Here is a 72,089-nt window from a genome sequence, read left to right as displayed (position 1 = left end):
AGTACTTATTAACTGCCAGATACTAGGCTAAGTGAATATGTAAAAACTAATTACACCTGAGAAAGTAGGCAGCATCCATATCAATTAAGAAAATAGAAACCGCTCTCCATATTTCAAAGGGAGGGATTTATTGCAAGAGATTCAATACTTATAAAACTGATGGGAGAGCTGGGGAAGTAATGATAATGGAAGACTGAGGTTGGCTTTCAGGAAATGAGGAAGTGAGAGAACTACCAAAAGCTGCCATCTATCCATGTATCTATCTGCCATTCCCAGAAGTAAATAATGATTTATCCATTTCTTTTGACCCCAATTCTCATGCATAATCCTCTCATTGAAGAATTTAAACTGGAACTCTGCTGGCAAGGGAATATGGGTAATGTAGTTTCCAAACTTCCAGGCCCTGTGATACAGGGAGGGTGTTGAGTGTCAGCAGATAGAAGGGAGCACAGCATACCTGTTCTCTCTAGAGGAGTCAGGAAAGCATCATGCAGGTGACATCAGCTGAGTCTTTTCTTTTTTTTAATTGAAGTTTATTGGGGTGACAATTGTTAGGAAAGTTACAAAGGTTTCAGGTGTACAATTCTGTGATACATCATCTATATATCACATTGTGTGTTCACCACCCAGAGTCAGAAATAAGTCAGACAGAAAAAGTCAAGAACCATATGATTTCACTGATATGTGGGATATAAAACTGAAAACAACAAAGGAACAAGAGAAATGAAGAAACAAAAATTCATAGACACAGACAATAGTTTTGTGGTTACCAGAGGTTAAGGGGGGAAAGGGGTGGTAGATGAGGGTAAAAGGATCAAATATATGGTGATGGAAAGAGAGCTGAATCTTGAAATAAGATAGAAAAGTAGAAGGGTCCTCAAGAGGGAGTGGTGTGAGTAAAAACAGGGAGGCAAAGCCCCCTAAGGAATGTCGTGTTGCTGAGTCCTGTCAGAGCGGAAATGGGGGCTGGGAGAAGAGAGACAAGTAAGCAGACAAGATTCTGGAGGGCACAGTAGACCACGCTAAGGAGCTGGGACTTATCCACTAAGTAATGGAATACCACTAGAGGTCTTTGAAGGAAGAAAGTGACAGAATCAGGCAAGTAGGTTTTAAAGGTCTCTTTGGGGGTGTGGAAGAAGGTTTGTGGAGGAAATAGGGAGGCCAATGCGAAGGCTTCGCTGTCATCCAAATGCCAGATGATGGTGGCCTGGACTAGAGCGGTGGCCGTAGGGATGAAGGCAGCACAGAGGTAAGGCTGTGTGGTTCACGGGCTGTGGGCATGAGAGTCAGCCAGGCTAGGCTTCTGACTTGGGGGGTTAGAGGATGGTGAGACCATTCACAGAAGTGGGAATTGAGGAGAAGGAGCATGTTTAGGGAGTGGGGGAGATACGGATTGCTGAGTTCAGTTCTGCACTGGTTGAGTTTGAAGTGCCTGGGTGATGGAAAGGATGACACCACCACCTAAAATGTGAGCTGACATCCTGCCAGAGGCCCGCCCTCCACTCAGTGCCAGGAGCACCCAGCTGCCCATGGCAATCCCTGTCTTGGAGGAGCTCTGAACTCAATCAGCCCTGGAATGTCGGTGACTCCAGCGGCACCTCAACAATGGAACTCTTTAGGGAATATTCAAACACCTCGCTTGAGGCAAGTGCTTTCAGTTCCACAATGTCTGCCAGTCAATTTCTCTGGAGACTCTCAGAATCGCACCTGAAATGGATGCTCATTTCCCCTTCCTCTGGTCCCCAACGTTGGGCTAAAAATCACAGAAAGCAAGGAGAAAGCTCTTCTGTTGTTTGGTGTTTATGAAATCCAGAACTTCTCTCAGATCTAGTTTATCTATCAAATGAAATGATTGAGTTTAAGACAAGAAATGTTTTTAACAAGACACCAAGTGATTTTTAAAGATGGGAAGACAAGGCTGGAGGTTTGGACAGCCCGTCCACTCTGTGTGGCACGGCTATGGCTCACTGGGGCTGGATGAGAAGTAAGGTCCTACTAAGACATGGCAGTAGAGATAGGCTGCCCCAGGCAAATGGTCACCCTTAGGTTTTAGCTCTGAATCGCCCATGTTCTGCGAACCTCTCCCATCCCAGACAACCCAGGACAGTTGATCTCCGTACGTGGGGAGGCTGTGCCTCTCTAGCCCTTCCCTGTGAGGCTCCCCATAAGGATGGGGGAAGATGTCTCAGGACACTGCAGAGCAATTTCAGCCACTCCACCCAGCCCTACCTACCAACACCTGTCACTCAGGAGAATGAAAAGGCACCGAAATACAATCTGTGTCAACTCCATTTTCTCAGTGAATGCCGGATGGCCTTATTTAATGTGCAACATTGCCCGAGGCCCGGAAACTCCTGATCTTCTTTCCCGTTTTTGTTTTTGTTTTTTGTTTTTCTGTTCCACGACATTTTCAGTTTCTTTCATATGGTAATGTGTACCATTGTTGTGTTTATTATTTATTGTGCGTCTCACTCTACACTAGAATATAAACTCCTTGAGGGCAGGGATCATTAACGGTGTTTGATTCTTGGTGTATCACACTCACCTGGAACAGCACACGCCTGTCATATACACTTTTGGAATGAATGAATAGGTTCAACCTGTTCTCAGTCTCTAGCATTTTAGGCAGAACAAGAACCAGCCTTGATTTTTTTTTTTTTTTAATTCAGATGAGACTCAGGAGACATTTGCATTATTTCATATTCAAAGCTGACTGTTGACACATTTAATCTTGTGAAACTCACCAAGTGTGGTGGCTTTCTCCTGCCAGCGGGTCACATAAGCTTCCAGGGACACACTTGAAGCACCAAGCTAACCTTCGTGCATGGCAGCTGTGGAGTGGTCATTGCAAGGGGGTGTCTCTGAAGGGCTGGGCAAGGCAGGCCATCTGCCGCAGGGTCAGAGACAACCAGGGGCGAGGCCCCTGGACCTCCTGCAATGCCTCATCTGTCCGTTAGCTCTCCCACCCCAGCTGCGGGTGGGCGCCAGGCTGGGTGACCAGAGACAAGGAATAGAACAGAAAGGTGCCCAGCTCCGTGACCCTCAGCTGCCTGTGCTGGAGCTGGCACGGCACTGAGTGGGTGTTGGCACCTCCTATCAGAAGTGGACAGGAAGCTGGTTCCAGATTCCCAGTCCACAGGCCTGCGGGGAAGGACTGACAGGTTTGTGGGAGCAGCCAAGTTAAACTGGTGCCACCGAGCTCCTTGAACACACCTTGCTGAGTCTCACCCCTATGCTTTTGGCACACGTTGACCTTAGCACCTGTAATGTCCCTCTCCCAGATGACAGTGGTGAACACCTTTCCACCCTTCAAATCTCTGCAAAGATCTCACCTTTTCAGTGTGATCTTCCCTGACCATCTGCCAACAGAATTAGTCGCTCTTTAGTCTCAGATTTGTCGATAAGAAGAACAATAGCAGCAGCAGCGACAACTAAAATGTGTCAGACACTTACAATGTACAATAAAATGTGTAATAATACACAGGCCACCGGTCTGTGTCAACTAATACTTAAGTCAACTAATACTCACACATACACCTGCTGGCTTACTCCTCACAATAGTGCTAAAACACAAGTATTATTAGTTCTGATTTACAGGTGAGACCTGGGGCTCAGAGAGGTCACCTCACTTGCCAAGGCCACACAGCTATAGAGGGGAGAGCTAGGACCTGACTCCCTGTGGGCATGACCCCAAAGCTCGTTCACTAATCGCCATGCCTTGAATGTGGCACTGCCCTTCCTGCCTGTCTTGTTTCTGCCATCATTTGATGGCCAGGCATCGCCCCCACCAGATCTCACTCCTCTGGGCCCCAGCTCCCAGCAGACGGTTTGCACCTCTTTGATTCTCCTCTGTCCCCTGGGCTCTAGGAGGGCTTGACATGTAGTGGGTGTTCAGGAGGCATACCCTGAATTGAACAATAACACAGGTAAAGAGCTGGCACCATGAGAAGTTGACTCCAATTGATCTCACTAATTAGGTTAATTAGGATTATGTAGAAATCATGATGGAGTTGGATCTGCATTCACTGAATGATCCCATGTTTTTCTAGTTCCTTGGGACGTTTTGTGAGAATGGCCCAGCCTCTCCTGGAGGAGAGATGCCAGTGGCCACCTCAGCCCCAACCTCCGGAGGGTGCTCTGTGCCCTGTAATGCTCAGCATCGGGCACAGGGCTGTGCAGAGAGCAGAGTCAGACCTTCAACAGCTGCCCGAGCAGCTAGTGCTCAGGTGGTAGATGTGCATGGACTCATGAGCTACCAAGAAAATATCCTAGAAGGGCCAGACCCGTGTGGGGGCCCAGGTCAGGGCAATAGGGGCCATAACTGGAATAGCTGTGGACCCAAGCAATGGGGAGGATGGGAGAGCATGCTCGTATACCAAGGGGAAATTCTACTTACCCACATTTCCTCATCACATGCGCTGTCCACCAGGCACCAGACGATCCAACTAAGAATGGAAGGATAAGAAGAGACAGGACTCCAGCACATAACAGGTAACACCAGACAGTCAGGTCTGTGGCGATCCAATCCCTCCCCTCAGATGCAAGAGATGCCAGAGAATCCTCCTCTCCCCTTGCTGCTGTCAATGAAGGTCATTGCAGCCAATTCAACACAAACAGGAATCTCCAATTTGGGGTGTAGTAAAGCAGGGAGACTTTACTTAGTGAAAACAGCTCAATTGCGATACAGCTAGGCTGTAGGGAGGCCCAGTTGAGGCGTCTCTGGTGTTAGAGCCCCAGCCATGGAAACACCACCTTCAATGGAAACTGAAAGTTTGTTCCTTGAGGCCGGGGTGAAGCTAGTTTATATAGAGAAGAGTGCCCAGCCCCAGTCCCTGATTGGTCCATTTCTATGCAAATGAGGACTCCAAATCCACAGTTTGATTGATCCAAATAGCATTGTCCTAATTGGTTGGAATGGAGCCATTCTGATTGGTTGGTGAAGATGCAACTAAGGATATAGCTATACAGCTCCGATTGGATGGGGAAAGCCTCAGCCTTATTAATCGAATTTTGATCCTAGGATCTCTCTTATAAGAGTCAATTCAGAGAGCAGAAGCACAGTGCAGGAGGCTTAGCAGCCTAGCCTGTGGCTTTTCCCCAAAAAGCAGCGTAGGTGAGGGACCACTGCAAACAATGGCAGCTAGACTCTGGTTGTGAATTTGAGCCCAATTAAACATGAAGAGTCCTTTTGGCAGGTATATTCTTCTTGGTGTCAACACTACAAAAAATAACACCCAGGCTGGCCCAGCATCAGCACCACAGAGGCCTGTATCCTGGGATGCTGGGAAATACTGGAAGTGGCCTGGCTGGGAGGAGTCATCTCACCCATGCTTGGCCAAGGCTCCATGGCTCCTTTCTCTGGCTCCTTGGTTCCTTTCTCTGGTTGTGCAAAAGAGCCAGAAAAGGAGAGTGCTGCTGGCACCTGCTGCTCTCCTTGTCCCAGGAACCCGCCTGCTACCCTGTAAGAGGACCTTCCTCAGACATAGCTGCAGAGGGAAGCCACCGAACCGACAATAATGCTCATGATAATAACATATTCACGCAGCATCTACCCTGCCCTGGGTACTGGTCAAGCATTTTTCACACAGTAACTCATATAAACCTCACAGTAACCCCTAAAGTCTATGTCTTCCTATTTCTGTTGTAGACGAGGAATCTGAAGGACGGAGAGGCTAAGTGCCCAAGAAGCCATCTAAGGGGATCTGAGAGAGTATTTATTAACCTAAAATACCTCTTCCACTAATAGTTAATTTTACAACTAGTGTATCCCTTTGTAGGACAAAAGTTAAGAAAAGCCTGGAATAACTGCTATAGGGGTAAGAGAAGTGGTTAATAGTTCAGGCTGGTGAATTTACTCCCTTCACCGCCCTGGGCAAGTTGCTGAGCTTTTCCAAACCTCAATTTCACTCTGTGTAAAGTGGAAATAGAATTGAGTTGTCTTAAGGATTCAATGAGACAATCCTTGTAAAGTGCTTAGTACAACATGAACATTCAGTAAATGTTGCCTGCTATTGTTGTTGTTGTTATTATTATTGTTATTATTATTATTATAGGTGTTACCTTCTCGAGAATTTGTTTCTTTGTTCCTTTTTTTCATGTACCTAGCAGAGAGCAAGGCCTTGCCAGGGGTGGGATTGGAGAACAGTTTTAATGAGAGGTGAACAGACAGTAACAATTTCATAATTGGGGTTTCGTACCAGGAAGCCTGAAATGTAACAGGGCACGAGAGAGGGGTCCTATGAGGACACCTGCCCCATAAAAGAGGCGTTAGAAGGAACTAGATTCCACAGAACATGGTGGGATGGTACAGACAGAGAAGTGTGGGCAGCCTCCGAGGTGTGCAGTCGTGTCTGGGCTTTCTAAGAAATGGTGACACCTTCAGCAGCCTCCAGGGCTGCCAGCTTTGGGCTCCAAGACAAGCTGCAGATGCAGACAGAATTACCCCACCTCAGCAGCACTGGGGGCCTGAAACATCCATTCCAGGCAAAGTCTTGTCTGCTCCAATTTCCAGGGCTCAGGGGGTGTTCTTCTTTCCTTCGAGAGGGGTGTTCTTCCAAGATATGATTGATGCCACCAGGCCAGAGAGGAGGCAGATTTGACCAGATGGCACTGTCTCTTCTGTTACCCACTGGTTCTTATATAAGTTCCCTGTGACACATTTCCTCTTAGAATTATGAGCCAAGCATGGGGAGCGTGCCTCCGAGGCACCCCACTTACCATAACTGCCTTCATTGTACAGATAAGAAACCTCATGCTCAAAGAAATTAATGTCTTGTGCCACGTCACACCTGGATCGTAGCCCTCTGTCTGTCTTTAAGGCACTTGTTCCCCTCCAATATGGCACGTCGCTTCACCAGCTGTTTCCTTCTGCTCTGCTTACCTTTTTCAGGCACAGAAATCTAAATAAATAAGTGTGCTTCCCTTTTCGTAGGAGTGCCATGAGCTTTGAGCTAAATTTAGAGCTCATGACCTCTTATTCTGGTTTCCTGATGCAATTTCCTCTTTTCTTCTTTTATGTAACTTGAGCAAGCTCTTTAAAAAATCATTGTCCTAATATATGGTGATGGAAAGAGAACTGATCTGGCTGATGAGCACATAATGTGAGATACAGATAATGCATTACAGAACTGTACACCTGAAATCTATGTAACTTTACTGACAATTGTCACCCCAATAAACTTTAATTTAAAACAAACCAAAAAAAGAAAAGACAAATCTTTTTAGTTTGAAAAACATAAATCATTGTCTTAACTGTCTTCATGGGTAAACCACCTCAGATCCCTTTGAGGAATAGGTATAAATAACAATTTTTAAATATTTACATGAATACTTGGTGTCTACACAGCCCCTGATACAGAAAACGTGTGTTTGGGAAGAGAGATGTTCTGATTAATAGAATATTCTAATGGATGGAGAGATAAGCAGGTCCTATTCACAAGTGGCCCGAGAGGCTGGCAGTTGCATGGTGTGATGTGAGGGGTTCAGGAGCTTGACGTGTGTGGGTAATACTTCCCCCACTCCTGGTTGATGCCTGATATACCCAGGTAGAGTTTCATCTTCTAGCTTAACCATTTTGTTACCTGTTAAATTCGAAATCCCTCAGGAAATATGGAAGGAAGGATGAAGTGTCACATGCAAACTGGTTTCAGACATGGTCACCTTAGCGTACATCTGTTAATCAGATCCTTTCCCCCAGGGGCATGGTTTACAGGAGGGTGGGCAGGCTCAGTGGTTCACTGGGGCACCGTGCCTGCACCGTGCCATCTGCTAGCCCCACTCCAAGAGCACACCTCGCCTCTCTAGTGGCCACAGTATCAGTGCTCCCCTCGGGGCCCCACTGTGCCTCCCAACCTCCAGGCTACTCTTACCTCTTCCAGTTTCTGGCCCCATTGCTCAGGCTGCTATTCCTGCCACCATTAAGTTGGTGATATTTGTCCTTTCCCATCCCATTTTCCTGATTCCAGGCCCCTCTTTTCCATGTCTGCAGCTTTCCTGTCCCCAAAGGGCCCAATGCCTGCCCTTGATCTTCCCCAGAAGTGTCCCTGTCCTCCCAAGCTGCTTTCCAGAACTGTGCCAGGCTCCAGAATCTCCCTGCCTGCGCCCTCCATCCAACACCATCTTGGATTGTTCATGCTTGGAGAAGAAAGTGGGGGTGGCAGGACGGCACCCCATCCTGACTCTTATCCCATGCACATAATGAAATACCTTCACCAGACATCCCTTCTTGGAAAGGGGCATCTCCTTCCACCCTCAATCAAACAGAGGAAACCACCCCTCGTCGATTCTACCTGTATCTAATCTGTCACCCAACCCAGCTCTAGCCCCAAACTCCCTCACTGCGCCCTCTTCCATCCATCCTCACAGCCTCCACCTTTGTCCAGGCCTCCATTATCTTTCACCTGGACACTCACTATGTACCTTCTAACCACTCTCTAGTTTCCCCTTGACCTGATACAGTTAGTTCTCTACACAAGAATGTGAGTGATCTTTCAAAAGCAACCATTAGAGTACATTGCACCCCCGATGCAGTCCTTTCCAAGGATTCTCATCAACCTCAAAGAAAATGCAAGATCTTTACCTGCTGATGACTCCTTTCTTGATCTGGCTCCATTTCTTACTGTAATCCAGCCCCACCCCCACTTTACGCCAGCCCCACGGGAGTTTTTCTCTTCCTTTAACTTGCTAAGTTCCTCCCTACCTCAGGGTCTTTGCACTTCCCATGCGCCCTGCCTGGGCTGTGCCCACTGCTGGCTCCTTCTTGACACTGAGTCTCAGTTCAGGCATCTCTCCCCAGAGAAATCTTTGCTGAAAATCACTCTTCCTAGGTCCCTATCGTGCCACCCTGGTGTACTGTCATCAGAGCACTTATCTCTTCCTAATATTGTCCTGTGTATGTATAGCCTGTCTCCTCTACCAGAATGTAAGATCCACGTTATGAGGCCTTTTTCTCTGTTGTTTCCCCAGTGCCCAGTAGTCACTCATGTATAATGCACGTAATAGAAAGAAATGGGTTTTGAGTCAAACAGATCTGGACTTGAACCCTAGCGTGTCCTTTACAATCTCGGATGTCTTTTAACTCCTCCAAGCCTGTGTTTTTCTCCTTAGGAAGATGGAGGCAATAATATGTCATGAGGGCTGCTGGGAAGATTAAAGGGAAGGCTGTACCAGGCCTGGTGGGGCACTGGGCACACGCAGACCCTCAACAAGCAGTCACTTCTCTTTTCTCCTCCTGCTGCTCTTCAGGATTTGGAGGCTGTTGCTCACAAACCTGGTTTTCACTAGAAAGTGTGTGGCTGGATGCACTGGAGCAGAGAACCAAATCTGGTTAATGGAATTACAGGTCTGCCGTGGGTTAACAAGTGTCCCCCAAAATTCATGTCCAGCTGGAAGCTCAGAATGTGACCTTATTTGAAAATAGGGTCTTTGCAGGTATAATTAAAGCAAGGCTCAAGTTGAGATCACACTGGATTAGGGTGGGCCCTGTATCCCATGAGAATGTCTTTGTAAGAGACAGAAAAAGAAACACAGAGATACAGAGAAGAAGCTGATATGCAGATGGAGGCAGAGACAGGAGTGCTGCCTGTGCAAGCCAAGGGACACCGAAGGTTGTTGGCAACCACCAGAAACTGGGCGGGGCAAGGAAGGATTCTCCCTCAGAGCCTCTAGAAGGAACCAACTCCGCTGACACCTAGACTTTTGGATTTCTGGCCCACTGAACTGTGAGAGAAATTTCTGTTGTTTTAAGCCGTCCAGTTTGTGGTACTTGTTATAGCAGCCCTAGGAAACGAAGACAAGATCAGAAAGAGCCAAGCACATCTGCAAAAGGAAGAGCACACTGAAGCATAGTTACTGCTTCCTGTAGGAACTGGCAGCATCCGTGACTCCTCGCATTGAGAGGCTACCCGGCTGACTCCAGGGTGCGCAGCTGTCAGGGAGGGCTGGGGAGAAGGAGAGTGGCTCTGTTTCATCTTTCAGCCCCCTGTTTTGACTCAGCAGTAATGAGGTAAAGTTTATATATTCACCCAAACACCCAGTTTGTTCACTCGCCCACATGCTGGGGGAGAAGGGAAGATAACGCTGCTCTCACAGCCCCTCTGATGGCAGCGGTGCAGATATAAACAAAGCTGAGGATTAGACACAAAGACAGGCACTCGTGTCTGCTTTGTGATCGGAGGGGTGGATGGTACATGGAGGCGATAGTGACCATCTGTGGGACCCCAGGCTGCCACCACTCCTTTTGGGGCCCCAGCCGTACAAAACTTAAGCTGGATTTAGCATCTCTGAAGCCCTTTCAGTTTAGACATTCTCTGGTTTTCTAAAGTTACTGTACTTAGGATGTGGGTCAGTTTGAAACACCTTAATGGCGCCCATCTCACTTCCCAAGACTACAAAGCGCTGCACCCCACCCCCACTTCTGAACTCGGATTTCGCAGTGCACTAGAAGGGGGCTCAGGAGAACATCAAAACCCGGCTTTGAAGCATGTTTGTTGCCTGGATGCGCAGGGCCAGTTCCCTGAGGCTAATTCTCCCAGCGGGCTGAAGAACTAGGTAGGCTGAGGTTCTGGAACCATCTGTGCAGTGTGCTCCGAGGAAGTCCCTTGCAGCACACAGCTGGATGCCTCATGCCCCGACTGGGACCTTATAGGAGGCAGCACCGGGGCGGGGGCTGGTCTGCTGCTCTAAGATCCCTCTACCTGCATCTCTGGAGAAGCCCCTGGGTTGAGCTCCACACCTTCGCCTAGCAGACAGCTAGTGAACGTTCTTCATCTACGGGCCGTTTGCCTGGCCATGGGAATGACAGGTGCACCATTGACTCCGCCAATCTGTTCCCTCCAAAGATAATTGTAAACAGGTGATTGTTTACCCTCTGCCTCCACCAGGTGGGAGACGTGGAGCAGGTTTCTTCTAGGCCTTTTGCCAAGGGTTGGGTGGGTGCAGAGTAAAGGGCTTTTCTTTCTAGGTCATTGCTACCCGTAGGTGTCAAGGCCCTCTCTCCTCTCTGGGGGCTTCAGGGTGCCCTGACCCATGGATAGCAGAGGGTTGGCATGGAGTGGGCGGCGTGGAGACGTAGCAAAGGCTCAGGCCCCAGCAGGGCATCACTCCTGCCAGTTTGTCATCGTTCACCCGCTGACTGACACTGGGGGGTGGTCTTCTTTGGCATCTTAAAGGATAACAAAGGGCCTTTTGAGCCACTTTGTTGCTTGGGCCTACTCCTATCTCTTTGGACTGTACTTTCATTTCTAATAAACTGCCTTTCACCAATGTTAAAAAAAAGGGGGGGGGGGCTGGATAACAAAGGATTCCTCAGCTGGGGCAATGTCTTCTGTTCCCCCACAAAAAGACTGACAGTTTCCCCGGGGTCACTGATGTCTCTGCTGAGATAGAGCTCCAGGCATGGGGTCTCGCTGCTGACTTGGGTGCAACTTTACAGACCTCTCCTTCCTTCTCTGCAGAATCTTTGTCTAGTCTTAGGGTGTGTGTGTGTGTGTGTGTGTGTTGGACTACATAGGAAAGGGAATGAAACTTCATTGCACCACAACGCTTGCCTTTTTGTCTGGACCTGAATTTTGAATTCCAAAGCCAAGAATTTGACAGCTTTGTTTCCTATTGTACTCTAAGGCCCTCCCTCTACAGGGCAAGGTGATTCTGGTTTGGTTGCCTGAGCTGGGGAAAACACCTCAGGATACAGGAAGTCAGGCTAGGATACAGTTGGCTTATCTGGATGTAACGTGCGTATTCCCTACACTACAAGGCATGACTAATTATTACAGAAACTTTTGTTGAGCATATACTGTCTACTTTATGCCACGTAATATGCTAGGGTCTTGGGAGAATGGGGAGAGATGGCATAAAGATAAATAAGACAATTTCCAGCCTCAGACAATCTAGTAAAGGCAATAAAATACACAGACATTACTACTATTCAAGACAGGATATAAAAGCAATGGGATAAGTTATAGAGTGCTTGTGGGGGAATAAAGGCAGAAGAGAAAGAACAGCTTAAATATGCTAGGGAAAACAATCTGATTTCCTACCTAGAAAACTGAGGATAGTACACTGAAGAGCCATTAAAACCAACAAGTGAGTCTGGGAAGGTGATTGGATACAAGAGCACACAAGAGCCAGGAGCTTTCTCTACATCAGCAACAGCCAATTACAAAATCTCAGGGGAGGAAATACCTTATTCATGTCCACAACCAAAACTATAATAAGTCTAGGAATAAATCTAACAAGAACTGTGCAATACCTGCTTGAATAAAGCCATAAAACTTTACCAAAGGACATAAAAAAGAATGGAATAAATGGAGAGATATCCCAGGTTGTTACATGGAAAGATTCACCATAGCAAGGATGACAATTCTCTTCAAATTAATTCAGTGTAATCCATCAAAAGTCCAATAGATTTCTTTTCTGGCATTTGATGAGTAGATTCCAAGAGTAGCCTGAAAAACACAATATGCAAGAAGAGCCAAGAAACGTGTGAAGAGGAAGAACAAGGAGAAAAAGGGAGAAGGAACATTTTTTGCCATTTTATTGTATCATACTCTAAAGCTAAAGTAATTAAAGCAGCATGATGGTTAACTAGGATTAGACTGATGAAATTGGGGAAAACAAAATATTCCAGAAACAGGCCCCGTACACATGGAAATTTAATATGTGATAAAGAAAGCATTTTAATAGCAAAAAGAGTGAACTACTCCAATAAATGACATTACTTGAACCCACTTTTTTCCCTTGAGAAAAGCACCATGCAGAGTAGAGAGACTCCTCTCATGGGAGTCAGAGAAGCCTGGATTTGAATCCCCGCTCTACCAGTTATAGCTGTATCACAGTGAACATATTTTTCCAACTCTCTGAGCTTTCTTTGAAAAATGGGGAATCAATCCATGTCCATCTACCTCACAGGATTGTGATGCCAAATTAAATAATCTGTATATACTGTGTTTCCCCAAAAATAAGACCTAACCGGAAAATAAGCCCTAGCATGATTTTTCAAGATGACATCGCTGAACATAAGCCCTAATGCATCTTTTGGAACAAAAATTAATATAAGACCAGGTCTTCTTTTCAGAGAAACACAATATAAACAGAGCTTGTGTTGTACAGGCAGACCTCGTAGATATTGTGGTTTCAGTTCCAGACCACCATAATTAAGTGAGTATCGCAATCGAGTTATAATCTTTTTGCTAGTGAATGTTTTGTCTTCAATTTGTAAAAAAAAAGAAAGAAAGAAAGAAAGAAAGAAAGAAAGAAAGAAAGAAAGAAAGAAAGAAAGAAAGAAGGAAAGAAAGAAAGAAAGGCACACCTGTGAAGCACAATAAAGTGAAGTACAATAAAATGAGGTAATTTCAAGACTCTAGAAATAAAGATCCTGGGTTTGCAAATAAAACAAAATATCTTAAAGCCTGAAATGTCACTATTAGGACATCTTCCCTTACTTCATGGTCTTGGTCCATGTTATAATATAAATTCCCTGAGAGACAACTCTTTCAACTGTAGCCAGATGAACTGTAGCCAACTTTCAACTGTAGCCAACCCTCTCAGTTGACCCCTGAGAGGGGAGACATGCCCTCAGGGCAGGCTTACATGAGCAAGATGAGCACAAAACAATGAGTGGAAGGCAAGCCCAAGGGCCAAAAGGCTGGGAAGACTAAAGACCATCCCTACTACATCCCAAGGATTGCATCAGGTCAACTCTTCCACCTTCATGAACAATAGTGGTCATTGGCTTGTTTGTTCTCATATCTACTCCCTTCTCTTTTCCTGCTCTACTCTGTCTGGTACAGAACTACATTTCCCCCCTTGCCAACTTGCTCCTGGGTAATTTCAGCTATTGGGAGACACTCGTGGAAGACTGAAGAATGGGAAAAACGAAGACAGCAGAGTATTACTTCTTATCTTGCATTACCCTTGGTTGTGTCTCAGCAAGAGAGAGAAGCAATGGCTGATTCTAGCTCTAGAGAGACAGGCTCTTCCGTTATTGTCCCACCTCCCTCTGGACAGGCCCCACCATGTTTCTAAATCCAGCTTGAGGGCCTTGGCCTCTGGACGCTCCACCTTTTTTTTCTCTAGCACTAAAGCCCATAGCAGTTTCCTATTTTGCTAACCTCTGGGATACCTTATGTCCCATGGTTTGGCTTCTCAACTCTTCCATGTTTGCATCACCAATTCCCCGTCTTAACTTCCGCTATTTGAAAGATCTAGGGTGGTTTCTCTTTTCCTGACTGTTAGGAAGTGTCCTGGGAAAACACTAAATACTTATACCAACATTAATACCAACAGTATCTAAAATTTCTTGAGCATCTATATGTAACAAGCATTGTGCTCAGGGCTTAAGATTATTTCACTTGTTCTTCACATCAACTTCGTGAGGTAGGCATATCATTACCTGGATAGTGCAGCTGACAGAAACCGAGGCTTATGTTCAAAGCTGAAATTCTGTCTTCCTCAGGAAATGGTTCTTATTTGGGAGTGGGTGGAGGATTCTGAAAGAGGAGAGGGCTAAGTCAACCCACAAAAACCTGGACTCCATCACACTTTCATGTTTCAGAAGGCTTTGCAGCGGCATGCACCCCCACACAAACCCCCATATCGCCAGGCCTATCCTAAGTTACAACCCCTCTTGAATTGCTGTGTATGGCTGCAGGCACTCTCCGATGACATCATTAGCTGAAGTGGACATTGGTTCTGGCCAGTGACCTCTCACGTATCTGAATACGAAAGCAGGACCATGGCCAGCAGATGGTCATCGGTCCTCTTATAATGAATGTCTGTGTGGTGGCTTTTATGCAGAGGACTCAGGCTGACACCTCATCTATTTCTAACTGTGGAATCTTTTACCACCAGCCCAGAGCTCTTGCTGAAGTTAGGCTGGTTGTGCCTTTTCCCTCCAGAATCTTGTCTTTGATCATTTTGTACATAAAATAAGAGGTATTATTCAGACTACACAGAAAAGCCTGAAAATTGCTCTTCTCTGTCCTAATGCTTCTTGAAAACATTATTTTCCCATCACTCTCCCCAAACAACCTCTGTCACCACCACCTGTTTTCTTAATATTCTCCCTGAAAACCCATGAAGGCTGAATTCTGGGAGGCTTGTTTGCCTCAGTTCTCTCCTTCCAATTCAAGGAAGGAAAATTATTCCTAGACACACCTCTCTTCTTTATCACATCTTGAGATCAAGAGTAATTGGACTCAGTACACAAATTTCACCGGACCGCATTCTTAATTTGCACACCTATCCCTTTCTGGAGAGCTCCATACCTTACTTGCTCAGTGAAACTACATAATTTACTTCCATCAATTAAACATTAAAAAGATTAGATGGTAAATAGATGATAGACAGATAGATGGATAGATAAATAGAGTACATTAATAAGAACCACTTTTCTCCAGAGTCCAACTCTGAGAGACTATCAAACAACAACAACAGAACAACAGCAGGGTGGGCAAAACATGAACAGAATTTTTGTTGTTTTGTTTTGTTTTGTTTTGTTTTGTGGGGGAGGGAGGTCTCCAATGTGTTCTATAATTTGATTTAATGACAAAAGACTAGGCCACCAAAAGTTTATCTGCTGTTCAGAACAGACGTCTCCGTTTTTCCATTATCCTTGGGGCCTATTGGAAACTAGTTGGGGTCTAGTTTATCCTCCAACTTCTTGTAAACTAGGAGCCACTCAGACCTGCTTGGAAGAGGATCCAGCTGAAGAACAGACTCAGCTTTCACAGCTGCTCCCTACTTGAGTTCTATCCACTTTTTTAGAAGAAGTTAAGCAGAGTAACTTGAACAGCACAAGCAATTACTTTCATATAACTTCCTATAATGTCAAAGCATCTATTTTATAAAGGAAGATAGTGGCCAGTGAGAAATTGGAAATATAAGGTTGTCTCTTCACTATCAATCAATCAATTCATCTCTAAGTTCAGTTGGAAGCATTGACTCCAGGCTGGTCCCTGGGAGGGGGCAGGACGTGATGGACTCAGCCACTGTCCTTTCCGGATTTACCCTACGCGTGAGGAAACATGGCGAGCAAGGGCCCCACCTTCATCCTAAAACGTTCTCCTTCAAGTTGTCAAGGGGGAAGTTGGGCGGCGCTCAGCAAGGGCACCTTTCCATGAGGGGCCTAGAAACCTGCTAGGAAATCAAAGGACGCAAGTTTGGTTTCAGAACAATGGGCCAGTGTGGTGCTGAGGAAGATGGTGTGTGATTCTGAATGTATACAGTCTGTTTCCTTCATGGAGATAACTCGCTCAGAGCCCAGGCAGCACAGGAATGGGGGGGCAAAAAGCGAGGTGTGAAAGAGGAGTTCTTCCATGTTTGTTTGGACTCTTCGGTTTCAAGTAACAGAAACATGCTGATGCTGGATTAAAGAGAAAATGAAAATTTATTTTAAGGGTGGGGATTGGCTTTCAGCACCCAAGGATTAGAACACAGCTGGAGACCAGGAAGGTCTATAACCAGAAATGGAAAACTGGCAGGAGTCCAAGGGTACTGATTCTCTATCTCTTTTCCTTGCTTCTCTCAGCACATGGGTGGGTGACTAAATTGTTGCATGAAAGTAACCTAGAAGCTGGTGAGGCTGACACTCAATGAATCGCAGGGTAGAAAAAATATTACAGAAAAAGTGAGTCAGAGCCCTGATGAACTGCACCTACTACTAGATATTTTTATTTATATAATCCAGGAAGTCCCCCAGTTTGTGTTGAATTTTCCATTAATTACAACCAAAAACATCCTAACTAATACAGGACCCCAGTCCTCCAGGAAATTATTTCCTTACATTTGGACAGCATTTGTTTGTCAAAGAACTGATATAGAATTGATCTCATGTGTCCTCCCAAATAAGCATTTGGAAGCAGCTTGACAACTCTGCCTTTTCTGTCTTGTGTTAAGGAGGAAGGATTGAGTGGATTTACCAGTTTGACTATTTTGAAATGGCATTAAGTACATTCACATTGTTGTGCCACCATCACGACCATCCATCTCCAGAATGTTGTCATCTTCCCCAACTGAAACTGTACCCATTAAATAAAAACTCCCCATTCCCACCTCCTCTCAGCCCCTGGCAACCACCATCCTCCTTTCTGTCTCTATGAATTTGACTGCTCTAGGTATGTCACACAAATGGAATCATACAATATTTGTCCGTTTGTGACTGATTTCTTCCACTTAGCATGTCTTCACGATTCATCCATGTTGGAGGATGTGACAGAAATTCCTTCCCTTTTCAGACTGAATAATATTCCATGGCATATATAGACCACATTTTGTTTATCCACTCCTGCAAACTTGGGCTGCTTCCACCTTTGCGTTATTGTGAAAATGCTGCTATGAACGTGGGTGTACAAGTGTCGGCTTGAGTCCCTGCATTCAAGCCTTTGGGGTATATACCCAGAAGTGAAATCGCGGGCTCATATGGTACATCTACATTCAGTTGTTTGAGGAACTGCCACACTGCGTTCCACAACAGCCGCACGATCCAACATTCCCATCCAACATTCCCACCGATTGCAATTTCTCTACATCCTCGCCAACACGTCTTTTGCTTTGCTTTGTTTTGTTTTGGTTTATAACAGACATCCTAATAGGTGTGAAGCGTGTATTCCTTTTTCATCATTAATAGCCCCCTTCAGCCAGGCAAGTGCACGTGGGAGAGGTCACACCGTAGGTGTCATGGGAGCACAAAGTGGGACCCCTAACTGAGCATGGGTCAAACAAACAGGGGTTGCTCAGTAGCTGTTTGTTAAAAGAGTGAGTGGGTGAGCAGCTTATTAGAAGTAGAAAGCCTCCCCCCAACACCAGAAAACTCCACTGAAGAGCTGGGAAGGTAGAGTGGAGTGGAAGCTGATGGCAGGATGTGGAACATGGCACGCTCAGGTAACTGAGAGGAGGGCAAGGACAACGGGTGAAGCTGAAGCCAAGCTCCCTGAAAACCTTCTAAGGACACCTGGGCCTGCCACCAAAATCCCCTCTGTAACCCTCTCCCCAGTGGGCTGCCTTTGTCCAGGTTTAGCAATTCCCTTGTTGAATTCTTAAAGCCCTTCCCCCTGCAGTAGTACATTATCATCAGAATGTTAGATGCCGTTCTTTACACCAGCAATACGGGTTGTTGTGAGTACTCCAGTAGGATGTCCCTTTACAATCCATGTCCTCTCAAGCTTTAGCAGGAGAAATGCTTTACAGGGGCCTGAATCTCAGCAAACTTGCCTGAAAGCAGCCCTGGAGATTTGTCCTTAGGACATGAGACTAGAGGTGATCAAATCAAGACTGTTGCCATTGGGAAGACTCTGGGGTGTTAAATACTGAGAATTTGCAGTAACATCAGAAACACTTCAAAGCATCTGGAAGTTTTCCCTCACCAAGCCCATAAAAGGAATCACATATTTATCTAAAGCTGTCCAAACCATTTTGGTCTGGACACAGGCTGAAATGTCCTGATAAACAGCCTCTTTCTGAAGCTTGTTTTTTCTCTTTCTACGGAAAATGGAAATAGCAAACAAACAGCAATACGACCTTGATGGTGTGATTTTTCTCCTGAATAAACAGACCATAAGAAGGTTTGAGGCCTTGTTTTCCTATTTCCTGCGCTCTGCTCTGGAAGCACTGGATGCCACTTCTTTGACCTTTCACCCCTCCCACCAGTTTCTTCCCCAAGTCATTGCTGAATCTTCATCTTTCCCTCTTCCCCTGTCCCCGCCCGGCACCTTCTGATCTACAAGCCACCCAGCGGCAGCCAGGGGAGCCACGAGATACACGGACGCCTCAGTCCCTCCCTGGTGGGGGAAAAAGGGCCAAGTGTCCAAAATAACCAACACATTCCTGTGATTTAAAAATATAGCTTTATGATCCAAATGGCCCCACAGGAGCGTCTTACCAAATATTTTAGGAAAAATAATATCAATTAGACAAACTCTTCCAGAAAATAGAAGAGACAGCCCAAAAAAGGAACAAACTACTAATACGTGCAACAACACGGGTGACTGTGAAAAGCACTACACTAAGTGGAAGAAGTCAGGCACAGAGGCTCCAAGCTGTAGGATTCACTTTATATGGCGTCCTGAAAAAGGCAAAATTATAGGGACAGATATAAGATCAGTGGTTTCCAGAGACTGGGGGTAGGAGGAGGAGATTGGATGCAGAGGGGCACACAGGACCTTGTTGGGGTTATGGAGATGTTTTGTGTATTGATGGTAGGGGTGGCTACCGCTGTACACATTTGTGGGAATTTGTTGAGCTATACACTTAAAAGGGGATTGTGCTGTGTTAAATTATATCTCAATAAGGCTGACTTGAAAAAAAGAAGAAAACCTTGGCTTTCAAAGTATTAAATTTCAATTTATTTAACACTAGCTTTGAGAAAACACATTTGCATTTATTATTAAATAGATATGTATGTATGTGTGCATATATACATGTATGCATATATGTATATCTTTATGTATATATGTATATTTTTTTCTTGTGTTGCCACGTTACCCTACCATTCCCAATGCCAGGAATAAGAACAGTCTCTCAGCTGGTCCCACTGCCTCCAGTTGCCTCTGCTCTCATCAATCTCCTTTGTCTCAAGCTCAGCTCTGTGCATAGACTCAGCTGAGGCCAGAGTCAGGTCTTGCCCTCAGGAAACTTACAACTTGGCAGGCCTTCAGGGGATCTATGCCACGGATAGGCAGTGAACTTGTGAATCACGTGTCCTTCTAAAATAATAGGGATATGAGAAAAATGTACGTGAAGTGTGAAGCACTTAGTAAGCCCACAACAAACATAAACTATCACTGGTATTTTTATCAACATTTCCACTCATTTTATTTCCTATCATCTGGATCCATTTGGCTTTCTTGTGTTAGGCACCAACTATTAGAAATAAATTAACCCTGTCCCACTCATCCCCGCACCTGCAGACATGAGCAAGGGATGGGAGAGAATCTTACATTGTGCGTTGAAGCATGAGGACCGTTGAGTGACAGTTAATTCTTCTGACTTGGGTTCTGGCACCATCTTCATTGTGTTTAGGTCTAGGACATGCCAGCACCAGTCTTACATGTTTCAATTATTCAACAAATATGCATTGAGCACCTAGGTTATGCCAAACATTCTTCCACGTACTAGGGATATAGCAGTGAACTAAACAGACAAAATTCCCTGCCCCCATGGATCTTGCTTTTTCATTCTAACCCAAGGTGAGCCATATAAAAGAAATTCTGGCTTCACACCAACAGTCACTCTGCTAAAAGAAGAGGTCAAGAACATCTCTTTACCTTTGAATTTAAACATTTCCCAATATGAGACAGAGAAGGATCTAGAGGAGAAAACCTAGGAGAGATGCCAACCTGGAGCAGTGGGATGAAACTAAAGAAATCATTTCACAAGAGCAGTAAATGTGAGACGCTTACACACATATAAACTTCAAAATCCAACTCCAGGCTTTTGGATGGAGAGAGACACATTTGTGTGTGTGCAGAAGAAAACAACAAACAAGTGAAAGGACTCAAAATAATGTCCCATGAGGAACAGATGGAGTTGAGCCCAGAAATGAGACCTGTCACATCTCTCCTCAAGTACTTGAAAATACAATTGTGGAAGAGGGGTGAGGCCTTTCCTGTATAACCTTAGGAAGTAGACGCTGCAGAAAGATGTGTTTTGGCTCAAAATGAAGAAGACTTTTATTATGACAGAAGTCTTCATATGGAAAGGGATAGTTCAGTTTGGAGTGAGTGTCCCATCCCTGGGTGCGTTGAAGCAGGGTCTGTGAAATTATTTCTTGGGAAGGCTGTCGGTGAGTTCCTGTCTTGCCTTCAGTGGGAGGCTTATTAAACATCAACCTCTTGGTATTTGTTGTGTACACTCCCTGTTCCAGGCACATGATCCTGGTCCTCGAGGACCTCTGGGTCCAGTGGAGGAGACACACAGTTACCCAACAGTGAGCAGTGTAGGGATAAAAAGGAGCACAGGGCTGGGGAGCACAGCCCCTAACCCAGCACAGGAATCAGGGAATGCTTCCTGCAGGAGGTGACCTGAGCTTAGTTTCAAAAGGAAGTAACAGTCAAGGGCCAGGAAAAGATTGGAGTAAAATTAGTGGTTTTCAGGCTTGCATCATGGACTCATAGGGTATCCGCATAGACTCGTAAGGGTCTTCTGGGGGTAGGACTGTGCGGCTGGAATTTCACACACTTCCCCTACTTCAATGAAAGCAGAGAATTTTAATCTATTGTATATCTTGGGATTCCACTTAAGATTTTCAACCAAATATTCTGCATCTAAAAGCAAATCAGACGATATTAAACCAGTATACCATAGCCTAGAGTCTGTGCCTCCCGACCTGGGGTACGCGTCCTGGAGCTTGGGGCTCCATGTTGAAAGTGTGGAGGCAGCTTATAATGAGGAGAGGTCCCATGGAGCCCCAGACTCAACCAAGGCTGCCTGCCCTGGGCCATTTAGCCATGCTGTGAGTGCTGGAATAATGCAATGAGATCAGAAGGAAATGATTTAATTTTCTCCCCCCCAGAGGGAGCCTGTGACTTTAGAAAAGAAATAAGGACCCAGCTTATCCAAGGGGCTAAGCCATGACGTTTTTCTGAGCCCTCCCTCACGACTCTGGAAAAAAACTGTTTCAGCACCAAAGACAGCACTGGACTCTGGGCTGCTCACCCCAAGGGCAGACCTAGCAGGAGACTCCAGCTTCACACCTTCCATCCTACACACGCGAGGGCCGTACGTATATCTCCAGTGGATGGAAATCCCGGTTCTACAATTAGGTCTCTTTTCAGTCCCATCTTACTAGAAAATCCGACTCTGCTGCACTGAATCATTTCCCATTTAATTTGAATAATCCCTTTGATTTGGAAGTATAATTATCCTTAATAACATGCTAAATATAAAGGTACACAATTCACCTCTAGGATGTAACAAATGAAAAGAGAGCTGAGGGAGAGACTCTAAAATTTTCTGCATTCTCCACTAAATGCCAACAAAGCAACCAATAAACTACAATTGGAGGTGGTGGGTTTTTTGATGGTGAAGGGGAAGTTTTGTGGAAGGAATTGCCTCATCGGTCAAGGTGAAAGTGTACGCCCACAGTGCAAGAAGTACAGGAGGCAAAAGGACAAATTCTCCTTTGTCGTAAGGAGGTGATCAGGAGTGAGTGAGAAGTTAGAGTCCAGGACGCAGGATGGTTGGTCAAAGGCAAGAGCACTGTACACCTGGTCTACCTCTCGAGCACAGTGTTAAGTCGGAGGCTTACCTGTGACAAACTTCCCTGCCCCATTTCATGAGGAGACACTGTGAAACAGTGTGATGGGCAGTGGATCTGCCCACAAACGTCCCTCAGTATACGTCCTAGCCACACCCTTGGCCAGTCCCTTGAATTCTCCAAACCAAGGTTTTCTCATCAGTAAAATGAACATACCTGCCTTCCCCCGTAGGATTGTTAGGAGGATTAAATGAGATAACTTGCAGGAAAACGTCTAGCTCAGTGCGAGGTGCATGGTTGGCATGAGAAATCACATTCTGTCCTATGCACCTGGAAGAACTGGTTCTCTGCAGAGTGAATTGATACTATTTCTACATGGCTTATTGATGACTGCTCAGAAAGCAGGCCCTTCTCCCTCCACCTGTTCTCTTTCTGCAAGGCAGATGGGCATGTTTGTGTCAGGTTCTCCGTCTTATCTACACTGGCCCTTGGCAACATCCACTCCACATGTTCCAGTGAAGTCAGAACCAGGTCAGTAAGTTTGGTGTAGGGTCTGAGACGGCTCCTCTAAATCATTGCTTTCTCAATGACAAAGGAAATCAGCCTGGAAAATGTCTATAGCTTAATCCTTAAAGGCGCTTTTGCTAAGAACCAAAATCCATAGTATAGTTTCCCCCCTTAACTAGAAAGTAATGGGTAAGCATTTACTACATTGAATGTTGTCCTCAGTCCATTCTGGAGCCACTGTGGGCTGAGTGCATCTCCTGCAGGCCTTGGACCTTTGTCTGGTGTCAAATGTCCCCTCCTCCAAGAATCCTCCACTGCCTTAAGACGGCCTGGGGTCCCCCTCTCTGTGTCTTTCCCCTAATTGGGCTCCCTAAGAACAGGGCCTGAGACTGATAATTTTTGGCCCAGCACCTGGCACAAGGCCTGAGACAGAATTAGCTGCCAGTAGTCTGTTAGATGCTGAATGAATATGCCTGAGATCTCCTAGATAAAAACTTCCCAAAGTCTAGTCCACAGAATCCTGGTACCATGGGTTATTAGTGGCTATTATATGAAAAAAGGTATTTTAAGTCAATTAAGTTTGGGAAACCTTAGAAAAGGCCATGTTAAAGAAGTTTCCAGAATTCTAGGAGCGATATAACATGCTAATACACCCTGTGAACCTCTAAGGGCAAACTAGCAAACAGGGCCTCCCAAACTTGTTGAAACTTAGAACACTTAGGGGGAAGGTTGGTTAAGAATGGGGAGGGGGATATCATAAACGTAGAGTTCCAAGGAACACACCTTAGAAAACACTATCCTTGCAGGAGGGTGTATCTCATAAACTTAAGAATCTGAAAGAGGAAGCAAAGCAATGACAAAGGTACAGCCTTTGTCACAGGCATGCTGTCCCCAGGAAAGACAGCATAAGGGGAGCTTAAGGAGTTGGGCCATGCATCCCAACCATCCTGCTCTATTGGAATAACAAACACAAGCCTTCTGTCATCCTAAAGTCTGTAATCAGAGAACTATGTTTCTCTTCCCTGGGAGTCCCGGGTTTCCCTTGCAGATCAAGAGCAACTGGCTAGTTGCCTGGAAATGCAAATCAAGAGCAGCTGGCCAGTTGCCCTACAGCCTCCTTATCAGGAAAATTCCTCCTTAGGCATTTAGTGTTCTGAGGAACTTCCTTATAAAAAAGAAAGAAAGCAAGGAAAAAAAAACACTGCTGCGCAGAAGGAATGTTTGGGAAGCGAAACTCAGTCCTGGGTGTGTGGGCATAGTGTCTCTGTTATTACCTCCTGTCTTATCCGTCTTCCTCACAAAACTCTATAGTCTCTCCTGTTGGTTTCTTCTTCTTTATGGGCTGATTGTATTTGCATCCAGGCAAAGCCCTTATAGGAAACTGCTGATGGGCTTAGCTTACACCCATGGGCCAGGCCTTCCTTTCTGGCCGCCTCTAGGCTTTTGGCATCCTATACACGGATCGCTTCTGGATCAAGGGCTGATCCTTGGTCCAACCAGCAGCCCCACTGCAGGAGGCACGACCCCTCACTGCTCCTTTCAGCAGGGATAGGACACAGCACCCCTGGCTAGAGGACTCTGGCCATGACGTCTATCAAGATGAGCACGTCCAGGGCAGATCTCCTGACAACACTGCGGGATGGAAGAATGGCGGTGATGTGGGCAAAGCCATTCATGAGTCTTTCGCAGCAACACAGTATGCAGCATCCACTCAACACCCCTCTCTCTAAAGACCACTGTTGGCTCGCACATGAAGAGTAGGGCTTAAGTACAGGGACGTGGGAACGGATTGCGTGGGTTCAACCACTAGTGCTCACATCTACTACACATACAACCAACAGCAAGTTACTTGGCCTCTCTGTACCTCACTCAGTCTTCTCACCTGCAAATAGGGAGGACAGTTTACCTGATTCAATTGGGTAAGCCTATGGAAAGCACCGGGAACCATGACAGTCACCTCATGAACTAACTAGTACTATCACTACTCTCCTGGCAGGCATGAGTCGAGAAGCTCTGGGGTGTCCTCCACACCCAGGACCCCACCCAGGGACAGCAGATGTTAAGTGCTTGGAAACCACTTGATAAGAACCAAATTCAAAGGACAAATGTTAACTCACAGACACTGAGCCCACATTGGATGAGGCTTGCAGGTACGAGTGGACGTCTCTCAGGAAAGGGAGTGATGCACCGCACGGGACACATGAAGAGTAAGTTACCATCCTCCGCCCACATCCAGTCTAACCAGGGACTTTGCTGGCGACAGCAGCAAGCAGCTCTTGGGTTATCCCAAGCAGTAACTTTTAATGGAAACATAGCTATCACTGTGTCCAGTTGGCTCTCCCTCTAAATATATCTCCTGACGGCTCTTATCCTTTTCACTGCCTCCACCCTGTCCCAGCTCCTTCCTCTCTCATCTGGGCCGTGACCACTCTCTCTCTTCATACACTCTTGTTTGCACCCTCACTTAGCACCAGGTGACTGTGGAGATACGTAAGTCAGCTCAGGTGGCTCCTTGCTGAAATCCTGCCTCACCCCTCAAGGTGCAGGCACCAGCTCCCTGCCCCAGGTCAGTCGTTTTCTCTCCTGCCCTCTGCCCAGGCTCCCCGGCCTCTTACTCCGCAGCTTCACTACCCTTCATCAGGTTCATCCATCAGCGCCACACAGCCCTGTATACGCTGCTCCCCAGCCCAGAAGGCTCTCCTCACTCATCACCTGGGCCTTCGCTGCCTATTCTCCCCACTTTAAACCTGACGCCATTACACCCTTCTCTCGAACCTCTGCTTTTCATTCTTGGTGAGTATCACTTAGTGATCTTATATTTATTCATGTGATTAGGGGCCTGTGATACCTGCCTCCTGGTACACTCCGAGTTCCTAAAAGAGTAGATCGTGTCTATCCTATTTACCACTGTATCTCCGTTGCTGAGCTCAGTTCACCAAATATCGGTTGAATGAATAAAATCGAACATGATCTCTGAAAATCCGAGACAGCCAGCAGACGCCTCCCCTGGGGGCCCAGCCTGGCAGCAAAAACCACCCAAATCTCCCCTGAGTGGGTGGAGCTGGTTTCAGGGACAATCTAAGAGGAGTGTATTGGGCTTCTTGACACAAGGGGTCTTTGTGGAGGTGACATACTGGTGGTCTGCAGGCCCAGTGAAGTCCACAGACGTTTTCTTTTGCCTGCAGTATTAGCAACTTAAAAAGAAAAAACAATTTTACTTTAATATTCAGATTTCCAGATAGTCTTGAAAATCTGGGAGACCCAGCAACACCAAGGCCACATCGTGCAGTGTAGCCCACGGCAAGCATTACTCGCCCTGTTCAGCTGAGGGTGATCTCCCCACCCTCACTCTCCTGCCTCACCCCTCCCCGGCCTCCCTGGCCCCATAGGCAGCAACAGAGTTTCTGACCTGGGAGCTGCGGTCCCCAGAATGACCAAGACACCACCCATGAGGAGTGAGAGGCCCAGACGTCCCAGAGCAGCCTGCTCTCCCAGTTGGACCCACACTTTCCCTGATCTTATCCTGGTGGGACAATCTCTAAACTATTAGTCAGGAAGCCCCTGGCTGGTAGCTCTTCATGCAATGGGGGCCCAGGACCTGTTCCTTAATCAGGCCTCCGTTTTTCCATCTGAGAAGCAAGACAACTTCCTTCTTTGACAGGGCAACAGAGCAGCCCACCCCATCCCCACCCCATCATGTCACTCCCTGCTCATCACCTCCAGTTTCCTACTCCACCTCAGCTGGCCCTCACCTGTGTCCCCATTTGCTGTCACCCAAACCTCGCTCAGAGGACTGAGGCCCAAATGGGAGGATGGCAAGCAGCGGTGTGGCTCTTTCCTGTCAGAGGCCTCCTTACACAATGGTGTGGAGCAGGCCACCTTCTCATCATGAGCAGACAAGACCACTCTCCCTGGTGGGCTCCCTGGTGCTCCCTGGTGCTCCCTTGAAGTGCTCCATTTCCAACTTGTGAATACCAAGGAGAACCTAATCAATCCCACTCAGGCTGACAGGGTGACTCTGATTGGAAGAGCCCCATCCCTTGCCAGGTACTCTGATGGTACTGCACAGCCTCACCCCAATTCTGCATGCCTCTGTCATAATATTGTAATCCTACTATCACCATGACGTCAGCATGGGTCACGTGTGCTTCCCCAACCCTCCACTATGGATGAGGCTGTGACTTGTCAAAGCAAAGTTAGCAGACCTGAGATAGGCAATGTGCTTGAGTGGTTGGTTTTGACTCCTTGAGCTTTTGCCATTACCGTGAGAAAAATATGCCCTGGCTGGTTACTGGTCCAAGGAGGAAGACAGACACGTGACACTGACCTAGACCATCTGTAGCCTGGAGTGAAGTCTGTCCAAGCCCAGCTCAGCTGAGGCAGATCAGCCAGTCCCCCACCCAGCTGACCAACAGTCCCATGAGTGAAAATAAATATTTGTTGTTTTAAGCCACTGAGTTTGTGGTGGTCTATTATTCACAACAGCTAGCTAATACAAACCCTGTCACTGGGTTTTTATAAACTGCTCTGTGACCCAATGCCCCTCTTTCCCCTTCCTGCTCCTCAGCCTGCCCTGGGTGGGCAGTGAGGCTTACAATCTCAGATGTGGGAACAAGGGATACCCAGAAGCAGTGCTATGGTCCCGCCTGCAAGGATCTGCCTGCAAGGAGGCAGGCTGGGAAGGTATGTCCAGCAAGGGACAGAGGCCTCCTGCCAGCAGCTAGTGAGGGGCGCATCTGGGAAGCAGACCCTCTGGTCCCAGACAGGCCTTCCAGAAGACTATAGCCCCAGCAGACATTTTGACTGCAATCTCCTGAGAGACCCCCAAGCCAGAGCCACCTAGCTAAACTGTCCCCCAAATTCCTGACCCACAGAAACTGTATGAGGTAGTAACTGTTTACTGTTGTTTTAATCTGCTAAATTTTGGGGTAATCCGTTACATAGCCATAGATTTCTCCGCCTGCCTGACTCTTAGGCATCCTTCAGGATTCGGGGCAGCCATAAGCGTCTTCAGGAAGCTATTTCTGGCCATCCCTGGATGGTTAATCATCCACACTTGCCCTCAGAGCATCCTCTGATGATACTTCCCATAATGCAGTTTTCTCTTTTCTTTTTTTTCTTCCCCACCAGACTTAGGTGCTTAAGGTCAGCATCCAGGCCTAGCTTTTATTCTCCTTCATTCTCTAACACACGGTGAGTAATTCCTTTGCCTCAGTGAATGACTAGGTGGGACGTCAGCTAGTAAAGGAGCCAGGACTAGAATAAATGTTAGTTATTCCATGCCTGGTGTTCTCTCCCCTACTCTCTGTGTCCTCGCTAGGATTTGCGTTCTCTTCTTTACCAGTGAGGAAGCAGCTTTTGGAAAAGTCTGCTTCTCTCTATCCTTATAGGGCTTGCATTTGATCTCCCTCAGTCAGGCTCTACGTGATCCATTTAGAAGGCCCTCTCCAGCACAGCATAGCTGGTGGCCCAGCCTTTTCCTGGGAAGTTTGCTTTCTTTCTTCCCTCTCCCTCTCTTCACCATCAACTGATGGGCCAGGGTGGGAGGACATTTTCACAAAAACCTTCCACCCTTTGCACCTCTGCTAGACTCTGCAATGACCCCTTAACTAAGATGAGATGGCCGGGTGCAGGTCAGAACCCATGCTCAGGTGTGGAGCCCAAGTAGCCCACACAGGTCACCAGAGGAAGCAGAGCCCAGTATTGGCTGCTCCTTGGATCCTGGGGCCCCAGAAGGCCTTGGGTGCTGTCTGATGCTCCCCTGGCTCATGGAGGCAGCCTGTCCAGCTTCAGTCAAGACTTGTTAATCACGATGCTGAGAGGGAGGTTATTCAGAATGGGTTTTCATACATCTGGAGGCCGGATCCAAAGGCAACCACTTCTAATTACTCTTTCTAGTGGCTCCCTTTTCCCCTCCACAGCCTGGGTCTCTGCAGCAACCTCCTTGCTAGTCTTGGCGATTGCTGTCATCACACCACAGCATCCAAAGAGGTATTGCTTCTAAGTCTCCAATGGCACACGGTTGACACCCAAATTCCTGATCATAAGGACAGGACCACGGTCGTCTTGTTGGGCTGATCTCTCGACCTCACCCCTCCTGCTCCCCATTCCTAATCATCCCTTAGCACTTACCTCTCTCAAGAGATATCCATCCCGATTATTTTTGGTGCAGAAAATGACTCTTTGTAATCCAAGGTCACTTTTCCTATACCGGGGGTGCCAAAAAATTGTCACATTTTTGAAGTTGAATTGAATTACGGTAGCAATGTGTAATATCACGTTTTCTCAAAAGATGGTGTTAATCAAATGAATGCTAGTGTCATTCATTGCATTGCAATTTTAATACAGTTTTTTCCCTTTCTTGACATGTGTGCACATTTTTTGGCACCCTCTGTATATAGAGCCTTGCATTATAGGCATCTCCATGGGTATGCTCCATCCTTATCCCCTTAGAAACAGCTGTTCCTTGCACTCAACCACCTCGGAGAAGCCCACACCATCCAGCTGCAGCTGAGCACTCCTTGTCCATTGGTTCATTTATTCAACATGTACTGACTGCTCTGTGCTGGACCCCGTGACAGCCCCAGGACACAAAGATGAGTAAGACAGAGTCCCTTCCCTTGAAAGGCTTATGGTATCCTTATTTTCCTTGTGTCTTGTTCGTATCTTTTCCCTGCTATTCAGCCCCTACCTGGTATATGGCACGTGCTCAGTAATGTATTTGTTGAGCTGCAGTGATCTGAGCTGTGGCTCAGCTTCCTCATCCTACCATCATTCTCTCTGTTGCTCTCTTCCTGTTCTCTTCATCTCTTGTAGCCCTCAGGGTTCAGCGGGAGAAACGCCTCCCACTAGATGCAGCCCCAGCGAAGGGCAGGGGATTTGAGCCCTGTGTGTATATGTGCATCTGCTCTGCTCGAAGCCAGATATCTGATGGCACCAGATCGCCATCCCACATGATGCTACAGGAAGAAATGCCTGGGCCTTTGCATTGTGTGATTCAGGTCCATAAATACTTGTTGGATTGAGCAAGTGCCTTCCGGATCATGCAGACACACAAGGAACCCAAATGCACTAAAGGAATGTGCTTTCGCAGCTAAAGTCACGTTAAATATTTATGCCTGAGAAACTAGCATTTTATCCCACAGAGAAAAAAAGTTAGAAGCAAACCCTAGAATGGCTCTGTCATGAGTGAAAAACAACATCAACAACAAAGTGGCCCAAACAGCATCCACAGCCATGCTTTGGGAATAAGGGGTTCAGAGAACCATTTATTCATTCAACAAATACTGACCGAGGGCCTACTGCCTAGCAGATGCTACTGTAGGCACTGGGGAACTGACAGCGAAAAAGGTAGTCAGATCTCTGCTGTCAGATCTGGAGAGGGAGGCGTGGTAATAACTGACATTTATTGAATGCTAGCTATGTGCCAGGCACTGTTCTAAGTGCTTTACCTATGTTAAATTCTCCTGGACATCGAAGGACTATTATTTTTAGTCCTGCTTCACAAAGGGGGAAACTGAGCACAGAACAGTCAATTAACCTGCTGAGATCACAAAGCTTCAGGGTGGGCGAGTTTGGGTTTGGTCCCAGGCATCTCTGTGCTGTGAATCCCACACTGAGCTGCTTCTTGGCTCCTTCTTTTCATGTTAGAGGTGGGGAATTTAGTGAAAAATTCTTAGCCTTCCAAGAGACAAAGGAGAGAGAAGCAAACTCTTTGTCCTCCGGGATTTGGGAATTGGGAGGAAAGAAAGAAGTTGAAAATGAGAAAGAAGAAAATGCATTAGGCCCCCTCTGGCCTCCATAATGCCTCGAGTCCCATCGTTAGAATTCCATTCCCATGGACAAAACATTGACATGGTCTAAGATAAGTAGTGTTAGTATGAATGCAGTTAACCTCCCTTGAGCTTCTTCTAGAGATCAGAAATGCAGTAGACACTTTATATAGCTTATTTAATCTTTATATCAACCCTTTAAAGTCAATATAACACCATTTACCAAATGATGAAATGGGTCAGGCTATTAGATGAAGCAGAATGCAAACACAGGCACGATGTGGAAAGCCCTGTCTAATGCTCTAATGGAGTCCAAAAACCCACTCCCTGTTTTGGTCTGCACCATCAGGTTTTAAAACATTCAGACCTGTTGAACCAGAAAAGAAACTTTTAAAAATTTGTTCTTAGAAAATAGTCAGCTGGGAACAAGAATGTTTATTGCAGACATATTTATAATAACAAATTTTAAAAGTCAGGGGCGGGGGGAAATAACCTAAATATCCAATAACAGGAAACTAATTAAATAACTGTGAGGCTCATTTAATAAAATCCATGTAATACTTTTATAAAAAGTACATTTAAACATGGAGGATTATTGGAGAGCTATTAGGCAATAATAAAGTTTTGAAATAAATATAGAGGTCTGTATGCATATGTATATTAGGTAGAACCATATGAAACTACTATTTTGTAAACCAAAAATGATTGAATATTAGCAATTTCATGTGGTTCAATCTAATGGGGGAGAAAACCTGATGGGTGTATACCAAATGCTAATTGTGGATGTTATTGGCGATTGCAAAAGAATTTTCACTGTTTGTGCTCCTTTATGATTGATATTCTTCCACAAGTTGTGTGTATTGCTCTTAATCAGAAAAACCTATTATAATAAGTGCAAATAGGAGATCCAAGATGGCAAAGTAGATAAACACTGTGCCTGCTTCCTTCCATGAACACATTACAATTACAACTAAATTATAGAACAATCAATCTGAAGAATCATCTAAAGTCTAGCTGAACAGTTTTATAACTAAGGATATAAAGAAGAGGCTGTGTTGAGACTAGTAGGAGAGGCAGAGACACAAAACGTGCTGACACCAAATATCTGTGTGGTGGTTGAAAACCAGGAGGAATATGTCAGCCATGGAAGTTCTTCCCAGAGGAGCGAGGGACCCCAGCCCCACACCAACCTCCCCAGCTCGGAGGACTGGTGTCAGGAAGAGGAGCCCCCACACATCTGGATGTGAAAAATTGGGGATTCTAACCATCTGGGTGGAACGGAGGGCTGCGGGAAAGCCAGCCGTTCTGTTAAGGGGCCCATGCACTGTCTCACTCACTCACAAGTACTCACCCTGGGCTCCAGTTAAGGACAGTGACTTCGGGGGTGTTGGAGGCATACGGAGGTTGGGGGGCTATACTGAGGGGTGTGACTTCGGGGCAGGGCTGGAGGACAGTTACAATTTTCCCTCTCTCATGCAGCCAGCAGGCAGGCGCCATCTTTCCTGTGTTGAGCCCTCCCCCACAGGTCAAATCTAAATCTGATTGGCCTGGTGAGCTCTGCTGCTCCACCCTGCTGACTCACTGGGAACCCTCCCTACCCAACTCTCCCAACACCCTGGAGGCACTTTCTGGTGAACAACCAGCCCCGCCCACAATGCACTGTTTCTTGGAAAATTATCAGAATCCCCAGACACCAGGCAGGTGGCGACTGGCCTCCGTGTGCTCTGAGACTTTTGCTGAGTAGCTCCAGGCTCAGCACTGGCACCAAACCAGAGTCTACATTACCCTGGTGACCACAACTCTTCCCACTCTGGTGACTCCCTGAGACCCTTCCTCATACAACTCGTGTACTGCACAAGGCTTTATCAATGGCTGAAACTTAATGGAGCCAGCAGGTGTCAGCAGGCCTCAGGGTGTCCTGGCTTTTTGCAGAGCTACCCCAGATACAGTATTGGTGGCAACCATCCTCAGTTCACAGTGTGGCCTCTCCCACATGCCTCTACAGATTGCTTTGTAGCTCCTACCAGGGAGACCCTGGCCAATCATAGGCGGTGGGTGACCTGGGCCTACACCAGAGCCCTCCCCAGAAGCCCGAGAACCAACATACTTGGAGGTTGGCTTGAGACCACAGCAGAGCTCTGCCCAATTAGCCCCACAAGGAGCAGACACAAAGGGAATTCTCAACAGGCACCAGAGCCCACTAAGGTGAATCCCACTCAGTAGGGTAAGGTCCCCCAAACAGCAGCCCGTAAGCTGTAGGTGTGGCCAAACCCCACAGCCTATCAGCCTGAGGGCCAATGCCACCAATTCATGTGCACATAGCAATCAGCGCTCAATAACAGGTGGGTACACACAACCCACACAAGGGATACTCCTGGAGCATGCGGAACGGGTTACCAGGTAAACTGTGCCAGAGCCCCAGGAACACCTACTACATAAGGCCACCTGGACAAGACTGGGAGACATAGCACATCTATATAATACATAGAAACAAACACAGAGAGGCAACGAAAATGAGGAAACAAAGAAATGTGTCCCAAATGAAAAAATCAGGAGAAAACTTCAAAAATAACTAAACAAAATGGAGGCAAGCAACCTATCAGAGACAGAGTTCAAAACAATGGTTATAGGGACGCTCAAGGAACTTAGTTAGAACTTCATCAAAGAGACAGTAAGCATAAAGAAAAAGGACATAGAAACCATAAAAACAACCAGTCAGAAGTGAAGTATACAATCAGAAAACTGTCAAGTGAAGAAAACAGTCACAAGTGAAGAATACAATAACTGAAACGAAGACTGCACTGCAGGGAATCACCAGCAGACTAGATGAAGCAGAGGATTGAATCAGCAATTTGGAAGACAAGGTAGCAGGAAACACCCAATCAGTACAGCAAAAAGAAAAAAGAATCCCCCCAAAAATGAGGATAGTTTAAGAGACCTCTGGGACAGCATCAAGTGTAACAACATTCACATCGTAGGGGTACCAGGAGAACAGAGAAAGCAAGGGATTGAGAACTTATTTGAAGAAATAATGACTGAAAACTTTCCTAACCTGGCAAAGGAAATAGACATACAAGGCCAGGAAGCACAGAGTGTCCCAAGCAAAATGAACCCAAACAGGCCCACACCAAGACACACTCTAATTAGAATAGCAAAGTTTAAAGACAAAGAGAGACTCCTAAAAGCAGCAAGAGAAAGGCAACTAACTTATAAGAGAGCTTCCATAAGATTGTTAGCTGATTTCTCAACAGAAACTTTGCAGGCCAGAAGGGATTGGCACAAAATATTCAATGTGATGAAAAGGAATAACATATAACCAAGATTACTCCACCCAGCAAAGCTATCAGTTAAAATTGAAGGTCACACAAAGAGCTTCCCAGAGAAGAAAAAGCTAAAGGAGTTCATCACCACCAAACCAGTATTACAAGGAATGTTAGAGGGACTTCTTTAAGATGGAAAAAAAATCAAAATTATGAATCATCAAATGGCATATCTATCAAACTACATATCTATCAACAATTACTGTCAATGTAAATGGATTAAACGCTCCCATCAAAAGACATAGGAGGGTTGAATGGATAAGAAAAAAAAACCCCTACATATGCTGCCTACAAGAGACTCACTTCAGATTGAAAGACACACAGATAGAAAGTAAAGGGATGGACAAATTTATTTCATAAAAATGGAAATGATACAAACAAACAAAAATGCTGAGGTATCAATACTTAAACCAGACAAAATAGACTTTAAAACAAAGCCTTTAACAAGAGACAAAGAAGCACCCAGTAATCCCACTTCTGGGTATTTATCTAAAGAAACCCAAAACAGGACTTCAGGGGAACATGTGCATCCATATGTTCATCGCAGCATTGTTTACAATGGCCAAGAGGTGGAGGCAGCCTGTCATCAATGGAAGAATGGATAAAGTTGGTGGTACATATATACAATGGAATATTGCTCAGTCATGGAAGGGAATAGTTTCTTGCCATCTGTGGTGGTATGGAGGCTATTGTGCTGAGTGGAGTGTCAGACAGAGAAAGGCAAATGCAATGTGATTTCACTTTTATGTGGAATCTAAAGAACAAAAAACAAAATAGAAACAAACTCATAGATACAGAAAACATTTTGATGGTTACCAGATGGAAGGTGGGTTGGGGGTGTGGGTGAAAAAAAAAGGAAGGGATTAAGAAGTAAAAATCAGTTGTTAAAAAGTAGTTATGGGGATGTAGGGTATAGCATAAGGCATATAGTCAGTAATATTGTAATAACTACGTATGGTGTCAGATGGTAGTAGATTTGTTTGGGTGGTAGATGGGAGGGGGTTGGGATGGAGGGTGAAGAACTTGAAGGGATTAAGAAGTACAAATGGGTAGTTACAAAATAGTCATGGGGATATAAAGTAAAGCTTAGGGAATACAGTCAATAATATGGTAATAACCATATATATAGTGCCAGGTGGGTACTAGACTAGTCAGGGGGATCACTTCTTAAATTACATAAATGTCTAATCACTATGCTGTACACCTGAAATTAATATAAAATAATATTGAATGTCAAATGGAATTGAAAAAATTTTAAAGGTGGGGGAAGGTGACTAGATGTCCAAATTTCCAGGTATAAAACAAATAAGTCTCCTGGGTATCTACCCAAAGGAATCCAAAACACTAATTAGAAGAAATACATGCGCCCCTATGTTTATTGCAGTGCTACTCACAATAGCCAAGATATGGAAACAACTGAAATACCCATCGACAAGACAATTGGATAAAGAAACTGTGGTACATTTATGCAATGGAGCATTACTCGACCGTAAAGAAGAATGAAATCTTACCATTTGCAACGACATAGATGGACCTAGAAAATGCTATGCTAAGTGAAATAAGTCAGACGGAGAAAGACAAATACCATATGACATCACTTATATGTAGAATCTAAAGAACAAAATAAATGAACAAACAAAACTGAAATAGACTCAGAGATATAGGAAAAAAAAAACTGATGGTTGCTAGGTGGGAGGGGGTGGGGATGGGGGAGAAAGTTAAGAGATTAGAAAGTACAAATTAATAATCATGATATAGCCACAGGGATATGAAATACAGTATATAATCAATAGTGTTGTAAAGATTATGTAGGGTGCCAGATGGACACTGGACTTACTAGGGAGACCACTTCATGGACAGTATAGGTGCCTGACCACTGCAGTGTACACCTGACGCTGAAGTAGAATAATATTGAATGTCAACTATAAATAAATATATATATATATATTCGCGAGGTGAGGAGTACAGCATAAGGAATATTATGGAATTGTAAGAGCTGTATTCAAAGTCAGAGGGGTAGTAGATTAAGGGGGTTATTACTTTGTGAGGGGTGTAAATGTCTAACTATTACATTGTTTTGTATATGTGAAACTAAAACAACAACAACAAAAAAAAAACACTAAAAGGGACAAAAGTAAGAAGACAAACACATTGAATTGTTATGGAGGGGATTCAGCGAATAAAATTATAGTGAAGAAGAAAAATGAAAATAAGTCATGGGGATATAATATACAGCATAGAGAATATAGTCAATAACATTATGATAGCATTGTACAGTGACAGATGGCTGTTGGACTTATGGTGATCATTTCTTTAGGTTTATCAATGCTGAATTACTCTGGTGTGCCCCTAAAATTAATATAATGTTGTATGTTAGCTATATTTTTTAATATAAATCTTAAAAATAAATAAACAGAAATACAAAAAAAAATTTTAAATAAGTGCAAATAATTAAAAACATTAAAAGACTATTTGAACACTCATTTTTAAGGCGTATGCTTGGTCTCTCAGATGTTATGATCTGAGAATAGATTTTTTTTTTCCAAATGATCCAGTTCCAATGGTTAAATTGAGAATTCATGATTTAAAAATTGAACAGTTGGGGAAATTGATTTTGTGAAATGACTTTCTTTTCCTTTTGAAAACACTTGAGCTCTGAGTTATCAATCAAATTGTGTGCAACCTTTAAGGTAGTGAAATCACTGAACCATCTTAAAACTACATGAGATGGATATGGCATCATAGTAAATGCTAAGCCCTTGCCTGCGATGAATTTGTAACTGGATGAATGAACCGCAAACCAGCTAATATGGTGTGCCAGAAGGATCTAATAGTCGGGGTTGGGATGGTGACCCACTGCATGTCTCCAGCAGGAATGATCACAACACTTGGCAGTCAGCATTTTGTTTACACTTTCTTTGGAAGGTCAGATGTTTATTAGCTTAAGTGAGACTTCAAACTGAGCCACAGGAAAACGCAGGCTGAATCAGAATCTTTGCTAGGAAAGACAAATGCATTATTAAATATACATTGGCAATAATGTTTCTAATACAAGGGAGGCAATAGAATGTCAAGGAAACCTCAAAAATTGGTTATCCTACTTCCACATTGCAAACATATGGTGTGGTGTTCAGCCAGGACACAGAAGCCGCCATCTTTTTTGATTCTTAACTCCAAGCTGCAGTCCATGCTGGAGGTTCCATACCTCAGAGAACTCAGAAGAGTCCTCTGAGCTCTGCCCTCCTCCTCGATTAGAATGGTTCGCTCTTGCTGTTGGTTTTCCTTGTAGGTGTGGTGTTCTTTAAATGTTTTAAGTTAAAATTGCTTCCTTCCTTTGTAAATGTGAGCTCCTCAATGAAAGAAACCTTTTATTGACACAATCCTATGCATACTACACAATCACACACTTAAATAAAATAAGTAAAACAAGGTTAATATTTAGGAACTATTAAACTAATGTACTTTTCACCTTCTCCTGCATAAACCAGGTTTTTCAGCATCCAGCCAGACATTGTGGTGGGAGGAACAGAGAGAGCAGAAATGGTATCCGGGAAAATCCCTTTAAACGGGAACCAGAGGTAGAAATCCCACGCTTGGGGAATAAGAAAAAGGGAAAGGGAAACACGTAGAAGAAGCAGCTGGTGAGAGCCCTATTCTAAACTACCCCTCTAGGTGGGGAAGAATTTGTACATAAGCTAAGGAGCAACTAAAGCAAAGGGACTTTTGCCTGCTTCCTGTTCGGGGCTCAGGAGGTCACACAGCAAATTTAGTCACAGCTCAGTGTGGCTGACAGGGAAAGAGCCTAAATTTTCATTCCAAACTGAGTTCAGCTGCTGTGTGCATAGACGAGACTCAGTGTGGCCAAGTAAAGGAGTCAAACTTTATTTTTGGGAAGAATTGTTCCTGTGTCTGTCAACTTCTCCTGACTGGCCGTGGCTCTCCAGGCCATGCCCATCTTACTTTTGGTTTGACTTACTTTTTCTCAAGCTGAATTCACTCCCAGAGAACCAAAGGGAAGTCCCTAACCCCCAGCTTCCCTAGTTATCTCTATCTCAGTCCCGGGGGTGCCCTGCTGGCAGAAGACAGAGGGCCAGTAGCTCACACTGGAGTCCCTTTATAGCCATCCCATGGCCAATCCCATGGCCAGAGAGGACGCTCCATCTCCTGGGGAGCCTTTAACCCACCTCAGGTGGTCACAGGTAGTTGGCTTGTATCAAAGTGCAGCAGTCATCCTGCTGGGAAGATAAGCAGCAACGTCACATTCTTACACACACACACACACACACACACACACACACACACGTCTTCTTGATTGTCCAGAATAAAAATCAAATGTTCAGCTTACCATCCCTCCACAACTGCCGCAGGAATTGATTTACTCCCCAAATATTTATGACTTGTGGGATGTAATACAGCTACCCTCCTCGAGCGTGGCCCTGAGAGACTCAAAGCCATGTTTTGTCTTAAAACTTGTTACCAGGAAAGAAGACTGCTGTATCAAGGACGGGGACAGGAGTAGAACTTACACCATCTTCCCTCTAGCCACTGACACGTCTTAAGATTCATGGTCACTCTAGAGAACATTATGCTAAGTGAAATAAGTCAGACAGAGAAAGACAAATACCATACGCTCTCACTTAATATGTGAGGATAGAATAAATGAACAAACTAACCAGACAGAAACAGTCTCAGAGATACAGAGGAAAAACTGAGGGTTGCTAGATGGGAGCGGGAAGGATGAGGGGGAAGGGGAAAGGATTAAAAGGCACAAATTGGTAACCACAAGATTGCCACGGGGATACGAAAGACAGTTTGGGGAATATAGTCAAAGATTCTGTAGGGTATCCGAAGGACACTTGTCTATTAGGGAGACCACTTCATGGATGGTGTAGGTGCCTGATCGCTGCACTGTACACCTGAAGCTGAAGCTGAATAATACTGAATGTCAACTGTAATTTTATATATATATATATATTTATATGTATATATATATATATATATATATATTCACAGGATGTGGAGTACAGCATAGGGAGTGAAGTCAGTGGAACTGTAACAGCTGTATACGATGTCAGAGGGGTGGTAGATTGGAGGGAGGTTATCATTTTGTGAGGGGTGTAAACGTCTAACGATTACATTGTTTTGTACACCTGAAACTAATAATGAAAAAATAAAGTAAAATAAAGAACAACACTATACAAACAAACCAGATTCATGGCCACTCTACGTGTGCATTTCATCCACCCATTCTATAGCTGTCAAACGAGCACTTCCTGTGTGCCAGGCCTGTGCTCACTCCCAGAGAGAATGATAACACACAGCTTACAGCCAGCCAGTAGCTAACTACCTGTAGTTGGGTTGCATGATGTCCTCCCCTCCAAAAAAATATATGTGCATGTCGTAATCCCTGATACCTGTTAATTTTACCTTAATGGGAAAAGATGGGATGAAGTTCCGGATGTTGAGGAATAGGGGTCTCGTCCTGGATTATCTGGGGGGGTCCTCTATGTGATCACATGCATCCTAATAAGAGAGGCACACAGAGGAGACACAGGAAAAAGCAACACGAACACGGAGGCAGATTGGAGTGATGTGGCCACAGCCGAGGAACCCGGAGCCACCAAACGCTAGGAGAGGCAAGGAAGCATTTACCCAGAGCCTTCAAAGGAAGCAGTGCCCTGCAGCTTGATGTCAGACGTTTGGCCTCCAGAATGGTGAGAGGATAAACCTCTGTTCTGGCAATTTATTATAGCAGTCACAGGACATTAATACAATACCTCATAAAAGAAATGTCCCAGTTAACTTTTCTGGGGGCAAGTGGGGGATAGAGGCAGGAGTCCCTTCTCAGGCCTCTCTCCCCAAAGAATGGCCCAGGAGTCCCTCCTGAGGGCAGGAATGGAAGTTTAAGGTCAGTCCTGGTGGGTCAGATTCATCCTCTATCGTGGGCAGGGCTCTGGAGGGAAAGAATCCTCTCCCATGCCTTGCTTTCTAAGGGGTTCATGGTTTCCTCCAAAATGTAGCTACTGTGTGTAACAACTGTGCCAGCCTTAGACACCATATCTACCCTCTCCCCAAAACATCACCAGCCTGTTCCCTCTGATGGAGGAAGTGAGTACCCCGCCAACGTGGATGGATGGTCTTAGGCGTGATACTGAGTCCCCCACGAGTTTGTCCTGCTCCAAGCTTGCCGTCTCCAGGAGGGCAGCTGGCTCTGGTCAGCTCCAAGAGGCAGATTTGCTCTCCCAAGGACCCACCTTAAGAGGCAGGGAAGGAAGGGGCGGAAAGGGGAGAATGATTGCCAGGTCACAGCCAAGGGTATGGGAGGCAGGAAACAGCAGGTGTGAGAAATAGGCCAGGGCACACTGCTCAGAACTAAAGCTGCGAATGCTGAGAACATGACTCAAGATGCCAGATGGTTTAACAAAAATACCTGAAATGCCTAATAAAAAATGTGTCAGTTTCAAAATATGTGTATACCTGATTCAGGATGTTTACTGACAATTAATGTTACCCATCTTTACCTGGCATTGCATCAGAGGGTTTTTACCCATTGTTTTTTCTTCCATTTTACTTAGAAAATGTTAACCCTAAAGAAAACAAAACAAATAGTATTAGGAGCACCATTAATACCCTGCATCTATAACCAAGGTATATTTTTGCCACATAATTTCATCACTGTTGCCCACTCTGTCAAATTGTGTGGCTAAAGTATTTAAAGTATGACACAGACATCAGGACACTTCCCCAATACATACCTAGTATTTTCATTTTTTTGAAAACTTACAATTTTATTATCAAAAGCATATTTTCAAGAGGCACAAATTCACCGATAAAGACTTCACACTCAATGTGTTGTGTTCAACGGTCCACAGTTACTGCCTAACAACTTTTCACTCAATACAATTCGAAACAGAACACTGAATCTTTTCAGACACGTTGGCATAGCCAATGCTCTGCAGAAAAGAACATATCAAACATAAAACAAAAAAATGTCAAGTCTTTAAGGGATGTGGTGTGTGTCAGGAAGAGTCATCTCAGTCCCTCTGAGGGGTGCTGGACGCTGGGGGGCTGGGTGCAGTGGGAGGGCATGGTTGGAGCAGTGGGCAGCAGGAATGGTGACACAGGGACGGGGTTGGGACCCCCAGTGACCTGCTTGTCCCCTCTGTGGGTAATGCAATGATGACAAGAGTGGAGTTAGTGGGTTTAAGGAGAACTGGTACCGTGGCTGATTACCAAGACCAGAGAGATGAGAACACTGAGAGAGAAGGGCTAAACAGAACAGTGATGCTGAGGACGCACCCAGATTACTAATAATTACAGCCAGCATCCCTCCTTGAGCGCGACTCCGCCCTAGGGACTGACTCCAGAAGGTACCACTCCAGCTTCCTTCATCCCCACTACCTCTCCTGAAGTAGATTGCAGTATCCTCATTTTTAGGACGAGACAAAGTTAAGAAAATGCCTTCAGGGCCTTCCTACTCCCGCTCGCCTAAGCCAGGTACCCCAGGCCTTCCTGCACGAGTGACACCTGAGTTGGCTCCTCCCTGGCTTTTCACAGGGAGGCAATGAAAGATGTGTACTTCTCAGCAGAGGCTCCTCTTACTGTACCAGCCAAACCAGAGAAGTATGCCCAACGAAGGCAGTTCTACAAAGAAGACTTACTGCAGGTGAGGGAAAGCCCGAGAGAGAGAGAGCAGTGCTTCATGCAAACCAGAGCCTATGCCCATCACAGCAACAGCTCCACCTGGGTACCTAAGCCTTTACCACCCTCCTCTGGGTGGAGCAATGGACGGAGGAGGCCTCACTCTCCTTGGCCTTGGGGCCTACTGACCCTCTAAATTTGTCCCTCCTGTGTCACAGCCCTCTCGAATCTCAGAGGATGGTCCCTGTATTCGTTGGTTCCAGCTGCCATAACAAAGCACCACAGACTGGGTGCTTAAACAGCAGAAATTTATTTGCTCACAGTTCCAGAGGCTAGAAGTCCAGGATCAAGGTATTGGCAAATTTGGTTTCTCCTGAGGCCTCTCTCCTTTTCTCACAGATGGTCAGCCACCTTCTCTTTGTCCTTTTCCACGTGTTTACGCCCGCTGGTGTCTCTTCCTCTTTCTATGAAGACACCAGTCCTATTGGCTTAGGACCCCACCGCATGCCTCATTTAACCTTAATCACCACTTTAAAAGCCCTATTTCCAAATACAGTCATATTGGGGGCTAGAACTTCAACATGAATTTTGAGAGGACACAATTCAGTCCGTAACAGTCTCTTTTTCAGGCATTTTCTAACTGCCCCATTCCCATCCGGCCCCTGCCTTTTGATTCTAGCCAAGAGATATAAGGCAGGATTCCCCTCTCTGAATACGCTTGCCCACTTGCTTCCTGCGCCCAGCCACGATGTGTGGAAGAGAAATGGTGCCAGACCACATCCCAGTTTCCACCCTCGAGGGCATTTCACTCAGAGCCCAGGGCTTCCCAAAGCCAGGTTTTTGTTTCTTCCATTTAATTAAGGAATGAGGCAGAAGGGTGCTTTCTCAAGTTTAATGACTGTTCTTAGTTAGCACCATCCAGCAAATGACTTCTTAAATTGAGGACCAGAAAGCACTCATTTTCTGGATATTTACTGTCACATCTACAGCAACACAGCTGCCACTCAGTGTGTGATTCCCAAGGCTCATGCTGAGATGGGAGGTGACACCAGTCTCGCAGCACTGAGACCTCTAAATAAAAATAACAACTGCCCGTTGGTCTCAGGGCTGCCAAGACCAAAGCCAGTCACCTAGGCCTTCCTGCTTGCATTCCACGGGCGGCCTGATCCACCAGACACTGCCAGGCACAGCTGTCTACTAGGAGAGGCAGGAGAAAGGCATCTGATCCTGACACAAAGTCCATACTCACCTCCTTCCAGTAAAACGCCCATCATGAAACATTGCCCCAGCTCCATCCCTGTCCTGAAAAGAAAATGCTTTGTTGCAGGAGAACTCAGAGGGCACAGTGCATTCAAGACATGGAGTTAGTGTTTCTTCTTAGCACAGAGGTTCTGGGGAGAGAAGAAAGGCTGAGTTCAGAAGTTAGACTGTATGTCTGCATGAGAAATCATGCCTTCTTTCTGGATTTCTAGACAGCTGATGGGAGAAACAGAGAGCGATCTCATGGCATCTCTGCTGCTGGAGTGACCAGCCAGCATAACCTCTTCTGGAAGGTTTCTTTGAACTAACCCTTCCCTCCGCTATGTGGTACATAGCAAAAGCATTTTCTCCAGCAGTCAAGAAAGGCCTGAAACCCCAGAATGCCTTGGCTGTAGCCACTGCTTTGGGAGGAAGGACCCTCCATAGGGTGCTCTGAGAACACTGACAGGTAATATTTCAGCCTCAAGCTGACCAGAGCCACTTCCTTTCCAGCAGGCTCCAAGGAGGCTACAGAGATGACATCTCTTATCACATCCCAGGAAAAGCACATCAGTGCTCCACTGGCCTTGGACCAGCAGCAAAGACCAGCATACCTGTTCTCAGCCCAGCATCCATTACCCAGTCATTCCTGTACTCAAAATTCTTCTGCAGCTTCTCTAGTGTGGATGTCAAGGCCATAGGAAACATGATGCCTGTCAAGTCTACTCCAAATACCAAGTTTTCCTCCATTGAAGCTCTCACCAACCAGAATACTCGAGCCCCTTGAGTTGGCCTTGCTATAGCTGTTCCCTTTGCCTAGAAGTCCTCTCTCACCGCCTCACCCTCCACCAGCAGGCAAACTCCTGCTTTGGGAACCCACTGGGAGCCCGTGAGCTAAGCACTGTGTCTTATGTATCTTCTTCCTGACACCATGGTTAACACTGGGCCAGTTGGTGTTTGCTTAATAATCACTTGTTAAAGAAGTGGAGATCAGTGTATTAGTTTTCTATTGCTTCTTTAACAAATTACTACAACTCGAGCACCTTAAAACAACACACACTTATTATGTCACAGCTTCTGTGGCCCAGGAGTCTGGGCATAACTTCGAGTGGTCCTCTGATCACAAACTGCAATCAAAGCATCAGCCAAGCTGTGTTCCTCTCTGGAGCTGGGCTTTTCTATCGCGTTCATGTGGTTGTGTAGAACTCAGTTCCTGTGGTTGTAGGACTGAGGGCCTCAGCTCCTAGAGACCACTTGCATGTCCTCGCCACGTTGAGTAGTCAACATCACAGCAGCTTGTATCTTCACAACCAGCAGGATCATCTCTCTCGCGCTCTCTCTCTCGTCTGCTAAGAAGGAATCTCACATAACATAATGTGACCACAGGAGCCATGGCCCATCATATTTGCTATATAATGTAACCTAATTAAGGGGAGCTATCCCATTCCCTGTGCTGTATTCTATTGGTTGGAAGCGAGACACAGGTTCCACCTCCACCCAAGGGCATGACTCATTGAGGGTTCACCTGAGGTTGGTCTACCACAATCAACAACTCAAAATGACAAATCGTTTTTTAAAAGCTGACGTTTATTGAGCTCTTACTTAATGCCAGGCACTATTCTAAGCCCTCTCCAAGCACTGTGTGATGAATGAATGAAGTAAGGAACCTAATGAATGAGTGAAGTATAGAAAGAGCCTGGATATCCTGTCTGAATCCCATGATGTGGGAGAGAAGAACGATGGAAGGAGTGAGAAAGCCATGACCCTCCCCCCGCCCTAAGGAAACACTCCTCATCCCCCACTAGGTCATACAGTGATTCGACTCCAAAACAACTAACCACCTGTCTTTGCACATATTCTACAAACCAGTTCCTGCACTGTGACCAAGCCCTGTGCTATGACCCAGGTCTCCTCTCCATCGCACGGACCCTCCAGACCCAAATTACCAGACTTTCTGCTGAGCAGAAGCCCCACCCATCCCCACAACCCCTATCTCTGGAGTTGAGGACACCGACTCCGTCCTTGTCCCGTTGCTGGTTCCTTCCCTCTCTCTCTTTCTCCCTAGTCGATTATCTTTGGCCAGTCCCTGAGCCTTGCTAGTACCCAGAAATCTGCTTCTAGTCCCGTGGTACTCTCATCCTACACCCCAGCCTCCTACCCTCCACCCCTTGTGAACACAGCTGATCCCATGACTTCACCCCCCACTGCCTGCCAATGACACACACTGTCACTCCACCCCAGCCTCCCCACAGAGCGGCAAGCCTACAGTTCCATCCACCACTGTGGGATATCCCACAGGCTTCTCAGCTCAACACGGTCCAGTGGAATCCATCAGCCTTCTCCAAACCCGCCCCTCCTGCCTCCCCCTCCTGATGACCCAGCACAGAACTCGCTCATTCTCACTCTCACGCCCCCCTCCCCACGCCTCGTCCTGCTGATTCTACCTGTGTAACATTTCTTAATCCTTCTCCCCATTTCCGTCCTTCCTCATCTGTCCTAGTCGACCCATCCTGAGTGGCACATCTCGCCACTCCCACCCCTCCCCCAGAACTCCGTCTTCTAGCTACACTGGGTCGTTTTCAATTTCCTGAAGGAACGGTTTTTCCTCTTCTCTCTAGGACTTTACCTTCCATACTCCCTCTACCTGGGAAGTGCCCTTCCCCGTACTTTTCTTTCACTGGATAACTCCTATGTGTCTTTCAGGGCGCTCCTTAGATGCCACCTGATTCAAGAAGCATGCTTGGACTTCTCCCGGCAGCTCGGACTGCCCTCTTTGGGACTCCCCCCCAAATCCCTTGTGCTATCTCTACCAGACAGATCCCATCACACATTCCGGCATCTCCAGCGTCCTCATCACCACACAGTGCCAGCATCATCTGTTCACTCATGTAGTCCGTGAATTCCTCGAAGGCAGGGTCTCTGTGTCCCTGGGTCCCAGCCAGGACCTAGCTCATAGTAAACAGTGACAAAATTGGGCTGGCAGTGGTAACACATGAATCACCTGCCACCCGCCTGCTCCTCCAGCTGTCACCTATTAATTTTGCCTGCACACCCACCTCTGTCAGATGTGTTTTAAGACTGTGCCCTACTATTTCTGGACCAGGGCTAGAGGCTACGACCCCTGTTTGCCTCAGTTCATTGCAAAGATATTGATTTCACCAGGCTCCAAGCGTGTTGGACAGGGGAAGTTTTGGGTAGAAGGCTGAATAAACAAAGCTCTTCTTTCACAACCACCCCCCACCAGACACACACACTCATTTATTTTGCCTGGAATGTTCCCTCCCCTTTCTAGCTACCTAATCCCTATCATCTTCTACGACTCAGGTAAACTGTCACCTCTGCTGGGAAGTCTTTCTTGATCCTCAAGCTGGACTGGGTACCCCACCACTGTGCCCACACGACTCCCACGGTTCCCCCTCTGGCACAATTAGCCCCTGTATTTTAATTTCCTATTTGTTCTTTTATTCCCCATACTGGATGGCATCTGCTTCAGGACCAGACAAGATTATACAAAACCTAGAGCTCTGGAGAGAGAAGTCTGAACTTGCCAAGGAGGGACCCCATTATAAGAACTGGAGCCTTGGGGTAGCAAAATAAAGGAGAAATAGATCTCCATCCTGGCTGCTTTTCACAGCTCACTTTAATGGCTCAAAGGGAGAGTCACTTGATGAACTCTGTGCCTGAAGATGCTTAAAAGATAAATATTTTTGAAACAGGGAAGCTACCCTTTCTACCCTGGATTTGGAAAAATCAAAGCCTTTCCTTCATGTTAGTTTAAAAGATTTATGAGGCCTGCTCCTTGCTGTGTCTCTGGGTAGACGCTCCCTACGAATGCATTAATGAGTGGTAAAGAAACCTCACAGCAACGTGGTAAGTATGTGCCACCAGGAACCAGAGCACTGTCTCATTGTGACCCTTGCCAGGTGTGGGGCTGACTCCTGGGGCCATCACACACGAAATCAAAGCTCTGGCACAGCCATTATGAGCAGCATTCTGCTATAAATAAGCCCTGAGCTTGGACTCAGGGAGACCTGGACATGGGCCTTCTGTGTGCTCACAACCCCAGATATGTCATGATCCGATTGGATACAGGCATCAGGAGTTCAACTTAAACTGGCTGAAGTACAGAAAGGACTTTATGGGCTCACAAAACCGCAAAGTGCTGCAGTACATCTGCCTCCAGACCTGGCCAGACTCAGGAGCTCAGCCGATGCATGGGGAGAGAGATTTGAAGATGGACACGGGAGGAGAGGCAGGGAGACCCGTTAGGAGGCAGCTGCTACAGTCCAAGTGACAGCAGTGCTGGCTTCACTGGTGTCCGGCCTGAGCAGGCATACAGTCTCATGCTTAGAAAGGTTCATGCTTGATTTAATGCTCTGCTCTCATTATCTTGAAATTCTTAATACGTATTGAGCAAGGAGCCCTGCATTTTCATTTTGCAATGGGTTCTGCCCATTAGGTAGCTGGTCCCGGGTCAGAGATAATCAGGGTCTGAACCTGGCAATGAAAACAGAATGGCCACCTTCTCACCGGGAAAGCGCTACCTGCTTTCCAGCACCCCAAAGTCCTAGGTCCTACCTAAGAACAGGGGCTGAGGTTGCAGCACATAAATTGTTGCAGGTCTAGTACAAAACAAAATGGACTGTGTGAAGGGGTCCAGAGGCTGAGGAAATGCACAGCCTTCCTCCAGCCAGTCTGGAACCACACTCCCAACCAAGACACGATGGTTCTTGTCCACTTAGTTTGCTTGGGAGAGAGAGAGAAGGAACTTTTGTAGCACCTATAAGCAATGAGAAGGCATTTGGGGGTTTAACATGAAGATGTAAGATCACATTTCTCCCCAGGGGCCCAAGACTGGGTAAGGTCAAGTATCTGTACCAGCGGCAGAGCTGCTCCCTGAAGGTGAGCTGGCAGCCAGGACTCAGGTGGGGACAACAGTCTCAGGTTGGCCAGGGAAGCCCACCACATAGTCATTATGAGTACAGACTCCAGAGTCAAGGGCACTTGAGGACCCATTCACTCCATCACTAGTAGCTCTGTGACTCTGAGTAGCTTACTTAACCTCTCTGAGCCCCATTTCTATCAGATGGAAAAACAACCGTACCAATTGCGTGATCGCTTGGGTGAATCAAACGAGATGCTGTACTTGTAAAATGCTTAGGAGAATGCCTAACTTGAAATACGTTGCTTAACTTTCCTAAGCCCTAGTCCGGTCAGCCGTGAAGTAGGGTTATAACACACCCCTCTGTCACAGGGTGGGGCAAGTGCCTGGTGTGTTTGTTTTTTATTGTTCCCACTGTTGTTTGGGCCCCTCGACTTAGAACCAGGTGCCCTGAGAGAGGTCTCCATGGGGAGAATCCCACCTCCAACACAGGATCTGAAGGAAGCTGTGTCCCTCCATCTACGCCTCTGTACAAGGAAACATGGTTTCCTCGGTGTTTCCCCAGGTGATACCCAAAGGAACGCTCAGCCTGTATGTATAGCCTTCTTCTCGATAGTCAGCACTGACTGTAGTGCTTGGGAGGTTTGGGTGTGTGTGTATGTGTGTGTGTGTGCACGCGTGCATATACCTGGGTTAGGGACAGGTTTTCTTTCAGTGACCAAGGGCCAATCACACAGATTCCCGGGCAGCTTCTGTCACCAGCAGACAACCACCACGGAGGCATGTGCTCTCTCCTCCTCTCCCTCTCCCACAGCGACCAGCAGGCTTATTGACCATTTCTTTTCTTTTTGGAACTGGACCATCTTAAATGCATTTATGAAACTCTGTACTAAATAGTGTGAAATAACAAACTGCCCTCTGGCAGCTGCGGAGGTCATTATTGAACTGAGAGGCATTTTTCAAATGTTCTCACCAGGGAAATAGATAAAATATGAATTGTGGCAGGAAGGAGACAGAGATGGAGGAGCGGCCTTGGAACCTCCACTTGGTTTTTCCAGGGGTGCTGATGCCCAGCCTCGGAGGGGGGCCTAGAAAACCAACTGGTGACATTCTCATGGACAATGACTTCAACATCAGCCCTCGGTTTTTGAGTACCTACTGTGTGCTGGGCATCATGCCACATCAAAAGTGCCCTCGTTATATGTGATCCTTATAACAGTCCTATAGCTGAGTGAAGCAGAGAGGAAAAACAAAGGCAGCCTGAATCACAAGTGCTGCTCTGCCTTTGCCGCCTTGAGGAGCTTAGGCAGGTCACTTAAGCCTCTGAGACTCAGTTTCCCCACCCACAGAAGAGGGATGATGGCACCTCCGTTCCTCCTGAGATACGCCAGGTACAACCTCTCAGGATTTGTGGGAGTTGATTGTCCACCTCTCTTCCCAACTCTGTATTCAGTGACATCAGAGTTGCAGGTTAAAATTAACTGTGGTGACAATATTTACATCCCAGAAACTGACAAACTACAAATCAAGGCTGCTCTTCTTAGAGAACCAGCTGTTAATCATTTGCCAGCACACCACTGCCTCCCTCATATACACAGAGATGGAAGGAAATAATGTCTCTATAAGGTGTTTGCACAGTGCCTGGCACAAAATAAGTGCTCAGAAGTTGATAACTATAAATATGATTCACATTTTCATATGATGGAATTGATGCTCAGAGCAGTCGCGTGACCTGCCCTTGGCCACAGAACTGATACGTGGCAGAGACGGGTTCTGTCTGGTACCACAGCCTTCCCAGCCAGTCTGCACAGCCTCTCAGACAGAAGCACAGTGATAGATGGAGCAGAGCAAGAGAAAGGAACCATTTTGCTCAATTTGATGACTCTTGGATTGAGAGGCAGGGTGGGGTGGGGAGAGATGATCTGAGCAGATCTGGAAGAACAGCGGCGCTCAGAAAGGCCAAAAGGCCACTCTAGGCTGAGAATAACATGAGCAGAGGCCCACAGATGGGAAAGACGTGACCCATGAGCAGAGGGAGGGGGCCATGTTGTCTGCCTCCCTCCCGCAGCAAGGACCCATCCCAAGCCAAACTCAGACCCATTTACAGTTCTCTGAGTGTAGGCAAAGCTTTGGACTTACACTGCCCTCCACTTAGCAATGCTGTCCCCCTAAAGCCACTATGACGTCTCCTCCTTCTTGTAGTCTCTCAAACGGCTCCAATTGTTCCAAACTGCTCTTCCATGTTCCAAACTGTACCATTTAGTTATAACATGCTTAGAATTAAATAAAATGCCACCCAATTATATTCAATGGCAAGTAGTAACTTTTTAAAAATAAAGTCATCATTGTCATTAGCCATAGGAGTATATTTACGGAGCGTCTTTATCGTATTGTTTAATTCTCCCTGTGAGAGTGGTATCATCAGGCCCATGTAACAGATGAGGAAAACTGAGGCTCAGAGAGAGTCAGTGACTTGACCAAAGAACCTTAACTGGGAGGACTCAAACCCAAGTCTGTCTGGCACCAAAGTTCCTTTTCTTTACACCACATCACCCACTCCTTGTGGGCTCTTTTACTGCACATTTGGCTTCCTGGCCTCTGCTGCTGCTTTCCCCTCGCAAACCTGTGAAGAGCCCAGAATGCATGGTTCTGATCAAGTGTTGATCAAACAAACAGCTGCCTCTGGAAGCCACGCACCTACTGAGTCACGCCCGGCATAAGACACTGCTGACAGAAGCACACGGTACCTGTTCTGGGCTCACTGCATTGGGAGCGATTTAGTCTCAGTGAACCTGGGAGGAGCGTGCTCCCAAAGGCTGCCAGCTTCCAACAGCAGCCCCTGTGATTTGGAGCAAAGTCTACTGAGACATACAGAGAGATGCATGCAAGCAAGGCAGCCGGGTCCGGGGGCAGGCATCCCAGGCTTGCTTCTGCAGTCCCTCCAGACAAACAATCAGAGGGGGAGAGCGAGCGATAACAATGGCCCACAGGCTCCTCCCGTCACCAGGCAGCTGTGCCTAATGGAAAACCCACGTGCCTGGAATTGGGAGGTGGGTTCTCACCCTGACTATTAATGCTGATGAGTGACCTTGAGCAAGGTTTTTACCCATACAGGTCTCAGGCTCCCCAGCTGTCCAGTGGGGAGACTAAGACCCACCTGATCCACCTCTCACAGCAGCACTGGTCATTTCCCCAGGGTCTTTCTCCACTCAGCTCTTCCAGAAAGCATCTCATTACTCCAGGCCAATGTTCTCTCCCATCTCTTTACTGCTAAAGAATTTGATCAAATATTCTGGTTATCAACATAATATGTGATCATTGTAGAAAATTTGGAAAACACATTAAAGAAAAAACTTTAAGGTGCTCATAATCCCACCATTGGTAAATAATGTATTTTTAACATCTTTTTCCTCTATCGTGCTATACATAACATATATATCAATGATTTAGATAATTCTCTACTGCTTTGCATTTTTCATTTAAGGCTATATCAAAAGGGTTTCATGTCATTAAAAACATCTTTGTAAGCATAATTTTTACAGTCTGTAAAATATTCCATTGTATGCAAGGGTCGATCTATTTAATCCTTACCCTGCGGTTGAACGTTTAGAAGGCTTCCAATATTTCAATATCATAAATTTTATTGCATGAAGATCTTTGTTCATAAAGCTTTTTCTTCTCTGCTTCTGATCATTCCCTGAAACAGATTTCTAGAAATTAAGCCATCTGGTCAAAGGTAGCCGCATTTTGAAGACTCTTGTGGCATACAGAAAGATAAAAGCAATATTTATTCCTATCAGTGGTATGGGACAGGGCCAGCCTCCTGCAGCTTTTCCATCATTTAATTATTTTTCTTTTTAGAAGTCTTGCTATTGTGATCCAGATAAAATGGATTCTCACTGCTGCTCATTCAGATTTTTTAAACTACTTGTTCTGATCGTTTCTCAGTGGGTTTAATTCTGCTTTGCAGATTTTGTGTGTGTTTGTTTTCTATTGCATAAACCTGTAGTTTATATTTAATCTGACAAACAAGGCCTGAACTCACAGAACTGAACCCAAACTCCGTCTCTGGCCCTTGCTTACATGTTTCCATGTATTACAATCACTCTTCCACCTTGGCTGGAAGATCTCAGAAGACTGCCAACACAGCATCACATATCAGAATTCGGCGGCCAGGATGCAGTGTTACGATGGTTTCTGATTCTTCTTTCCCCACTAGACATTAAGCTCCTTGAGGGACTCGGTATCCTTGGCCCAAATTAGGAATGTCCAACCCCAAACTCCAGCAGAAGTACCACTTAGAGGTGTATATCCTTCCTCATTTCTCAGTCCCTCCTGCCAATATGTGAGATGCTCTCGTACTAAGTCTGCATAGATGGTATAGGGAAGAGGTCGGCAAACGTTTTCTGTAAAGAACTAGATTGGAAATATTTTACGTTTTGCAGGCCACGTGGTCTCTGTTGCAACTGCTCTGCTGTGCTGCGAAGCATGAAAGCATCCATAAACAATATGTAAACAAATGCACAGGGCTGTGTTCTAATAAAACTTTATTTACAAAAACAGATGGTGGGCCACATTTAACCCATGGGCCACAGTTTTCCAATCTGTGGTGTGGGGCATCTCACATGGGAGAAGGGCCCCCAGGTATTGAGTGTGACGAAAAAATTTGAAGAGGGCAAAGTCATGCCTACTCTCCAGAGGGTAACCCACTCTAAGATGAAGAAGCTTCACCCATAGCTCATCATAATTTAACTGATGGAGAAATGTTATGTGCCCTCCTGGCTTTCGGGCTCTGAGGGCATAGCCAACCCTAATACCCAATGCTGCCAGTGTGTGATCATAGAAAGTCTCTAAAACTCAAAAGCCTCAAGGGAATCCATGTGAGGCCTGTGTAACATCCACGGAATTCCTGAAGAAGTACATTTATTTAGGTGAACTGAGGGTCAGTGGCCTTGTCTGAACCGGGATGCTTAATTGGAGAGCAGCTGCTGCAGACCACAGGGCAGGAGAGGAGGGCCGAATGTCTGCCCACATTCCACCCTGGGGTTCTTCTCCTGGGCTGACTGCAGAGGAATGCATGGGGAATCCTAAGACTGTGAGCAATGTAAACCCCAGAGCGTTGGGTCACGTGGGCTGAACAGGCTTCAGAGACATCAAAACAAGCACCATTCTCTGTAAGTTGGGGCCTCATCATCCAACCCCGTTATAGAGGGAACCTTTTCATCCAGAATCAAGGGCTTTGTCAGCAATGTGAGGGGCCAGGTGGGGAGGGGCATGGGTGCAGACAAAACCAGCTTAGAAAGTTGGACCAGAAATATAGCACTGACTGTCTACTGAGAACATTCTAGACATCAGGCATATTACACACATCAGCACAGGTTCTTACTGCAGGGTAGATAGTACCACATCTTACAGTAGAAAACTGAGGTTCAGAAAAGTTATGTGAGTAGTCAAAATTCACACAGCTAGTGTGACACAGAGCTGGGATCTGAACCCAGACCGGTGTGCCCATTGTTTTCCCACATACCCAAGGCTGCCAATCTTTTCTCCTTCCCTTCCCCTCTACTCTTCTCAACTGCTCCTGCTTCTGTGGTTCTGAGTTGGCTTGGGGGTGCTCCAAGGACCTCTGTCCATTCCTATATATACCTTCTAAACCATCCTGGGCCTTGGTAAGGTTGGTGCTAGTGGTCTGATTCATAGGATGTGAGGCTTTCCCAGGATCTGAGGTTTCTATATTCATACCTCACACTAGACCATGATAAAAAGTGGGTGGTAAACAAAACTCTGAGAGTCATTAGTGCCACCTTTACCTAGTGGCAGAGTTGACAGTTCAACATACATGGGTGTCCTTTATCATAATGGGAAGCATTTATTAGGTGCTTGCTGTGTCAGGTTCAGTGCTGAGACACTTGCGTACATTATCACGTTTCAGCTTCTCAACTACCTGTAGCGTTAGGTGCCATTATCATGCCCATTTTTACAGATGAGGAAACTGAGGCTCAAAGAGGTTCATTAATCCTGTTCCCATATCTGATCACCCAGCTTCCTTGAGAGTGACTCCTATGCCCTCACCACAATGCCACGCTCTAAACCCACTTTCTCTTCTGGCCTGTAACTTGAATCCAGCCCATCTGGCTTCACACCGTTCAGGTCAGAGAGACATAAAAGACACTGCTCCCCCAGAAATCAGCCCTCTGCCCCAAAGCTGGATAGCCATCACTTCTTGAGGGGATGTCCCCTGAGCCTGCCTGCTCATTGGCTCATCCATACCCCTGAGCAGCGTTCATCACGATGGCACACCTCGGATTTGCCCAAAAGTCACAATATAAAATGCTCTGCCCCATTTTTACCATGAGGCCTAATTCGTAGCTCAGAAAACGTACAAGGCGACCATGTTTGGAGAAATAACTATGGTAACCTGAAGTCTGACAAAGAACTTGGGAGCTCATTCTACATAGAGGAGGAGGCTGCCTGGGCAGGTCAGGTTGAAAGACACAGAAATGTAGAATTTCCTGGGTCATTTCCAGAAATCAAGGAGACTCTGATATTTACAAGATGTCGAAAATGAGATGTTGCTGAAAAGGCTCATATGTGGGTTGACAAAGCCTTTTTCATTAAATCTTCCACAGATCTGAGCCCAGAACTAACAACACAGAAGGCAGAATAGATCCTTTTTTTTTTTTTTCCTGATGGAAGAAATTTAGAGTCCAAGCAGAAACACATGCAAACATGCTTGTTGTATTGGATTGCGCTCACTAAAAGCGGAGCCCCAGATGTGTGTTTCCTGGGGCTGTGCTCCCAGGGGAAGGGGAGTGAGAGAAGCACATGGGGCCGGGGATAGAGTGCTGAGCAAGCTGTGGTCTCAGCTGGAGACTGGCTTCAGCCTGATCCCATGGGCTCTGGAGCATAGACTGCAGCAGAAAGTCAGTTCCTCCTTGAGAAAAGGGGCCTGGCCTTTCGTGCACCTGCCTCCCAACCAGATTAGTCAGTCTTTGGTAGACAGTCCGTGGTGTAACCTCCTGAACAGGGTAGTTCCCTCTCATCTGAGGGCGATTCTCTGGAGAACAGCTAACCATGGGCAGCGGACGCTCACTGTGCTGGGGGGATGGGCATACCCGCCTAGTGAAAGGGATTTGGGTGGCTACCAACAGAATTCATCATAATTGTTTAAATTATAAATCAAGTTTTCGGGCCAGAACCAACTGGGTGCCAAGTGCTTTACAATTAACCACAGTCAGATAAAGCTAAATCAAAGAGTCCTTTCCATATCCTCTTCAACAGGCCTGTACTAACCGTCTGTGTAGGAAGCCCTCAGGCGAATGTAGGGCCATCAGAGACCTTGCCCTCAAGAAGATGGTTCCATTTTAAAATTTACATAATAATGGGAAAGTCCAATAATATATCAAAATAAAAACAAAACTACCAGCCTCAAAAGGATAGGAAAAAACCAGGAACTAAAATCCTTGATGAGCTGAACGAAAGGGAAGAAGAATGAGTTTGGACTAAGTCAGGGAAAGTTTCGTGGAGAGTTCTCCATAGGCTTGAAATGGAAGAGACCTTCAGCTGAGACATAATTTTTAGACCTGCCCCTCTCCCTCAGCCAAAGCGGCACTGCTAACCAACCATTGGACTCTTTTCAGCAGAGCCCAGAAATACACTGATCCAAAGAAAGCACAACCAACCAACCAAAAAGAGCACACAACGTAACCACTGTCATCAGCAATAGAGGAAACAGGCCCAGCACGTCCAGTGACCAAGGGGGTTAACAAGAGGGCCACAGCTGGAGCCCCAGACCCTGCCTGGGATCCTGGTCTTCCCTGTCCCTGGGCGGAGTCTCTCCCTGTGTGCATATCATGCTGGGAACCTCAGAGTCTCCTGGGAGAATCTCCTTTCCTGCAGTGCTGGAGTTCTTCCTTAACAGAAACCCAGATTCTGAGCAGTCCCAGGACACTTCTCAGGAACCAAGAAGGAGTCTTCCTAAGGGGGACAGTTCCCCTCCCAGGGCTGCCCTGAGTGCTGGGTGTGGTCCCCCAGAGGAAGCAGTCCCTCCTTTCTGGGTATCAGGGAGTAGACAAGGTAAAACCACCCTATCTGGCTCTGTCAAAGGGGATTGCATTAGCTCCAGGAGGTGGGAGAATGCACCCACCCCCCAGCTGCAGTGAGTGCTGGCTGCTAATGGCACATGCCACCCCTTTCTCTTGAGAATTGCCCTGGGCTCTGTCCAGGTTACCCCCACCTGGACATGGGTGTGTCACTTCTTTTGGCAGTCCCTCGGGTGGAGCTGGAGAGGAATTAACTTGGCTCAATTAGATTACCTTTGCAACCTCACATTTATGAAGTCAATGGTCCTAATACTTGAGAGTAGATAAGAATCACATTTTTACAAATTGACTCTCAAGCCTCATGCACAAGGAGAATGAGGGATTGTAATAAGACCAGTCTAGCCCCGCACAGAACGACTCTTGGACAGAACTGGCTGCTGTGGTTTCTATCATAAAGGCCAAACTCCTAACCCATGGCCTTCAAGACCATTCAAGGTTTGGCCCCCACCTTCCAGCTGCATCCCACCCCAGCCTCTCCTCTGTTGTCTGTGCTCTGGCCACAAGGTACTGAAATAAGCCACCTCATTCTTCCCAACTCACAGAAGCTGCTCCCTCTACAGGGAACACTCTGACCCAACTCTCCACCCCAGTTAAGTGTGATGGACCCCACTCTCTGATCCTACTTCATATCTCATCTCAAAGGGACCTTCCATGCTACTTTCTCCCCATATCACTCTAGACTTCACCCAACAAAACTACACTGGTATGATGACTGCCTACTGCCTGCTTTCCTCTTTGGGCTGCAAGTTGCCTGAAGGCATGGACATGTCTGTCTGTTTTTGTTTCCTGTCATAGCCCAGTACCTGGCACAAGGTAGGCACCCAATAAGACTTGTTTGGTCACATGGTCTGCAAATTGTACCATTGTTCTTGCATGGCTGGAACACCTCCACCATTCCTCGCAAATGTTTCCTGAGTGTCTACTGCGTGCCAGGCCCTCAGCCAGGTTGTGGGCACATCAGGATGAATCAGACATCTGGTGCATACCTTCTAGCTCATGTGTGCAGGTTTGTCTTATAGGCACCAAGGCCTGTAGACATGACCTGTTTGGAATTTCAGTGGTTGGAACATGCGCAATCTTTGAGCCTCACCTAGGCTCAAAGGTGGGGACAGGTGGGAACTTTCATTTTAAGGCACGGTAATGCATCTAGGCCCCCTGATATTCCCTCTGCTCCACACTGCCCAACCCCCCTCCCATTATAACATAAGTGGTTTGGGCAGCTATGTGGTTACGCTGGGAAGATGGTAAATGGGAGAGAACCAGCAAGTTGAGCTTATAATAGGTTGGTAAAATGCTCTGTCTCTCTGTGCCAGGTTTGGACAAGGGCCTGCCTGAAACCTGCTGCATATCCAATGACCAGTGCTGAAAATTGTTCCCAAGCTTCTTCTTGCTTAACAAGAGTTTGTTCTAATTTTAAGCTGTCCTAGACTACCACTGCCCACGAGGTACTTGTGGTATCACACAGTGCTGGTCTAATCCAAGGCATTTTACTATTGGAAGGCATCTAAAACACTGTCCCTCATGCCATGGCTTTGGAACCATCTGGTAAAAACAAGCTCAATTATTCTGAAACCAGAAGTGAAGCATGACGGGTAAGTCTGAAACGGAGGAACAAAGGAAGCAGCGCCTCTCTATCCAGAGAGGGGTAAGGATAGGCAGCTGGGAGGAGGAGGCCCGGCAAGGCCAGGAGAACTCTAGTGGCTGTAGGTGTGTGGGCAGCTCCCACCCTCAAGGATCAGTGTCCATGAAAAGCCGGCTCTGAGGCCGCTGGGAAGATAAATCCATGGCAGCTGAGAATGTGAGTGTGGGCAGGGAGTCAGGCATCAGACCAGCCTTAGATGCCTCAGCCCAGGCGGGCCATCTGGGAAGGCAGAGGAGGTGACTGCCTCTGGGGTGGGGGCTGGGGTATGACGGGGCCCCTTCCTACCACACACCTGTCCCTCTGGCCTGCCTCAGAGCCCAAAACTGCCCCTCTGGGCTAGGACTCCTCGGACCCTTATTCAGACGTTATCATGGAGCACACCAGAGAAGTCATTATTTATTCTGGTAAACCAGTGAGGCCTCAGTGACTGCTCGGTAAAAACACCTCAGGAGAATTTTTAATCCAGCACCGAGACCGCAAGAGGCCAATTACATCAGAATCTTTGGGGCAAAAACTCAGGCATGAGCATTTGGACACCCCAGGTATTTTCAGTGTGGTCAGGTGAGCAGCCCGATCTTGGGGGGGATTAGCTTCTCAGGCAAGCCCACTCTGAGAGCAAGGGGACAGGTATGCAGGAACCAGCAACGTGCCCCATAGATGCAGTTGAACCTCGTCCTCTTCCCCACAGTACACAGGTGAGGGGGCTTCGTCATCCTCAGGTGTTTGATAGGAGGAAGTGAAGAGGCCGAGCGGGAGCCTACTCCATTCTGGGTGGGACCCAGAACCTTCATTGTTCTTAAAATTCCACAGTGCCCCCGGGGATGACTGACAAGGGACAAGTAATTGGGGACACTGTAACTGTCCTGTTATCGGGGTGTGTACAGGGTGTGCTGCCATGGGGCTCTGGTCAGGCTGGGCTTGGCACCTCTACAACCTAATGGACCAGGAGAGCAGCAGCGCGTTTTCTGCCTCAGAAAAGTCAGGATGTTTCTGGAACCTCCTCTCAGCTCATTGTACACTTGTGTTAGGTAACTCTGACCACCAAGACCAGCTTTTACACAAGCAAAGTAGGTGACCTCAACATGTAATCTGAGAGGCACCACAAAGGCAGCTAAATGCGTCCACATCTACCTTCGTCACTGTCTGAAGTCCCACCATTAGAGAGAGCATCGTGACTTATAGGTTAAACCACTGGCTCCCAAGCTTTGCCGCAAATTAGAATCACTTGGGGAGCTTTGAAAATGCCTGATGCTCAGGCTGTACCTCTTATCAATTAAATCACAATGTCTGGAGGTCGGAGTTAGGCATCAGTAGTTTTTAAAGGTCCCCAGGTAATTTCTACATATGACAAAGTTTGAGAGAGAGTGGGTTAGGCATTGTTCTCTCATAGTGAGGAGGATGGGGGAACTTTCACTGCCACACTCTGTCACTGCCCCCACACCTGGTGTCCTAGCATGACCCAACGTGTCAGTTATTTTCTCTCCACTCAGGAAGGCTGTGGCTGCTCCTTTGTCCCTGAGCTAAGGCCAGCTCTAAAAATGTTCATTGTGCTGACATATGTATCTCCTCACCCCCTCTTTCCCAGAGCATTGGTTTTCATACTGAAGCGAGCATGAGAAACCCTTTGAGGGCTTGTTAAACACAGATCACTGGACTCCACCCCCCAGAGTTTCTGATTCTGTGTGTCTGGGCTGGGGCCTGAGAATTTGCATTTCTAAAAGCTCCCAGGTAACGCTGATGCTGCTGGTAAGGGTCATCAGCATTGCCTGGGACCTTTTAGAAATGCGAAACCACAGTTTGAAAATTACTGGTCAGAAGAAAAGAAGGGAAAGGGTTAACAATGGTAGTTGGCAGGGGCCTGACACAAGAGCCCCCAGGGTGCTCAGAGACAGGCAAAGTGATTCTTTTTTTCTTTTTACCTTCTTCTGCCTCCCCCCTCCACTCTTTCCCCCTCCACTTCTCTGCCCTCCACTCCGGTTCAAGCTGTTGTTTCTCAATCTAGTTGTGTAGGCACACGGCAGCCCACAGAAGAACACAGCAGCCCAGCTCTAGGAGAGCCGTTGTTCACAATCTTAGCTGTAGAGGGCGCAGCTCACTGGCCCATGTGGGAATCGAACTGGCAACCTCGGCGTTAGGAGTACGGCACTCCAACCACCTGAGCCACCGGGCCAGCCTAAAATGATTCTTAATAAAAAGAAACCTCATCTCTCCAGCTCTTTCAAAGCACATGAGAAGGAGAGACCGAAAGGAGAGGTGCTGAGTGAGGGGTGGTTGGGGTCAGGGCAGGCCTGATTTGGCTACAGCTCATGACTTTTTGTGGTTAAGATCTATGTGAGGGTCTGAATTTTAGACCCATTTTGTCCAGAGCAAGACCACAGTGTAAATCTCGTCTTCCAGGGAGAGGACCTGTGTTAAGCAAGCAGTTCTTTAATTTCTTCTCGACGGCAGAGTCTCACTTGTACGATCAGCTTCATTTTCTGTCACTGGGAGAGGTAGCAATGAAATAGTGCTCAGAAAAATTACATTCCCAGCAATTTCAGAGCGTGTCTGGCTCATGAAGCATGCACATAATTGCTACTTTATAAAAGTTTGATAAATGAGATGCAAACTATACTGCGACTTCCTCTGAACAATGTAGGGGGCCTTATTCCAGGGGCCATTTCAGATAATGAAAAACACAACTAATGAGTTTGATTAAAGGATTCATTAATGGTAGAGAATGTTTAGAAACCAAAAACAAGCATCTTTTCCTGGGAGTGTCAACCAAGTCACAGCAGCTCAAAGCCTGACTGGCCAAGGTTTCGGGGGAGCTGGCTTCTGGGCTGTGCTTAGCCACTGTGACCTCCCTAGATGATCTTGGGCAGGCCCCAGACCCTCTTTCTGCCTCCCTCTCTCCAGCTGGAGAGCAGAGAGTATCACACTTGCCCCCTTGATTCTCAGACATTGGTTCTAGGACAAGAATTTACTGTAAAACCAGTCCCTTAGGTGTGAGCCATAGAGAGTCTGCTGTTCAGTAAAACACTCAGGACGAAGTTAGTGGCAATAAGTGGCTTTCCATCCAGATGTCTCATTTCCGAACACAGTGGAAAGGGCGTCATTGGGAAACTAGAACAGCTTCCATCTTAAACGACCATTTCAACCTTCCATAATGATGAAGAATGGCATTCAGAGCTTGTGTTTATCTGAACCTGGGTGAAAGTGTGTGCAGGTGTGTATGAGTGTGCGCTTTGAGTGTTTATGTGTCACTGTGCATGCATATGGGTGTGAATAAGTGGCTTGTGCGAGTGTGCAGGTCCATGTACACATGTATTAGTAGATATGTGAATGTGTATCTGAGCATACATGAGTGCATGTACCAGTTTGTGTGCATGTATGCATGCAAAGTACATGTGTGAACACACAAGTGAGTATTGTGTGAGTGTACATATGAATGTGTGTGCAAGTGCCGGCATATGTGTACCGTTGTGTTGCCTTTCACCTCTCCTAGTGTGCTTTGCCTCCTGCTGGTCTCCACGTTGTCTCCTTGTCACCATCCTCACGGTAACCCCGAAAGGCAGTTTAATAACTCAGGCTGAAGATGTGTATGGAGCAATTAGTAACAGACTTTCAAAGCAATATGTTTTTTTGTAGAAGACTACAGCATTATAAGAGCAGTACTACACCTAAGCCATTCATATTTTGTTGAAAACAAGAGTAAGTTTGCAGAAGACAAGGCAAATCATGTCCCAGAACCAAAGACCTTATCAGCTATGAGAAAACAGAGAAGATATTATATTGAGAAAAGGGCCAATTATTTCCATGCCACAAACAACTACATTATTGATGCTTAACCAATAAAAGATTTTATTGTTTAAAATGCCCAAGTATTTTATGAAGACCTGAATATATTCGACCTAAGTCCATCCAAGATTTAACAGAGAAATAAACAGACACTTTCCACAGGATGACTGAACGCACACAGTGAAGGACCCAATGTTCTCTGCACAGCGGGACAAGCGTTTGCAGACACCAGCGAGCCCTCACCACCTGCCTAGGTTTCCACGTGACTTTAAGGAAGGAGAAAGCATCATCTGGGACCAAGAATGGACAGGTCATATGGGAATGTTCCAGGAAGACAAGGAACAATGTCCCTGGGTTCAGAGGAGAAAGGGAAACTCCCTCAGTTCCAATTTCCAACATCGTGTCTGAATATAGTAGATGCGCAGGAAACTATTTGTTTTATACATGAAGAGGACACAGGAATAACAGATGCATCCATCAATCAATTAAATAATGCTGGGGAAGAAAAACAATGAGACCCTTCCTGGTTTATGGAACAACCTTTCATTAAGATGAATCCTGCCAAGTAATGTTTTTCACCCTTCGGCCTACATGATCCCCAGAAATGACGGGTTTTCCGGAAGAAATTCTAAAAGCAAAATAATGATTTTTCAGACACCCATGGCTTTGCCAGCCAAAGGGACCAAATGCCATGGCTAAGTCTGATGTGAATGTAGTGGTTCGTGTTGTTACAGCGACTGTTCTGATCATTGTAAAGATGTCTAAAACATTTTGAAGCAATTTGACTCAACTAATCTTTTTTGAGCAACAGATGTTATACTGTAGGCTCAGCAGTCATGAAACCTACTGGAAAAACCCAAGCCATTCTTTGCTGTAGAGCTCCCTGGATCCTTACTCGGAACCTGTTAACTCTTAGTTAACACACAATCCTTGTAAACTGGGAGATGTGCACTGCACGGCACAAAAGCTCAATCCCTTAAGGTAGAAGGTCGATAGCTAGAGACAGGCACAGTGATACTGAGAAGAAATAGTATCACACATAAAAAGGAAGGAGGAATAAGTCCACATATGATGATGGAGAAATCGCTAGGATCTATTAAGTACAAAAGGCAAGGTACAGAAAATGCACAGTCTGCTACCGATTATCTACAGAAGGATTTATAAACATATAATACATATTTGCTTCTATGATAACTAAACCTCTAAATATACCTTGCTTCATAGATTTAATTTTGGCGTCATGTAAATATTTTACATAAGTATCAAACAAAATTAAATTTTGGAAAAGTAATCCCTTAAAATCAAAAGCAAAATGAAATAAGCGAACCTAACTCTGTGGTTGCATCGCCACACACAGAGATTATTCCATGCAATTTGAAAACACAGCAATTTGACTCTATATTCACCCCTACCGAAATATACCCTATGGACAAAAAGAACTGCAAAAAAAATTTGAAACCCATATTTAATATTTAAATCATAATGTTCATAAAGGTATTTGTATCATTATCCTTAGACTGCTATTTGTATGCTGTGCAATACAGCAAATGAGTAATTACCTGGTGACATTGAGAAATAATATTTTCAGTGTGGGAGAAAAAGCATATAGACAAGATCAATGAGGTTAAGTAAAATTCTACAGTCCTAAACCTGAAGTGGTAGCAGCAGTATTAACTCACAGTATATTTTATCTTAAATAGGTATACATACATATACATTTTTTTCCATCTCCATCCACTAAAACGCCCTAGAAATAAGGACTAAACCAGCAACAAAGAGCACCCCTCATGCCCATTTCCCACTAAAAGAAACAAATCACTGGAGAAATATTTGGCTTGTGTGGCACTCTGAGTCAGACCCTGGGTCCTCTAGACGTCACGGTCCCCATCTCAAAGATGAGGGTAATGATCCCCACCAAACCTCACGTTGTGGGAGCAGAGGAAGCCACGCATACAAGTGTCCTGGAATTGTTGATGTTACTATGACACCGTGATAGGAACTAGCTCTCAGAACAAGGACCCAGCATTCAGCAAGTGCTGGCTACGTTCTGGGCACGGGTTGCCCAGTTCATCCTCACAGAGGTGCTGTAAGGAAGGCAGCGTTCTGATCCCCACTTACAGATGAGGACACTGAGACACACAGAGAGGTAAAGAGTCCAGTCACCCAGCCAGTGGTGGCAGAGCCAGGGTGAGACCCCAGGTCTTGCTGACGCCAAAGCCGTGTCCCTAACCTATTGTGCACTGCTTATGTGCCTTTGAATCCTAGACCAGAGGTGACGTGTGCCAAATGCCCAAACAATATTCTAAGTGATTAAATGAATAAATAAATGAGAAAAAGAATGAATGATCGATGAGTAGCTCCTGCCCCAGATAGAATGATGTTTGTGCTGGCGGTGAGGTGATTGTTCAGCCTTGTAAACTGAACTTGTGTCTTGTGTACTGTTGTGTTGGAGATGCCCAGGGTTTTGCAAATAACACTTTTCTGCATATAACAGTAATAACACATTTGCAGTAGAAAATTAGGGAAGTGCAAAGAAGAAAATAAAATTCATCCGTAAGCCACCACTCAAGATGTAGGTGCTACTGCCATTTGGGCATATTTCATCCCAGGAAGGAGAAACTCTGAAGTAGTTAAGGCCCGAGGCAGCCCTTGCTCTCGCCACATGTGTCCTGGTACAAAGATCATTCCTCAAGTCCAGGGGTTCAGCAGAATTCCAAGGCCCCCCGCAGTAATAACAATAAAAAGCATTTCTGTAGCATTTAACATGTTGCCAATATTATTCTAAACATTTCACATATTAACTCATTTAACAGCAAGAGAAAGAGCCATTACAATTACATACAGCAAATTTCAAGATTTTACAGCATCATAAAATTCATCCCAATAACCTTACACTCTTCTCTCTCCCCTTCAAAGAAAAAAAAACTTTTAAATTAATATATGGGCAATGACTTATTAAGCACCTGCTTTTAGCAAAAGTGCACTAGGTAAGACTTGATAATTAGGGTCCCTTCCCCACACAGTTTCTGACTGGGTCATTAAGGAAATGTCATGGGCCCACTGAGCAGTAATTATCACTTTAGACCATCAGCAGCAGCAGCATCTGGAAACTTGTTAGAAATGCAAATTTTTCAGCCCCACCTTGGCCTTACTGAATCAGAATCCCTGGGGTGGGACCCAGAAATCTGTGGTTCGACTTGCCTTTCAAATGGTATGATGCAAACTAAGTATGGAAACGTCTGCTGTAAGATAGCCTAGTCCAGGCATGAAAGGGTTGATACTGATCACACCTGACTGCTCCCTGGCTGGAGCAGTCAGGGAGTCCTTTCTGGAGGAGGTGATCCTTCCGAGGAGCACAAACAAGTCCTCTTTAGAAGGAGAAATGAGAGTGAGAGAGCGCGAGGCTTTAGGAGTTGGACAAGAGATGAGCACTCCATCCTGCTGCATCAGGGACGGCTCCGAACATGAGGAGACTGTTCACTCCACCTTCAGATTTCAGCCCTGTCACCACCAGTCAATAGCTGTCAATGGTGATTACTGTGAAGAGGCAGGGAAATGCTGACGGGGCAAAAGGAATGAGAGGTGTGGGCAGCTCACTGCCTGAGGCGGTGGGAAGATGAGGCCTGGAGCCCACGGGTCCTCATTGATCATCCTGTCCTTAGGGGTCACCCCCACGTCCTCTGTTACCACCAGGTTGCTGAGCCTGCACCCCAGGACTCCATGGCCCTCAAAGTCTGCACTCGAGGACCAGAGTACAAGACTCGGGGTGTCCACCAGTCCATGGAAACATTTCCATGGAGGGTCTGTCATCTGGGAAGCCTTGGACTGCAGGTGATGAGGCAATGGTCACAAAACGTGCCCACACTGGTCCCCCTGGTCCTGAGACCGTTTTCCTTCAGGCCTGTTACTTGCTCTTGCCCCCTTTGCTCTGTAGGACAGAGGGGCTGACCTTGAGGGCAAGGCTGCATTTCCTAAGCTCCTCGATGAGGTGGCTTCTGGCTGATTCAGCCAATGAGGAAGGCGGGAGGAAGAAAGAAACCAGGATATTTATTCCCTGCTCTCTCTGCTTCAGGTGGCATCTCCAGCCATGACTGTACAATCTCTGTGGTTCCAGCCCCCCGCGGGCAGGCCCCATCATAGGCTGGCAAGCTGCTCCCCCTTGGCCCATCCCCCACCTCACCAGTGCCGGCAGCTGCCTGCTGCAGCTGCTACCACATGCAGTTCACTCCACTGAACTGCACGGTGCAGGCTCTTCCCGTCAGACCTTCGGATCCAGTGCCCACCTGCCTTGCCACCTCTGCCAGCCCATCTTCCTGCAACACCCCCAGAGTGTTCAGAGCCGCGGACACCTCTCAGCTTCATTTCCTTCTGCTCTCCTCTGGCCAAAGAGAAAACCTTGACAGTCTTAGCTACACCTTAGGCCCTAGGCCTTGCCCTTCCAGGTGCCTTATCCTAGCCCTCTTCACCTTATACATATGCACCAATCAAGGCCTTCTCCTAACCTCAGCACTCGACGTGAATGCCCCCTCCTTCAGGAAGCCTTCCTGATCACATACCCTCTCTCTCTCTCTTTTGGTTCGAGAGGTCTCTTCTGCCCCCTCCCCTGCCTAGCTCACCCCTGGCATTAGAACATCTGCTAGGGACTTCCACAGGTCTGGTCCCCAGATCTGGAACCAAGATATTTCAAGCCTGTTTCCCCACAGCACTCAGTACAGACACTCCACAGGACAGAGTCCTAGAGACCTCACAGCCTCCAGCCTTCCACCTCTCCCACCTACTGGTGCTCCTAAAATAATCACGTTAGCTGCCTGTCCCTCCTGCAAGCCCCTCAACAGCCTTCCTGTTCTCAGGATAGAGTCTGCGCTTCTCAGCATGGCCCGCAGGCTCTCTTTATGTGGCTTGGCCTGCAGGGGGCGCTCCATACAGCTCACTGGCTGGGCCGCCTTCTTACCTGGTCTGGCCCCACCTGTCCCCTATTCATGCTCAGCACCGGACACTTAGGTGGCAAAGGCGTAACAAACCGAATGTGATTCTTTGATGGATTCACTAACCAGATCAAGTACGTCGACGTTTTAAGTCCTTTCTGACTTGCTGCTGGTTTTGAGGCTGATGCAGACTTGATTCCAGGCTCTGTCACTCACCATTCCTCTCACTTCTCTAAGCTTCATCTTCCTTTCCTGGAATATAGGGGTGCCTCCCTCAAAGGACAGCAAAATAATCTGTAAGGACATTCCTAGCCTACTGCCAGTGCCCTATAAGCCCTGGGTATTGCATTTCTTTTTGGACCAACATTCCCCTCCCATGTGAACCCCTTGTGGGAAAATAGGTCCTTGCCCATGTGTGCTGCTGTGGTAGGGCTGGGTCTCTGCTGCATTCTGTCAGATTCCCTGTCTTAAACCTTCCTGCTCTCTTCCCTGAATGGCATGAAGATATTCAGCCGCCACCCATCCCCTACTCCCTAACTCATCAATAGTCTTGTACCTGCAGATTAGAGCATGCAGGGTGAAAAATGTAGTCATGATGTAGTAACTCAGGCATTCTAGAAGCATCTGAGCTTTGGGAAAATTCCACACAGCTTGATCCTCTGTGGTTCTGGTGCCCCATCGGTCACTGACCCTGGAGGGCAGAAGATCTCAGAGCATGAAGCAGAAGCTCCATGGTAAACTGAGTCATGGTAGAAATGAAGACGCATTGGGATGGGCGTGTCATCCTCAGAGAGTCACAAGTTTCTCTTCAGCAGAAACCTCAATTCAAATTAACAAAAATTTAGGGAGTAGCTACGATAGGCCAGGAACTGGAGGAGAAAAGACTGGGGGTTTTGGAGCACAATGTATGTTCAGCACTGTATCCTCTGGTCCTTGCATCGTGTCTGTGTCCACAAGCCTTGGGAAAACAAAAGGAAAGAGGGGGGAAGGGAATAAAGAAGCAGAGCTCCTGTGTGTGCCGGAATCTGGGATCTAGAGATGGATAAGAAGTGATCCCTGCTCCTGCAGGACCTGGAGAAACCTGATCACTTAAATGTGAAGCCCTTCAGATGATCTGTCGCCCACCTCACCACTAGGTCCTCTGAGGGCAGGGCCTCCCATCAGTTCTGCTCAGAGTAGGGGCTATGAGTGCTCCTTGGAGTCAGGAGGCCACCTAAGAGAGACCCCAAGGGAATATGGACTCAGTGAGGGAGAGGCTTTGACAGCCATGATTATTGGACCCTCCAGATGGAAGAGAAGGTACTTATACAGCAGCTATAGGGATAGTGGAACCCCAGGTGGCTTCCTGGAGGAGGTAAGTCCAGAGCAGGATCTTGGACAATAGGGTAGGTTTACCTGAATGAAGAGAAAGGAGCATAGGCATGTGAGCAAATGGGCAGAAACATACACGGACACATCAGGGAACAGAGTGGAGAGGCAACTTTTGTCCTCAAGAATGCCAAGTGAAGGTTTCATGGAAGAAAGTATCAGTAAGTATCAATACAACTGTTAGCAAAAACTGACAATACCTTTGCTCTTAGTTGTATATCACTTGGCTTCCTTCGTTGTCCCAATTATCCTTTTAGCCACATTTCAATGGTCGATGGCCTCTCATATTTTCCTTAATCATTTCATACCCACAGTCTTTAAGTTCCTGTCATCGCCTCAAGCTCCTTGCTCTCAGCACATGACCCTATGTCCTGCTTCACACAGACATTGAGACCCTCCAGAAAGCTTCCTTCATGGTTTCTCAGGCAGTAGGCCTACCATGGAGCCCTTGGCATGAACACCAGTTTATGGGGCTGCCTTTCCCACTACACTGGGAGTTCCTCGAGGGCCTGTCTCGTTTATCCTCCATCTCCGGGGCCCAGCACATAGTCTGAACCAGAGAATGTGTTTGGAAAATATTTACTGAAAGAAAGAGTGACTCACCTGTGCTTGTGGAGTGGCCATTATTATCTCCGTTTATAGTTAATCAGTTCAGAGATTAATTGAACTGCCCCAGGTTACCCTTCCAGTGAGGCGCAGAACTAACCCCTAAACTCGGCACTTCTGACCACAGGATCGGCACTCTCAAGACCCTACGATTCCCAAGACAGAAACCCACAAATGCCCCCAAGATGGGCTGTCCTACCCACCTGGTCAAGAGACTGCCATGTACATCACCAGCCAAGGCAGCAGAGATGGAGGCCACAGTGAAAGCAGTTGCTGTAGAGGTGATTCGTCTGCTCATTTCTGATCTGTATGTGTGCTTCCCTGCCAGTCTTCCCCAGACAGCGCTGGATGAAAGGCCGGCTTCTGTAGAAGCTGTGTGGGTGGAGTTTGGCCAACCTGGCTCCTATGCTTTCCTGTTTATGTACGTTGGTATTTCCCCATGCTGTTTGCTGAGCCCACATCTTCTGTTTGTTTTGAAGTTAGTATAATTGGTAAACTGGGCATGACTTCTCTCTCTGTGCCAGCTCTTGCCTCACTCTAACTAAAAGGTTCCATTAGAAGTTTGTCCTAGCATTTATATCAACACTGTGATGCCATTTGCCCTTCCAGGGATGTGCCAACTGACTGCCATGGACCCACACACACACACACACAGAGAGTGGGGGCCATGGAAAGTCAACAGCAGCAGAGAGGACAAGATGCAATGCATTCCCTCACTTCAATCTCCCTACAGCTACTGTTGCCAGGATACAGGATCTCAAAGGGAGAGCTTTTCGGGGCCTTTCAGCACACACAGGCAGCAGTGCTTCAGGTGACTCTGCCACCCTTTGCTTGAAACCTCTCAAAGACCTCCTTGTTCCACAGCACCCTCCACTCAGCTCCACTGCCTCCCATCCTGCCCTACACTTACCTCTATACCTAACCCTCCAGCCATCCTGAAGCGCTGGCTGTTGCACTACTGCTCACCTATGCTCTTGCGTTCTGCACACCTGGAATGCTTTTCCTGCTCTGCCCTATACCTGAGGCATCACATGGCATACCACGCATTCAGAGCTGTTATCATGTTACTGCAAAGTATGGTTTTTTAATACCCATTCTACAGACAAAGAAACTGAGGTTTAGAAAACTTGAGTCACGTATCCATGTTCACACAGCTAGTAAGTGGCAGAGCAAGGATTTTGACCTGATTGAGATCTCTTTCACCAAAAACTATGCTCTTAAAAACTTGATGCTTCAAAGCAGGGCTCTTATCTCCTCGGATTCAGTTCCTGCTTCCCATCCTCTCCGAGGTCTGGGACAGAGCAGCTACATAATTTGGGGGCCCAGGGCAAAATGAAATAAAGGGCTCTGGCCCGGAGTGAGGAAGTCAGTCTGTTTGTTCCCACAGACCCACCCCATTAACTCAGAGTGGGCTGGTCACCCCCAGGGGACGCCCATACCAGGACATGGATCAGAACCTGCATTGAAGGAGAGTGAAAGGCTCTTGCAAGTCTCGACTAAATGTCCTGTGGTGCTGCCAGCCCGGAGTGAGAACAGCCTCTACCTTGCCCCACCCTGAGCTGTCCCGAGGTACCCACCCCTCCAACCCTCCCCGTGGCCACACCCATGCCCATCTGGAGGGTAGAGGCTGACAGTGCAACGCAGGCCTCCTCCAAGCCACGCAACAGTGTCACCACTCTGAGCAGGGCAGGGGAAGAGGAGGTCAGGAGGGGCCTGGAATATTAGCGGGGAGAAGAGTAGGGGACTGCGAACCCATCCCAGGCAAGCAGGGAGGCAGAAGGAGGCCGACCATCCTGAGCCAAGGGTCAGCCCTGGTCGCATGCTCCATTGTCATTTTAGACTTCACCCAGAGAACACAAATTCAAAGATAGATGATTACGAATTTCCAGAGAGCAGCCACAGAGCATTAAATGTCAAGTGTGGAACTCTTCTAAACATAGGGCCCTGTGTGACTGCACCTTGGGCTGGGTGGAGAGTCAACAACCATAGGATCTGTAGAGGGTCAGGAAAATGGCCAGGGAAACTGGCGTTATCAGAGCAAACACTGGGAGGAGGTGAGACCTGGGCAGACATGACCAGGCAGAGAAGAGACGTGAGGCTATTACAGCCCACCCCATGCTGGATGTAGGAGAGGACGAGCCCAGCTTTTGCTCTATACCCATAGTTCTCAAAGTGTGGAGCCCAGACAAGCAGCAACAGCATCACCTGGGAAGTTGTTAGAAATGGACATTCTCAGGTCTCGGCCCAGCCCCACTGAATCAGAACTCCAGGGTCCCGCCAGCAATGTGTGTTACAAGGAGCGCTGCAGGGAACGCTCAACTGTGAGAAGCCCGGTCTACCCAGCAGTGCTGTGAACCATCCACACTCACAGGGATCCATCCCAGAGGCAGGAAACCTCCCAACAGAGGCAGCATAGAGCAGCGGGTCTGAGCAGAGGCTCTGAAGCCAGACTGCCTGGGGCTGAGCGCCACCTCTGCCTAGCTGTGTGACCGTGGGCTACTCAGCTAACTCCTCTGTACCTCACCTCTGTCTGTAAGATGGTAAGGATCCCACCTCACAGGGTTCTTCCAATGATCAAATGATTGAAGACTTGGAAAGTGCTGGGAAAAGTGCCTTACACTTAGTAAGGGCTCAGTGAGTGTTTTGTAACCAAAATAAATAAAATAACAATGGGAGTTAACATTGATCGAACTATATCCCTGGCACTGGGCTCCACTCACTGCGATGATTTAATTTGATTCTCACACAGGTTGTTGCTTCTCTTCTCATCACATTTTGCAGTGAAGAAGCTTGGGGAGTGAGTCCCCACAGCCAACAGAAATTGAATTCTGCGACCACCGCTTCCTGGCCCTGTGTCACTGGGCCTCACTTTTCCCTCTCTGAGAGGGAAACGAAAACATCTGCCTAATTTGGTTGCAGTGAGGATTAAATTAAGTTCTGAAGGGAATCAGGCACATAGTAGGCCGTCAACACATACTAGCTCTGTTGTAGTAACACATATTCTGTGGGGGCTGCCATGTTATTTGTAGAACGAGTTTTCTCTACCACCATCTCAGCACACGGATGTGGAGCGCTCTTAATTGCCACATCTCTCTCGCAGCCCCACTAACCTTCCATCATTCCCAAACCTTTCCCTTCGAAGCTGCTGGGAATGGCGGCCTGGCCTTCCTTCTCTGTCTTGGCCATTTCTGCTATTTCTTTCCTCAAAGAAGGTATATAAATATTCAGAGAACACTGGCATTTAGATGCCCTACAATTTAAGGATCTATTTAAAATTAAGCATACTGAATAAAAGGCCTTTATGAGGTGTTCTAAACCCCTATAAAACACCATCACCAACACCTCGGTAAGCGGGTTATTTGCAGCTTCATAAACAGGGCGAATCACAGGTGTTTCAGCCGCACTTGGCTCTACCTCAGTTCCTTCTCATAAATGTGGACCGGACCCTTGAAACCCTGTGTTTATGAGCCTAGCAGAAGGCACCAGCCAAGCTGAGGATTGGGACCCATTGAAGAATTACATCCTGGGCATGGGTCATCTTCGAGCTGAGGGGAAAAGCAAACTGAGACAGGGCTTAGGAAAACCAGCACATAATTCTCAAGATCTGCAATGTCCTCCCTCCTCCATACCCACTTTTTTGCTTGTCTGGTAGTGGAGGTGCCTGGACAATCTGCAAGCTCCCTCACACATCTGCAGGGGTGGATGTGAGGGGCTGAGACACCCTCACTCCAGTGGTCCTTAGGCCAGTGCGTATTCAGGGAAGCTTTGAGTAGGAAGCCTTTTCCCCTGGTTAAAATAAAGTTACAGTTCAGAAGGAAAACTACACACACACACACACACACACACACACACACACACACACACACACACACATTGTACCCATGTCATTTTCTTGTTTTTTATTGTACTATAGTGATATAAGATTGTAACCATTGCGGGGAAATTAGGCGAAGGGGACACAGGACCTCTGTGTACAGTCTTTACAACTTCCTGTGAATCTAAATTATTTCAAAATAAAAAGGTTAAAAAATTCAAAGGAAGACACCGGACTTTGAAGAGTGTGTTCTAAGCTGTAGGGTGAATGACATGTGATACGATGAGCTGTCACCTCTTGCC

The sequence above is a fragment of the Rhinolophus sinicus genome, linkage group LG10 (genome assembly GCF_036562045.2).
Source record: "Rhinolophus sinicus isolate RSC01 linkage group LG10, ASM3656204v1, whole genome shotgun sequence".
In the NCBI taxonomy this organism is placed as follows: Eukaryota; Metazoa; Chordata; class Mammalia; order Chiroptera; family Rhinolophidae; genus Rhinolophus; species Rhinolophus sinicus.
The sequence above is the reverse complement of the archived record's forward strand: the minus strand, read 5'-3'. Positions refer to the sequence as shown.